Raw genomic sequence first — 71,794 nt, forward strand, 5'->3', positions numbered from 1 at the left:
GGCTAGGCTAGAATCAATTCGTATTTTGCTAGCATATGCCGCTCACCATTCTTTCAGGTTGTTCCAAATGGATGTGAAGAGCGCTTTCCTCAATGGGCCGATCAAGGAGGAAGTGTACGTGGAGCAACCCCTGGCTTCGAGGATGAATGGTACCCCGACCACGTGTGTAAGCTCTCTAAGACGCTCTATGGACTTAAGCAAGCCCCAAGAGCATGGTATGAATGCCTTAGAGACTTTTTAATTGCTAATGCTTTCAAGGTTGGGAAAGCCGATCCAACTCTTTACACTAAGACTTGCGATGGTGATCTTTTTGTGTGCCAAATTTATGTGGATGACATAATATTTGGCTCTACTAATCAAAAGTCTTGTGAAGAGTTTAGCAGGGTGATGACGCAGAAATTCGAGATGTCGATGATGGGCGAGTTGAACTACTTCCTTGGGTTCCAAGTGAAGCAACTCAAGGATGGCACCTTCATCTCCCAAGCGAAGTACACGCAAGACTTGCTAAAGCGGTTTGGGATGAAGGACGCCAAGCCCGCAAAGACTCCGATGGGAACCGACGGACACACCGACCTCAACAAAGGAGGTAAGTCCGTTGATCAAAAGGCATACCGATCAATGATAGGGTCTTTACTTTATTTATGTGCTAGTAGACCGGATATTATGCTTAGCGTATGCATGTGTGCTAGATTTCAATCTGATCCAAGGGAGTGTCACTTAGTGGTCGTGAAGCGAATTCTTAGATATTTAGTCGCTACGCCTTGCTTCGGGATCTGGTATCCAAAGGGGTCTACCTTTGACTTGATTGGATATTCAGATTCCGACTATGCTGGATGTAAGGTCGATAGGAAGAGTACATCGGGGACGTGCCAATTCTTAGGAAGGTCCCTGGTGTCATGGAATTCTAAGAAACAAACTTTCATTGCCCTATCCACCGCTGAGGCCGAGTATGTTGCCGTAGGACAGTGTTGCGCGCAACTACTTTGGATGAGGCAAACCCTCCGGGACTTTGGCTACAATCTGAGCAAAGTCCCACTCCTATGTGACAATGAGAGTGCTATCCGCATAGCGGACAATCCTGTTGAGCACAGCCGCACAAAGCACATTGACATCCGGCATCACTTTTTTAGAGACCACCAGCAAAAGGGAGATATCGAAGTGTTCTATATTAGCACCGAGAACTAGCTAGCCGATATCTTTACCAAGCCTCTAGATGAGAAGACCTTTTGCAGGCTGCGTAGTGAGCTAAATGTCTTAGATTCGCGGAACTTGGATTGATTTATAGCATACATGTGTTTATGCCTTTGATCATGTTCCTTATGCACTTTGTTGTTTACTTGTGGTGCTCAAGTTGTACAAACACTCCCCGGACCTCACAAGTCCTTTTGCAAGTGATGCACATATTTAGGGGGAGATGTGCTACAACTTGACCCTTTGAGACTAACCGTATGCTTGAGTTTGCTTGATTTAGTCTCAAAGGAGGTTTGAAAGGGAAAAGGTGGACTTGGACCATGCAAGACTTCCACTGCACTCCGATGAGAGGGTAACTTATTCCAAGTTCATCTCATGTACTCTTATTGCCTTTGTATTCTTATTTGAAGATTTTGGTAAGGCAATGGGGTTCAAGGGCCAAGATTGATCCAGTTTTGGTGCTTGATGCCAAAAGGGGAGAAAATAAGGCCAAAGCAATAAATAGATCAGCTACCACTTGAGAAATTTTGAAAATAGTAGAATAGAGCTTTTGGTTTGTCAAAACTCTCTTGTTGTTTCTCTTTGTCAAAAGTTGGTCTCTTGTGGGGAGAATGTCTGATTATGGGAAAAAGGGGGAGTTTTTGAATCTTTGATCAATTTCTTTTGGAATACCTCTCTTTATGTCTCTACAAGTGAAGTTGACTTAGAGATAGGAATTTGAGTTTGATTTGCAAAAACAAACCAAGTGGTGGCAAAGAGTGATCCATAAATGCCAAATTTGAATCAAAACAATTTTGAGTTTTCATTTGCATTGATATTGCACTTGTTCTAGTTGCTTTATGTTGTGTTGGCATAAATCACCAAAAAGGGGGAGATTGAAAGGGAAATGTGCCCCTGGGCCATTTCTAAGTATTTTGGTGATTGAGTGCCAACACAAGTGCTTAAGTGTTAAAGTATCCCAAGTGATGGACAAAGTGCAAATCAAAAGTAAAGGTATGTTTCTAGACTTAGTACATTGTTTTATGGACTAATGTATTGTGTCTAAGTGCTGGAAACAGGAAAAATCAAGTTGGAAAAGAGATGGCTTTGTTCAGCCAAAGTCTGCTCAGTCTGGGTGCACCGGACAGTGTCCGGTGCGCCAGGCTGGCTCTGGCGAACTTGCTGTTCTCGGGACTTCGATGGCGGTGTACGGCTATAAATCACCGGACTGTCTGGTGGTGCACGACTATAAATCACCGGACTGTTCGGTGGTGCCCTGGGGCCCGGACCCCGATCCGGGCCCCCACACCTGCGGGGCGCGGGGGCCTGGTCTTCACCGAACCCCACTGGACACTCTTCTTCGACGGGTCCGCCCACCAAGAGAGTGTTGGCGCAGGAGTGGTCCTCGTCGGCCCAGACGGGGACTAGTTGAAGTATGTGGTACGCCTCGAGTTCAAAGCCACCAACAACATGGCAGAGTATGAGGCGCTGATCTTCGGCCTATCTGCGGCCCTGTCCCTGGGGGTCCGCCAGCTCCTTGTGAAGGGGGACTCTCAGCTAATCATCAAGTAGGCCCGTGGGGAATGCAGCTGCAATGAGCCCAGGCTCGCAGCTTAACTTCTTTATGTAAAGAAGCTGGAGAAGGACTTTGCAGCCTTGGAACTACAACATGTTCCTCGGGCCGACAACTCAGTGGCAGATGACCTTTCCCAGAGAGCATCAACTCGAGCACCCGTGCCCGAGGGCGCCTTCGAAAGGCGGTTGCTGAGACCCACCGCCCAGCCTACCGAACTTAGCGAGGGGGGCAAGACGGCACCTCGAAGCCGGTGGTCCTGGTGGCGTCCCAGGACCCACCAAAGGTGGTGTGTGCACTGGGGGGATTCACCAGCCCCCTGGCACCGCAACCGACAACTCAGAGTGGGCCCGACGCATGGATCTCCGAGATCCGGGACTACCTGAAGGAAAATATCCTTCCTGAAGACCATGTCTCCGTAGAGCGCATAATATGGTTGGCTAAACGGTGCACGATGGTAGAAGGGGATCTCTACCGCCGTGGCGCCAATGGTATTCTTATGCGGTGCATCACCCAGGAGGAGGGCCGTGAGTTACTCACGGAGATCCATGGAGGGAGTGCGAAAGTCATTCTTCATCCCGCACACTGGTCGGTAAGGCCTTCTGGCATGGTTTTTACTGGCCGACCGCCCTCCAGGATGCGGCCGAGCTAGTAAAGTCCTGCGAAGCGTGCCAGTACCATGCAAAGTTGATACACACACCGGCTCAGGCTCTGCAAATGATTCTGCCCTCCTGGTCGTTCGCGGTATGGGGGGTGGATATCCTGGGACCATTTCCCAGGGTCGTCGGCGGCTACCGGTACCTCTTTGTCGCCATCGACAAGTTCACCAGGTGGCCAGAGGCCACCCCTGTGGTCAGCATCACCCAGGGTGCTGCTGTCGCCTTCCTCAAGTCGATCGTCTGTAGATTTGGGGTCCCAAGTCGTATCATTACAGACAACGGGACCCAGTTTACAAGTCGGGTCTTTCAGGAATATTGCGAGGACATCAGCACCCAGCTCTGCTTTGCATCCGTGGCTCACCCCAGAAGTAACGAGCAGGCGGAGAGGGCAAATGCAGAAATTCTCAAGGGACTCAAGATGCGCACCTATGACTGCTTAAAAAAGCATGGCGCAAATTGGGTCAGTGAGCTCCCATCTGTGTTGTGGGGGAACCGGACCACGCCCAGCCGAGCCACCGGGGAGACCCCATTCTTCCTGGTGTACGGGGCTGAAGCTTGCCTTCCTCTAGAAATCATTATGGGCTCCCCACGAGTCCAGTCTTTTGATGAGTCTGCGCAGGAACAACTGTGACGTGAAGATGTGGACTTCATCGACGAGCATAGGTGGCAAGCATCAATCCGAAATGCACGATACAACCAGGCGCTCAGGCGCTACCACCAACGGTTCGTGCATAGTAGGAAGCTTGGGGTCGGGGACCTGGTCCTAAGGCGGATACTGAACCGAGAAGGGCTCCATAAGCTCTCTCCCAGCTGGGAAGGATCCTTCAAGGTGACATAAATATGCCGCCCCGGATGCGTCCGCCTTGCCACAGCCAACAGAGTACCTCTTCCCAACCCTTGGAACATAGAGCATCTCTATAAGTTTTTCCCATAAAAACAGAATTGGGGGTTCAGTCTCTTTCCCTGTAACCAAGAAGCACAATTATATGCGCCAGCCTAGGGAGGTCCGCCCTCAATAAAACAGGTCTGTTGGCCTACACTCGTGTATGTCCAGGAAGGGGTTCGACCCACAGAACTGTTCTTATGTGGATTTTATTCATAAAGTTTGCGACCATTATTACTATCTCACCACCCATGCAGTTTTATTCCCTGGATGGTATAGCGACATCCAAGCTAAGTAGCCAGACCCGGCAACCAGACGACGGGGTGGTTTGGGGCCGTGAAGTCGCTTGGTATGGTCAAGTACCGTAAGCCTACACGCCCCACCGTCCTACGGCTAGCCCTGTTGCGTAAATCAAAGAATAAGGAATACCAGCTGGCGGACCCTATGGGTGCACTACTTAAAATACCTAGCCAAGACTGTGTGCAGGTCAAGTCTCCCAGTTGGGAGCGCCCCTTGAGGGTCACGACACCAGTTACTACTTAAGAATCCTGGCATCCAACCCCGACATGTCGAGGCCATATCCCAGGGGGGCCAAGTACCAAGGAAGGAGTTGGTAACAGTGCACACAGCAAAGAAAAAGTGGCGTGCAGATAAGTTGTAATATCGCCCGGTAAGTAGTACCTGAAGAGTATCTTACGAAATCAAAGGTATATTACAACCCGCTCCGTAGCGGAACCCTCATTTTCTCCACACAGGCCTAGCTACTCATCGCCAGTAGGATCCCGCTGAAAGCGCCTGGCCACCACGTCCACAACGTCCTGCACGCCCTCCCGAGCAACATCTTCAGCATCGGCCACCGGACCCGCGATGACTGGCCCTAAGGAGACAGCCGGATCGTGGCTCCGGAAGCATGTCAAGACGTATTCTATTGCCGACCGGCAAAGTCTGCTGCCCTCGGCCTCCAAGCGGGCGCCAAGAATCTGATCCAGACGTCGAAGGCGATCAGCAGCAGAACCCAGTACCGAGAGCGCGTTGGAGATGGACGCCGACTGCACCAGTGCCGGGATGGGGCTCACCCCCAACGTCACTAACGTTGTGCTTGCCTCACTGGCCCAGGCGGCGATGCGCTGGGCCCCGGCGCGTTGCTCAACCCGGAGGTCGTCGAGTGTCTTCTGCATCACCTCCACTGCCTGGGGGCCCGAGGCCATCTGTGTCGCCTGAGCAACTTGCGTTGCCTGAAACTGGCGGACCTGCTCCTCCAGAGCCCGCACTTTCTCCTCCAAAGGCTTCCTCCTCTCCTCTGCCTCGAGCTCAAGCTCATCCAGTAGTTTGTTCCGCCTTGCCCACATCTCCTCCCTAAAGGCGAGGTCCTCCTCTTGCCGGGTGAGATCAGTTGCCCGTTTCGCAAGGGAAGCTTCCCTCGCCTTGAGGCTTCCCTCGGCGCGAGCAATGCCACTGGCCCTGTCGGCGAGCTCCTGTTGTAGCTTCACCTCAGCCGCAACCTGTTTGTCCCGCTGCTTCTCCAACACCGTATTATAAGCTTTCAGCTTATCATGGAGCGCTGTGACGGCCTCCTCCCTTTGGTCTAAGCGTACCTCCTTCTTAGCCAGGCTTTTTTCCTTCTGGATCACCTCTTCCTCTCGGTCAGACACCTTCCGGATGTCCTCCTTGAAGTCCTCGCGCTCCTGCTCAAACTTGGCCCGCTCTGAGGCGAAATGGCAGGACACCGCCTTAGTGCGCTCCTCCAGTTGGGTGCACTAGTCGCCAAGGCACTGGTGCTCGGTCTCGAGCGCCTCCCACTCCTGCCGGATAGCCACCTCGGTTTCCTAGAGAGCCTGGTGAGCGCGGGACAGCACCTGGGAGAGGGGAGTCAGCGTTGCTTCAGGATCGATGCCAGACCGGAGCGGTCGCCTAAGGATAACCTCCGGAGACCCCGGAGTTGGTGGCGGAACAGAGCTGGACGCGCCTCCCACGCCTACCACCGACGGCGCATCTGACGGTATCCCCGCCGCTAGGCATTCAGCAGCTGTTGGCAACATGGCCACCTCTGGACCCCTAGCTGGAACTCGGGAACCCGAAGGTGCCGCCTCGACGGTGACAGGCGGATCCTGGGGGTCCGACGGTGCTACCTCAGCACCAGCGCCACCCTGCACGGTGGAGGCAAACGCAATGGGAACCTCTTCGGCCACTGCCAATGGAGGACTTGGCACCGACACTGATGCTGAAGATGCGGTAGCCGCTGACAGATCACCGGCGACGTCCTTAGTGGGTATACGCTGCTGGGAACCAGACCCATCAGCGGGCACGGCGACCGAAGGGGTACGAGCGCCCGTGGAAGCAAAAGAAGGAGGGGCCCTAACAGGCAAAGGACGGTTCAAGACCTGTCAACGTAAAAACTATGCTCGAAATATGGCATTTGGAAGAGCTTACTTGGGGCCATGAACCTCCCAGTGGCCTTGGAAGCGGGGTGCCCGTTGTCGTTGCTGCCACTGCCCCTGCGGTGACGATGGTCGGTCTGTCATGGGCGGCGGTGGTGGTGGTGTCAAATCCGAAGGAGGTGGCAACGAAGGGCTCACGCCCCTCTGCCCATCCTGGACCTGAGGTTCGGCCTCCTTAGCCCCACCAGCTGTTTTCTGACGCTTCTGGGAGGAGCCCGAATCAAGGGGTGGGTCCGAGACAAAGGACCCATCAGCGCGACGCAGTCGATGTCGCCTTTCTTCCCCCGATCTCCCGGCGGCCGAGTCAAGGGGTGGGTCCGAGACAAAGGACCCATCGGCGCGACATAGTCGATGTCGCCTTTCTTCCCCCGACCTCCCGACGGCGTCTGGAGTAGAGGAGCTGCATACAGGCTCCTTGCCCTTGTCCGAGGAACTGGGGCCCACATGAGGCACCCTAGGGGCCACATTAGCAGGCTAGGGGCCTCCGGCTGGTGCACCAGGAATATGGACCCCTGATGGGGGTCCCGGCCGCCGGTCTGGCGGACCGCCACACCACTCTCATCAAGGGTCGGCAGTTGGGCCAGCACCGCTGACCGCAACCCTAGGTTGTCGCAGAGTGGCGAAATGCCCTGGGGAGGCATCAGGGATTCGGGGATAAAAGCCTCACCAATAATCCCCCTCACGAAAATTTCCAACTCCTCCCAGGTCAGGTCAGTCCCAGGCCCGCGCAGGATCCTGCCAATGTCGCTGGGGCTGATGAACCAACAACACAGACGCGGCCTCCCCTGCAGTGGCATGACTCGACGCTTCAGGAAATCGCCAAGTACGTGCATAGAGGTCAGGCCGCCAACTGCCAGTTCCTTAATCCTATCCAGGATGGGCTCAAACTCTGGCACGAGGCATGGTTTTTCCCTCCACTGCTTCCGGCCGAGTCTGGGCCCGTCGCTCGGAAGGGCAAGACGGTCGCTGACCTCAGTACGGGCAATCACCCAGTCGTGTCGCTAGTTCTCCCACCTCGTGCCGCCAAGAGAGGCGATGTAGGACACTGTCAGATCTGGCCTTGTCTGGAAGTAGTAGGCCCCAACGTGGTCTTTGCCCTTCCCAGACCTCACCAGCACAAAAAACTGGCGAAAGAGGGAAGTGCAAGCTGCCACTCCCACGAACACCTCACAGAAATGAACAAAGATGGCCAACTGGAGGATGGAGTGGGGCGTGAGGTGCTGGAGTTGGAGCCCGAACTCCTCCTCCAGCAGCAGGAAGAACGGCGAAATCGGTAGCGCCAATCCGCAGAAGAGATAGGAGACGAAGAGCACAAACTCCCCGGCGGCAAGATCGCCGAGGGGGATAGTGTCGGTCCGGATCCTCCCGGCGAGCGCAGGCGAGCCCCATCCGAGCATACGGCGCATCGAGTCGAGCGCCTCCTCGGTCTGGTAGTGAGCAGGGCGAACCAGCATGGCCATGGCAACCGCGGCGGCGGAAAACTGAGGAGCACGAACGCGGAGAAGCGTGGAAGGCTCGGAGGCGAAAGGGCGGAGCAGTTAGGAAAGAATGCGAAAGCAAAACCACTGCGTGCGGAAAACCCTACTTCAAGAGATGGCTCCTCGCACACTCCGGAAAAATCCGCCTGGCGCATACCTAGCGCCCGAGCAACTCAGTCGCTGACAGAGGGACCCGGACCCGCAAGTCACGTGGCTGAGGCGCTGGTCTCCATGCGCAGGAGGAGCAAACCGCCGCGCACGCTCCCACTTCGCCTCGGGGCCGCTACTGGAAGATATTCTTAACATAGGCGGGGCCAGCAGGGCGCCCCACACACGCGGGGCACGGCCGAACCGCCATGCGTGGGAGGCCACGCGCCAGGTTGCCGCGAAGATAGGCACGACTGTTGGAGTGACCAGTAGCAAACTGACAGCATGCGCGCACTTAGTACGGCGCGCGCTAAAAAGATGCCTCGATTCCCGGTCATGCAGAGCTTACGCAGGAAGTGGGTTATGGCCCCACCTGCAGGCTCGCGCCCTCCCCTGAGGTGAGCCCGGGGGCCACTGTCGGTACCTTGAAACAGGGGTACCCCCTGATACAAGGAAAAGACGTTGTGCCGGTAGTAAAGTCTCTGGTTGCGTGGTAAACGGCTCACCGTCGCGCAACATCAGCCGCCTTGGGGTCGCCATGTGACCAAGGGAAAGGATGTGCTCCGGATGTACGCAGCAGGTCTGGACCTGCTACGTGGAAAGCACCGGACCCCGTGCATGACGAGCGGACCTCCGGGACAGATCCCGGACCCTTCCGAGTGAGGTCCGGACGGTTCACCACCGGGTCCCAGACCCTGGGGCAGGAAATACCCGGACCCTGCCCTGGAAGGGGTCCGGTGCTGGCACGTGTCCGAGGCTTGCACCACGCTCCCCACCAAGGCAGTGACCCGCTACTGCCGCATGGCTTGTGGCCCATGACGTGAGCCAACGGGAGGAGTCTGACGTCGGGCCACTGGAGCCGCGCAGCCACTGCATTTATTGCAGAAAGGACGTGCCGCCTGCTACCAAGCCAACGAACGATGTGCCCTCTCGGCATTTAATGTGTCCAGTCCTCTCCGCTGGCAGACGGTGTCAGACGGCGCGCCTATCCAATCTATCATCAAACAGTGCGCCCGTGCCATGCGGCGGACTGTGCTCGTTACCCCTTCTGCAAGAAACTTCCCCTACACGTCGAGGATACGCAGATCTCGGATGACGGGCCCCAAGAAGAGTGCCCCAGCAGCACCCATTTGTGGCTCCAAGCGCTATATTCGTTATGTCCCTGGGCCCACATGTCGGGACTCGGTACCTTTGTGTATGCCCCCTTCAGCTATAAAAGAGGAGGCATGTGACGTTGCAAAGCAGATCCAACTGGAGGCTCCCTTAGACACTCACAAGTTCATACAAGCTCTCAAACAATACATCACACAGTGGAGTAGGGTATTACGCTCCGGCGGCCCGAACCACTCTAAACCCTCGCGTGCTCTCGTGTGTTCATCCACCAATCTCGCAACAAACAAAACGCTTAGGCCCCTCCTCTTCTTAGGATTTAGGGCGGGTGCAATCCGCCACCCGGCCGGAGAGATTTCCTCTCCGACAACGACTAACATGTTTCCCAAGTTCAAATATATATACAGGGACCTTCGGCCTCGGGATGAAGTTGTACACGATATAAAAAGCACGGATCGAGAGAAGGATGAACCAGTTCCGAAGCTACCTGTGAAGAAGCTTCGGCTTAACGGCGAAAAATGGAACCGACCTAAAGGGGAAAAGGTTGTCTAGTCCTTGATAGATTATTCCTAGGTCAATAGTAAATGTCAAGGGCATGAATGTAATTTACACAGACGCAGCCTGTGACTATAAATAGATGAACAGTAGCACCATACTGTTCACACGGACTTGTATTCACTCGCACGTCGCTATGAGGCTTTCACCTTCTGTTAAGCCAAAGGTATAAAATGTAACTTAATATTGTTTATATTCATTCATAATAACAAAAAATTTTTGATAACGTTATATGATTATTTATGTTATTTTCCATGTTTTGTATCTCTACTGAGATGATGAAGGTATGTTCTTCACAACCTTCGTCTAAAGATCATTATATCCTAAAAGAGATAATACTTCGAAAGACGAAGGTCTTTAACCATTAACATTTTGTGTTGCCTGATTTTTAACTCATAGCATTTGAGAACAAGTCATCAACCCTCATATAAAATCTTTTCCGTTGAGGGAACAGAGATAGAAAGTTATTCCCATTGTCATCCCTAGTGCGACTCTGTTGCAGTCCCTCGCACCCACCCACACAAGATCCAACCAGCGTCCGACTCTCCATCAAATTAGTCAGTCAATTACTTATCTCTACTTATAGCGATTAAATCGTCTTGGGTCCATTCCCTCCCATGACCACCCTCGCGCAGCGCGCGCTCCCACCCACCCCTTTGACAGTGACGCTGCTGCTTTCCCGAAACAATTGCACAGCAGGCATCCACAAGACCTGAAGCCTTGGACTGTTCCATAAAACACATCATCGCACGGATTACAGATGTACAGACAAGATCCATACATACAAATGGACAATCTCCAATGGTTACAATGCAAGCGACTAGACAACATTCCTTCCATTCAACAGCATCTGTGAGCAGACATGTGCAACCATACTACCTGGGCCCATATGCACAAACCCCACTTGCCCAGGCAGCAGCCCCTACCAAACCTGATTTCTCATATCATCACAAGCATCTTCAAAAGGAGGAATGCTGACCACCGACAACCCGAAACGCGGTGTCTATTTACATTTTGGTTAACCTAGGTATGATTAATTATTTGGGGGGAGCCTCCAAGTTCAATGACATGATCAGGGTAGGGGTTCCACAAACCTTCTGCAAGGAGGCGGCTAACGAATCTTGGCTCTATCTTACAAATTGCACACGTCGTCCAACAACAGGCAATACGCACCGGGAGCCTCTTCACACCATCTTGGATCTTGTAGCTGGACCATGCTGCGGGGGAGCATCACTTGGCCAAAAAACACCAGGCCTGCCGGTTGCCTTGTGGCTGCATTGTCATGAGATGTAGGCCTCACCTTACTTGTAATTTTCCTCGGCGTAGATAGAGACAAGAGCATTATCACCAGCACCAGCAGATAGGAGTGATTTGTATGGGTGAAAAGAAAGGCAGTTCACAGTGCCTATTCTTTGGCCCATAAAAGATGGCTGGTAGCGAATTATTGTCAACTGCTCTCCTTCAAGACTAAACACTTTAATCATCTGCTTGGCTGAGCCACTAGCAACAACTGGGGCATGCCGGTGAACCGCCAATGCTGTAAGTGAACCCCTGTGTGCCTCAATAGTCAGGTAGGGTTCTGCTGACCTTCTAACATCAAGAAACTGAATGTCTCCAGCTTGAGATGCGCTTACAATCTGTCATACCCATAAATAAATAGTACCAACCAAAGAGAGAATTGTAAAGCTTAAGCAAAAGCAAGCCCAGAAAATAACTTAGTTGCTTCAACAATGAAAATATAGAACATAGTAATGCAAGATGTTACCTTGTAAGGATCAAACCCAGGTTGAAACCCTATGCCTACAACCTTTTCTGTTCTTGGTGCGTGTGGCCTGGCCGTATAGACAACCCTACAGTATAGAAAAAGAATATTCAGAGAAACAATTAAGGTGCCAGAAAAGAAAGAGAAGCAGGACATTTCATAAGGCACATATGGATCCTATGCATCAAATGCAGGCCAGAGGATGTAACCTATCAGGAGAGCGTATGTCATATATCCTGACAGAACCAGCAGCAAAACCAGCAGCAAAATGTCCAGAGCAGACCTGAGATGCAGACTGAAAAAAAAAGCAACAAGGTCATGCTCAACTGCTTGATAACAAACAATGCAAATCAGATTAACATAAAACTTGCTGCAATAGCAAGAATCAAATACATAAACGTAATCAAACAGCTAATTTCACGGCTATAGATAGAAAATGTTCCTTGAAAACTAATTTATAAAATATTAGAGGCGAACAATACATGCTGACCAAGCCATCAACATTGGAGTATGCAGCACAGTATTTATTTTTTATCAGTAAAAAACATAGTTGAAGGCATGAACTGAGCAGGGGCAGACCTGAGCCTAGGGCCGTGACCCTTATCGTGGCCCAGGGACCCCAAGTACGCCCTGTTTATTTTTGGCCCATATATACTACACAAATCAGCCCAACAGACAGCACCATCCAACCACCCAGGCCGACCAGGACACAGCGATAGCTCCTCTGTCTCGTGACCCTCTGACTTGTGCTACTGTTCACCAGTGCCCCGCACGACTACACCATCACTCGCCTTCCACCAGTCCTCCGCTGATGAGCCAAATTAACAAATCGATTTCTCGGTTGGCCAGCTGGAGTTGGGTACCGCCAAGGTGCCACGACACTAGCATGGGAGCCAGGGTGATCGGCTGACCACTGCATGGTGTGACGTGGCGTGACTGCAGCCTCCAGGGAATCTAGGGTAGCACCGGCGGCCGAGCCCCACGCCTTGGTGCCTGGACAGGCAGCATGTCCACATATGCCCGCAAGAGCACTCAAGCAGAGAGGCAGGAGCAGCCACTCTGGCTGGTATTTCTCTACTAAATGTAATCCAAGTTTCCAACTCTATGTAGAGTTGTATTAACATAGCCGTATATGTTCAATTTGATCGAACACTGAAATTAGAACCTAAAATTACAGATTGGTTCATCGCCTCATTGTGTTGCCTTGATTTTAGTTGTTGCAACTGCGACAGTAGAAAGGGTTTTCTAAGCTATGAAGATTGTCAAGATCAATTCTCAGAATAAAACGGGGATGAGTGGTTGAATCATAACCCGGTATGTTGTAGATATTGAATGGAGCATCATTACAACCATTAAAAATGGTTATTATCTTATATCATTTTCAAGAATTGAACCCATGGAAGAAGTTACCTAATCTATCTAGTGTACTTGTGGTATGTTACATTCAAGTTACAAATGCATTATCAATAAGGTCACATTTTTTGCTTGTCCCTTTTCTTATTGACACTTATATCTTGTCCAAATTTAGGTGTGTTACATGTTATGTACAAAGTTGAAGCAACCTCTCATTTAAAAAAAATTCCTTCACAGTAGCTATTTTACATGACATATATATAAACTATGCTGTAGATGACACTCTTTCACTCCTAAAATTTGGCCCTAGTCGTGACCCAATTCTGGGTCTGCCAATGGACATGAGCAAAATCCTAGGCAAATTCAACTCTTGCTCACATTGTTCAACCTACTTGAGACAAGTTCACAACTTTTCCTACAGAAAGCAGCATCAAAAGCCGCTTTCACTCATAAAAACTTTGAAGTGCCCACAATTACTAGAATTCTAGGGGGATGCATGTGCACCATCAATCTTCATAAAGGAATATTGTGACTCCATTTTTTTTCTCGAACACGCAGGAGATTTGTGACTCCATTTTACCTCTATTAACAACTCAGCATGAAGATGTACCTAACTCTACCATGTGTCCATGTGTATTATTATATGTTACAATTTGACTGCATGGTATACAATGACTAGCAGTGAAATACAGTTACAGATTGACGTTCGAAGTTAATGATTAATATAAGACAGGAACATCAAGTATAGGGCATGAACCACATAACACAAAACATAGAATAACAAAACTACGGTTAACTGGTTATTTCCTCAGTGATAAGTGCCACATATAGCCTAGTCAAATCAAATAACAAATATGGAGTTGCTTGAAAGAATGTTCCATTTCTCTGATCAGCGCATGGCAACATAAACTCACCAGTGAAGAAATGGCACTATCACCAGATGACTGAATAGTGCTGAGTTGTTGTTCCTTGTCAAGATCCCATAGCAAGATGGAAGACATGTCACCAGATGCATACTATTGGACAACAAAGGAGAACAAGTTCTGTATTAGAACATGAAATGCGTAATAAAATACTAGAACTACAGGAGGGAAATAGAAAATTACAAGATAACCAGATTGCTGCTGCCAGTCAATCACAATACTGCGACCAGCAGTTCGATGTCCCTGAACGGATGAGAAAGCCGTTACAAGTTTTTGTCCTCCCTTTTGAGTAAAATTTTTCCATACACGTACATTTCCATCACCTGCAACATGAAAATTAGACAATGCAATGGTAAAAGATAAGTGTAAAATGAAAAACATATAGAACAGAGGCATACTTGAGGCAGCTAAAAGCAAGCTCTCATCAAGCTCATTAATCAGCAAAAGTTTGGATAGCCCTCTGTCTGACAAATTATGGTTTTGATAAGAGTTCACTGGCAGCGCATCGTCGTAGTTCCACACTCTGGCATGAGAAAAACTTCAGCACAACTGCAGCAATGTATTTCAGGTACTAGGGTTTTTAATTGCAATGATCATTTCACCTTATTTGCTCATTTTCATCAGCTGCAACAACGATCGGAGAAAATGGCAACAATAAAGCTGTTTTTGTTCCCAACTCAAACCTCGTATCCCAACTAGCAATTTGGTTTGTCATCTTGCAAGCTGCTATTCCAAGGGTGAACAACCAAAAAATAACAGATAAATAATCAAGGAAACCAACAAGAAGAATGTAATGTAGACTAATGTACGTCCACATACAGGAGCGCTGGCACTTAGCGATATAATCTAGTGCAAGTCGTTCTCTCTCTTCCCTTCTAGCATTTGCCTCTTCGTTATCATCAGAGCCAATTAAAAGAGGCCTAGAGAAGTGACCACAACTCCAGTTATAAATTGTTGATTGAGGGAGTATACTTAGTTCAGCATTACTGGTAGCTGCAGCGGAGCTTAAAAGGGGAACAGCTAAGCCATCAGGTGAACTTATAGGATGTTGTCCAAACTCCATAGAACACACTCGGCGTAATCCTGGAAGAAAATCATGCTGAGGAGGGCTAACAGGAGGGGTCCTAAATTTTATCAAGTTGTTTCCTGCAAAATACAGGAAACTCGATTCAGCAATTCTTGATTTTCTCTGAACACCCAGTAAAGCAAGATGTTTCAATTTCCAAGCACATAGTAAGGAAAGTGATTATAACTTACCAGAATTCATATCAAGCCAGGATGAAGAGCGTGCCATTCCAAAGTTTGAAGCAGATGTCTCTCCCCGATGTGCACCTCCACTATTAAATCTAGTATTTTTCATGACTACTTGTTCAACACCTATAAGGGACAGTGCTCTCCGACCAATAGTTGCAATTCTTGGGTAAGGATCTTTAGCAAAAGAACACATAGTTGATATAAATTGAGAATAAATGACATTATCAACAGGCCTGGACCTAGTGTAGCCGGGACCACCATTACTAGCATTCTCTCTCAGTAATAAGCCAGAATCAGAGAGTTGGGAAGAATCGTCTGACTGGGGAGAGCCATGCATGATGCTACTTGTTGCAATTGGGCTACTTGTAGACATTCTTCCATCACGACCAGCAGCACTGCTATCACTGCCAACCCTCAGCACAGGACCAATGCTGCCTTGTAGAATATTGTTGGGACTGTAAACATTGTTTGGGTTATTTATATTTGCCAATGATGGCAGTGACTTCAGCAATGAATTGGATTGAGGTTTCCAATACTCAGCCGCAACAGATTTGAGATGTTTGTTATGACCCAATGCAAAGCGAGTAAGCGCTGGAGAAACAAGAGATCAACTCAGAATGATTGTCATATACTCATATAAGGTTCAAAGGAATCCCCTGTGTTCAACATCCTAAAAGAAATGCTCTATGAAAAAAACCAGTATAATTCTCCAATGTACATACCTATAGCAACCTCAGATCGAACAAGGGGACTGGCATCTGAAGATATCTGCAGAAGGCTTCGAACTACATTTATTTCAGCTTTCACCTTTTCATCATAGTCAGAATCATCATCAGCGCCATTTGATGATGTAGTATCCAGGAGAGTCCCAAGTGCAAAAACAGCAGCAGCTCTGACCTGGCAAGACCAAATGTTTAATATGTATCATGTCAAGTAGGCAACAGAAAGAGTAGACACGGTATGAAAGCATCGTACCTCAGGTTGAGGCTCCGACAATAAGCATAGTACAATTTCTGGCGTATTTGTTTGTAAAGTAAGCAGCTGAACATCAGGGAAATCTTCCCAGAGTTTCCCAAGGCATAAACAAAGCCACTGTAGAAGTAAAGGTTCTGTCTGTGAATCATGAGGATTCTCAGGTTGCAGGTGTCTCAAGCAAACATCTATAAGCCCTGCATTCATACAAGCCTCTTGGCCTGTCCTATGCCCATCCACAATGACTGCTAAAACAAAAGCAGCCATTGCACGCTGTTCTGGGTAAGCATCCAAACTGTCAAGAAACCTAACAAAATATGTGTGTCCTCCATCTTTAACCAAATCAACCTGGCACGACTGTCATTTGAGAAAAAACTAAACGTTAAACACCTGAATCTAAGACAATAAAAGAACTCTTAAAATATTACAATGAAGAGTGCATACCTTATCAAGAGAGAGAATTTTTGTCCATATAAACACAAGAATTTGACGCAACTCCATTGCACTTGTTTGAAGCAGTTTGAGTACATAAGGAAATATTCCGACAGACAGGGCCTACGACAATGAAATGCATAGGTTGAAAACTGAAGAGAAAAAACAACTATTTCATAGAAATGTACGTGCATAAGAGGTCAGTACAGACCAAATCAACTGCCCACGGCCCCATGTCAAGAAATCTTCCGAGCAGAACAAGTGCTCTAAATCTGTGTGATTGACTAAGCAGGACCTGCAAAAAACAATAAGATGTAAGGAAAATAAAACAAGAAATATAATCCCTCCAATCATAAACTAGTGTCATTTTGGTGCTGCCATGATCCACAAAACATAACTTTCCCAGGTAATGTACTATGGTGTATAAGAATAAAATTACATGATTATGAGTATATGTTTTGAGACAAAACTACCCATAGCATTTTCAAATGTCCAATCTCAATGTACTGACTACTGAGTAATTAACAATCCTTTTTTTATATAGGTTAACTGAACACAACAGCCCAAAACAATAGTCTCATGTGAATGGAGGGAGTAGCAGATATGAATGTACAACATTTTACCAAATTAAAACTATAGCAAAAAAGTGAAGGGCAATAAGGTTATAAAGTTAAAGTGAGTTTTACAAATAATTGACTTGAATGTAAGTGTGAAAGCAAAAAGTCTTACCTGAAGAACTATGGGTAACTGTTCAGGAGGTTTCTTGTCCTCGGAGCCATGATCAAGCCACACTTCGAAAGCCGTCAGTTGTTCCGTAAAAAACGGACTTGGCTGGTTTGAAGTAGAGAATGAAATTAGCAATGCTGAAATACTTGTATTCAAATGTCAAAACAATACCAGCAAAAACTACTGATGTTCATTGAAATGCTAAATGATAAGTAGAACCTGAAACTCTGCATTTGGATCAGCAATTAACTGAGGAAGCTTGGAAAGGCAAATCTCAGCAGCCATGTCCCATGCATCCCTGAGATTTAGCATGTTACAAATCACACAAAAGGTAGTTAATGCAAAAAAAAGAACAAGTCAGGTTAGTTACCACATATGGTGTTGATGTGTTGGAGGTAACAACGGATAAGAAACTGGAGAACAATTTGCTGATCGCATGATTCTCTCAGCAAGCAAGAAGTTACGAAAGAGGCTAGCAACAAGAAGATCTTGCCTGAAAAGCCTTTGGAACAGATCTGCACAGTGAAACTTGTATCATAAACCCAAAATAAGCTGACATTTATTTTGAATTTGAATAATTTTCTCTAGTTTTCTTGATCCCCAAAAAGTATACATCGCAGACGCCATACCATGAGGAAGAACATTCCATGCAATTGTATCTGTTATAGCAGTAAAAATCCAATTGAGCTCCCCAAGAAGAGTTTTACGGTCATTTTGCCTTCCAGGAATTTGGTCAATAAGAGAAAGATCCAGAGAACCACGGAGTAATGATCGCTTACAAAACCTGCATGGTTTATAGGTATGTCCCCATGTAAGCACATCATGCTAAGAAAAAGGAGCATAAGAAATAAGGAACTGTCCACACAAATATGCATGCACAAACAGAGAAGAGAGAGGGGAGAGAAAGAGAACCAGTGCAAAGCCATTTTGATGGGTGTTGTGAGGCAAGCTGTAAACACATCGGCAGGAAATTCTGCACTCTGAGGAAGAGTTTGATGTGCCTCACAGGCAGCAAGAAGAATGCAGTCCTTCCGTGAAGATGCAGAGGAGCTAGAACTCCAATCTAGGCGCTGAAGTAAACAAAAGTCGTTATGAATATTAGACAATCCAGGAACAAAAACAAAAACAAGCCCATAAATCATGATGACCTTCATCTTCGAGCACAGAGAAACATATGTTAATTAGAAGCATGTAGCATACCTCTAGAAAAGCTTTCACAATAATTCCAGACGCTGAGCAATCAAAAACGTAAATTGAAGGTGTCTTCAGCCATGAATCAAGATCAGTAATTGGAAGTGGAATATACTGTGTGTAACTCTGCAAGAAAATGCAAAAAAACGACCATTTTAATTTATCAGAGACACCTATGATAAGTAAGGCATGCAAAGCAAGCAATACAGTGTCTTCATCATAATTTTACCTTGTTAAACACCCAAATCTCACCATTAGATGTAGGCTTTGGTACGCCATGGCCATTATAATGGAAAAGAACTCTCTCTGATCTGGCATATTTGCGGCAAGTATTGCAAAGCTTCTTAACTTCCTCCACTGTTGGGTCCAGCTGAAGCTTGTATCGAGCCTGCAAGTGGTGTTAGGAGGATATGAAGATGCAAATAATCCTCACCAATAAGATTGAGGTTAAACAGGAAATGAAGTTCCTCACCTTAGGTTGCCAGCGCTCATACTGTGAATGCAACGTTTTTCCAATACTCTCAAGGGCTTTAGGAGGTGCCATAGAAAAAGGATCTGAAAAGAAGAGAATTAAGATCTATGAACATACCTCAAGGAAAATGCACTGAGTGCAACATATATTGAAGTGCAGATCTATCAACAGATGTAGCTTACAATTGTTGTTTAAAATCTGGTAACAACTTCTAGAAAAAAAATAATCACAAAGGCTATAAAATAAGTATATATCTTCATGAACATGGCCAATAGATGTGGTATCTTACTCTATAAATGTTGATTACTTTACAATTAAATGCCAATTGTCAGCTTGGATTTTAAAAGGGGATAGTTTTCATCTAAAAACTATGGAACAGTAGGTGCCAGATAGTTTCCTTCTTGCTATTTATTTCAAATTTACAATATACCAAAAGAAATAATAATTTGAAAGGTTTGAATGTACGCAAAAAAAATGTGTTTTGGTGGAAGAACATTGAAATCAGCTATCTACACGTCTGAAAAAATGAACAAGCATTTAGATCCTTTAATAATATTACTAACGTTTTTTTGAAGGGAAAATAATATTACTAGTGTCAATGCCTTGTATATATTTATAATAAGTTTTTCCCTTTTATTTCATTCTTGTTGGTTAAAAAACAGTTTCGTTCAAACGATAAAAAACAGCTCATTTACTGATTTTTCCAACTAATTTGAATTTGGAAATATATAATGAACTAAAAATTTACCTATCCAGCACTCCATTCTTGCACAAGGGGAAATTTTAATTACATCAGGTGGATCCACACTTATGTTTAAACATAATACAAGTGCAACACATCCTGTCTTCATCTGCACTACAAAATCCATTGTTAGTAAAGATCATGTAAACAATCCAAAAAAACTCGGCCGGTAGGGGAAAGACCACCCACGGTATTATATTAAGAAGAAGCCCAATCGAAACCGTGACCGAAAAAGGTCACAAAAGCTGCCCCCCCCCTCGCGCAACATGAGAGTCCACCCCCTATAGGCCGGATCTTTACTTGTGCGTTGAGCCCTCCCAGCCCCCATAGAACAGTCCATCCCGTGTGCACACAACAAGCAGAACCAGCGAGTGACCTTTTTAAACCTCAGCCTAAAATTCGCTCCCACTGGGATTCGAACTCGGGACCTGAGGATTGCTACTCAGACCACCTAACGAACTCAGCTAGAGGCCCTTTCGCGTAGAAAAACTTATAAGAACTAGCAAACCATCCCATAGGCCATGGCCAGACAAAAGAAACGATAAAATATCTATAAATTCTATAATGACTAAATCAGTAACGGTGCAGAACATTAAACCAGGCAGAACAGACAGAGAATTCCAATAGTAAATAGAAGAAATAGCTCAGTAGTGCCGTTGACTTTCAACATGATCCTCACACAATAAATATAAGCTGCAAAACTAGGGGACTTTGTCTCAAGGGTGAAAGGACAGATTACTTTACATGGTACATAGTTACACCAAGTGGTTCTGCAAAATTCCGAAAAGAAAATAAGGAAAATGGAACATATGTACGTACATATGCAGAAATTGTCTTTGCCCAAGAGCATTAATAATCCCTAATGTTATTCCAGGGACTTTAAGGCTCATTATGTCAAATTGATTTCTGCTTCATGTACAGAAACCTCAACTTTGTAGCCAAAACCTCCTATCTAGCAATCACATATGCATGTTGTCATGCACTGAAACACCATATTTCCCATCTGGTGCTTCATGCCATTGCAACATGCACAATATGGTGACCCTAAAACAACAATGTGCTTGCATGCCAACTTTGTTACAGTGGAAGCTCTTAAGTCTTAAGCCTCCAGTGACATTAACAGATGGAGGTCAGCAAAGTTTAACTTGGCCAATGGCGACTCTGCCCATGTTTGAACTTTGGCAAAATTGAGGCATTCCATTTAGCAATATGATGCTATGAGCAGTATGTTAGAAAAGTGCAAAAAATGGTTCATTTGTTATTGATGCAATTTTGCCTATAACTTATATAGCTTCACCAACAGCAACCCAGTGAGACTAAGTATTTCCATTAATGATATGATGCCAACAAGTCACTGATTACTGATATGAAGTGTCACTTGGAACTTGGAAGGGGGGGTTAGCACTCATTATATTTAGGTATGTGATAGTGCCTATTCGATACCAAAAACTTTTCAAAGACTGCACAGCATGGAATTTTGTTCTATATGTAGGTATATGCACATGTCACCATGATCAACACAATATTTATAGGGCCTGTTAGATACCCAGAATAATACTGTTTATTTTTTATCCAAGGCATACAGGTTGAAAATGTTATCACCATGCTACATCTAGGTGGTAAATGAAGTTAAGAATTTGAATGAGTTGGGCACAATACATTTGTTTTGTAGCAGTTAATATTAACAAAGAAATGTTCAGTGTCATATTATGCAGTAAAAGAGTAATACAACATGTAATTTATAATTTATCCCTCCCCGACAACCTTTCAAAACACTTGTGAAGCAGAAGACACTAGGCAGTGGCAAACGATAATGCATACCACCATATCGTGATTGTCCTGCTCACAATAGTGAGCATAGCGGTTACTTATTCCGTGACTTCCGGGGCCTCGCTAGTTACATCTGGCAACACCACACCTTAGTCCATACGTGCTCCGTAACGGAGATTGATAAATAAATGCTAATTTGCTAAGTTGGCAGGCACCGTAATCACTTCATACTCCTCGCAGCTGCACCCAAGCTACCATTTTAAAGCTAAATCAGCTAAGTGCTATCCCAAAGATGCCCCCGAGAACAGGCGTTGCCGAATTCAGTGAATAGCGGAGTATAACATCAGAAGAAACGGCATCTGCAATCTGCATCACATCCATTACCCGATCCTTGGGGCGCCACTTGGAGACGAGGCCACTGGTGGAGGGCCCTGCGGCTGCGGCCGCAGCCTCATCGATCCCCTCAGGCTCGTGGCGCTGCTCGCACAGCACGACCAGCTGGGGCAGGTACGGCACGGGCGCCGACTTATCCACCTCGTCGGCCTCCAGCCCGTTCCTGGGCTCCGGCCCGCTGGCAGCCAGGAGGCCATCCCCGGTATGGTTGTGGTTCTGGTGGTGGTGTTGATTGGGCAACGGCGGCGTCGGCGAGGACGACAGTCCCCTGGAGGACGAGGAGTGGACGAGCCTGGACGCCATGAGATCTCCCAATGCCATCGACGCTTGCTGTGCCTCTTTTCACCCCGCAGCCAAAACCATCATGAGGTCGGGAGCTCGCTCACGTACATCGATCGAATCGGGCCAGCGTGGCGAGTCGGAGGTGGGGAGCCGGGTCAGTGGGGGTGGGGAGACTGGGCCGAGGTTGGTGGGGGAGGGGTTTAGGGTTAGGGTTTGGTTGGCCGGGAGGAGAGAGAGAGGAGGGGGAAGGGACGGGAAGCGGCGTCTCGATGCGGGAACGAGGAAGCAGGCGACGCGACGCCAGGCGAGCAGCCGAGGAGAGAGATTGAGGGAAAACAAAATAAAATTTATAGTATAAAGGTTGGAAATGGAAATTGCCTGCCCTCTTTCCTCCATTATTTTACTACTTTTGGAGACAATGGACACAGCTCGTTCTCTTCTCGTAATGGTTGAATGCACTATAAATATATATGTATACTAGGTGAGTGCCCGTACGTTGCAACGGAACCATATAATGATACGATAACTTATGTACATATGTGTGTTATATTGTTATAGATATGTGCCCATGCGTTGCGACGGAAGTAAAAGATTTGTATGAAACATTGATACGGAACGACAAACATCACTATGATACACCCTACTGTAGAGTATTTCTTTCTCTTCTCATTTCCCATTATTGTTATCACTTCTCTTTCAACGAGAATTTTCTTTCTTATTTTATTTTATTTTATGTAGAAGTGCCATATAGTCTCTTTGGCTAATTTAATGTAGTTTTGTTATCTGGAAATCTGGACTAATATATTTATCCCATCTTTAAAAGTGGTATTTTGAATTATTAGATCGACATGTTAACAACTGGGTGGGGGTATTTTATCTACTATCTTTACTACTATAATAATGCACTACTTTTAATAGTTCCAGTCGTGGTTTTTTGTGCGTCACGCCCCCACCCGCTCGCTCGTTCTCCACGCTTCGCTATCCAGGAGCGTCCGCTCACTCTCTAACATCCACAAACACTATCCTTTGAGCATTACATATATTTTTGAAATGATTTAGTTGTGCATTACTATTTTATTCAATATTTTGTATGCCGTCGCAACGCACAGCTCAATACTGATTTAGTTTTGTATAGATCTTTAACGTTGACTGGAACCACTCCTTGATCTGATGTTGGTACTGGCAATTTGGCAAATAGGAAAACCTTGTGATGTTCATTTCCATTTGGCATGGAGCTCTGGTGCATATCATTCCTCGTATGGTCATTGACAGACCTGGCCCACAAGCAGCCGCAAACCAACTGCTCTTTCCTGGTTTTTGTTTTGTTTTTCGATGTGCATAGCTTAGACGACTTTGTGTCTGTTGTGGCATACACGCTAGGAACGGATGGTGAATATAAGCAAAGATGTGTTGCTGCCATTTCTCATATGAACATGTCTCCGTAGTTAGTAGTATGATTGATTATACATGCTTTGACAGAGTAACATTTGCTGAATCTTTACACAAAAAGGGCGAAGAAAAGAAGAAAGCGAAAAGGAAAAAAAAAGAAAGAAAGAAAATATCAACCTCAAATTACAATTGCATCTCATGATGCTGACGCTAGTGTACATTCAAACACCAGAGAAGAGAGAGAGACGATGATGTTGCCCATCAACCTTCGCCTTCCAGATAGACGCAGCAGCATCAGGGAGCAGAGCATAGAGACGCACGCCTAGGTAACTAATTCTGGCCGTCGTCTCACGAATAAATGTGACGAGGAAGAAATTAAGAGGCCCATCGGCCGGCTATGATCCACTCTCAGCTTGGTTACTGAATGGCAACCGTTTAGAGCCCCTCTCAACAGTGTCTCTCCACAACCGGTACCGTACCCCGAGCTTGTCATATGATACCGGCCAGTTCCAGACGTTGGCGCCATTGATCATCCGTTCTTGCTGACCAAGAAAAAGCCGGAGGTCCTCGTTCTAGACTTGCACAAGACCACCATGAAAAGATATTAGATTTGTCAAGAACATTTTCTGAACCAATTCCAGCCGCATTCTACACTAATTCCTATAAACTACTTTATCACATTGACTGACGTGCCTTCTCTGCAAAATGTGACCACAGCAGGTGCATGAGCGGTGCGTGCTTGAGCAACGGAGCGAAGTCTAGCGACATCCGGTACAACAGCCAAGTTTTGTTCCTAGAGGGGGGCAAGCAGACGTGGAGCTGGTGGAGGTGCGTGGAGCATTGTTGGGTGCTCTTCCCTTCTAGCTTCCCAGGCTTTGAGATGCCAATGGTCGACAAGACCATGCATGGCGGTCGGAACTCCATGTCGATCGGGAAAGGATCCCAGTACCCTTGGAGCCCAGACGCAGGTGTTAAGAACTTCACCAAACTGACAGAAACAACACGACATCAGCCACCATGGTGATATTATGGAAGTGTATATTCGTCAGCTAGTTTTCACAAGTGAGATGCAAAGGTATACCTTGGAACACTCCAGCCCTTTGGCAAAGGTGGATGTGTGTGTAAAAGGAGCATGAGCAAGGTCCAAGAGGTTATCCAGGAGTAGTACATGTTCAACTGGCAGTTCCATCACTATCTGTTGGATGATCAAAAGAACACACCGCTACAATACAATACAATATAATACACTTGTGCCACTGCATCATAGCAGGATTTCCTTTTACCTCTGCATGAACTATAAATCCTGAAGGAGGCACGTTGAGCATCTTTGTTGATGGCATTTTTTCACATTTCCCATCAGTAGAGTACTCCCAACCTGAAGAACATACCATTATAAATCATAGACGTTCATTATGCATCATCCTTGCTTTTCTGTGATAAACGAAATCACAAGAGAGCAATAAGAATGTCAAAACAACAACAACAAATGCCTTCCTTTTATCAGAACATCTTTCAGCTAATTTTGAGGTTGTAGAACTAAATGTGCTGGAACCAATACATCAAACTTTAAGAGAGAGAAAGAGAGAGAGAGAGAGAAGTTGTGTTTTATAAGCATGACTATTTAATTGTACTATTAATTCAGACAGGGTAAACAAACAAGTAGGCGCACTTCTGAAAACAAGATACAGTAACCCCGAGAATCTTTAAACTAATTCAGACAGTAGGAGACTTACCATGGTAAGGGCACTGGATCCTACCCTCGTTCATTGAACCAAGATGCAGCGAGCAAGCCCTATGAGCACATGTGTTCTGAACACACCCAGGCCTTTCGTCTTTTCCACGGAATATCACCCACTGCTCCTCGAAGCAAGGATGGAATATGCAAAAGTTTTTTTTGAGGAACGGTGTGGTCCATCATATTCTCACCCTCACTTTTTTGTTTGGTTTATGGAGTTGAATAGGTTCATCTGCCACCACCCTATCCCTTGCAAACTAATAATTAGTACAAACATGAGGGATGTACTCATTGGTTGGTTCCTCAAAATACATTCGAAGTGCACCCACCCCAATAGCTGTGGCAATGCCCATTTCTCCTTTGAGACTCTCTAAGAAGGCATTTTTAGATGTTCGAACTGATATAGGTTTGAAAAGTTTTCCTAGCTGAAAATTACAATTGACGGCTTATTGACAGTTATCATGTGCGCATGGGGCTGCAAAATTACAGATAGCGTACTGCTGGTTTTACAGTTACATGTCTTTAGAGTCTCAACATTCTTACAAAGAAAGAAACATGTGGATTGTACTAAAGTATAATAACTCAACCTTTACTTGCTCATGAAATAATTTTTATTTTTCGAAGTTCCAATTTCTGTACAAGTAAACTCAAAGAATGGGTTAGTGCGATTATAAAACTTACCCAACAGTAGTGGCGCCCCATGAACATTATAAATGACTTTAGTTCCATCCCATGCCTTCCGGATTTTACCTTTCTTCTTTTCAGCTGAAAACGTCTTCCTAAGCGCTAGAATATGAACAGTCAAAAAGTTTAACATCAGAATATCCAATAAAAAATCATTTCACAGTTCCTCTTAATTAAGGGAAGAAAAAGAAACCTTTCTGAAGTTGATCAGGGGGCAGATCCTGCATAGACATGAAATTCACACATTAAATATGTAAAGCACCTCTCATACAAAGATGCAGAGACATGAAACTCCTCGCTCAGCATGATGATCCCATCAAGGGATGAAAACAGCTACCTTGGTCTTTTTAATTGACACCAAGCATGCAGCCATAAAGGAAGTCATCCCATCAACAACATCCTCATGCTTAACAAGTACATATCCATCATCTGAGCCACCATTTTCCCACAAATCCACTGACGTTATTATATCCCATGATGTGTCAGGTTCAACTGCGCCAAAGAACATAGAAGTTTTTAAAGTATAGTGGTTAGTATTTTCAAGAAAAATAGAGCGAAAGGAACATATCTGAGTTCATATCCGGTCATTTTTACCATCTGCGGTGTACTTTTCATAGTAGTAATGTATTCAATCCAGTAGCAGCTTACCTGCACCATTCTGACCTACTGACTTCTGAATACCATTGAGCTTTTGAAGGAACTCGAGCAATCCAACCTTAGATTTAAGAAGATCACACGTCTGCTAAGTAAAAGCAGGTTGTTTTAGTTGTAGGGCAGCTTCAGAACATAATAAACCATGTGGAAAATTCGGTAATCTACTTCGCCACTCCAAAGAGATTTCCATAAGGACCATGACAATGAGACTGCTCAGCCCACATTCCAGATAGGAAGCTGGAAATACATATTAGGGATACTGGCATACTGCAGACATGACTTGGCCTAAACTAACAACAAACTGTTCTCACAACATCTTGGAAAGATCTATTTACAACAATCAGGAGTCGTTCGAATATCTGATTCTATACCACTATTTTCGTACCCAGCACTGTTCGCCTTTAATCCGTACCGATTTCTACTGCTTCTACAATGTTTTTGTCTCTATGGATTACAGCTGCAGCAGTCCAAACAGTCGGCTTTATTCCGAAGCGAGACATCACTGGCAGAACAGATAACAAATGTAGTCACCAAAGTCAACTAAATGATAAATCAGCATCATACTGGCAGTAATGCAAGTATACACATAATACTTTCTACACAGAAAGCTACTAATGACAGATACCTTTTTAGTCTCACCACAGCACAGAAACAGTGATTACAGTACTGAAGTGATTTCAAACTACACATCCAACTTAGGTGTTGTTTGTTTGAGATTATATAATCTAACTTATTCCATTTAGTTTAAAATAAGTTAGTTTGAACAAACAGGCTCTTAGGTCCTCACATATTTATCAAGCACTTAGTTTCAATTTGTAGTGGCCAAAAATAAATTGTAGCTGATATCAATTCAATTACGCAATTTACTAATTCAGTTATGCCTATTGCAACGACTTATATGCAATTTACCAATTCAGTTACGCCTGTTGCAACGACTTATACTTCGGAAATCCACATTTGCCATGTGAAACCTGTAAAAGCAATTCTCTGTCAACTGTATTTCAAATTCAACCTCTATATGAATCAGAAAATCGGTGCTTATAATAAAGCATCACCAAACTTCAGAACTTTATGTACAGCAAAAAGAAGTCATCCACATTTGGATCTCACAGAGAGAAAACATGTTTCCCGAAACTCTTCTCATCCATGCATAGAGAAGAGCAAGTGGGATTTGCTCAGCTACTGCTATCCTTGGCTGCACATGGCAGTATATGGTCAACTTAACAATGCAGTTATCTAATAACAGGTAGCACATGATTCTGCTTGCAAAATCTGACCATCTAGAAGAAATGCCAGATAGGATCTCAGCAAAGGAAGTGTCAAATTCTCCATCAAGCTATCTTAGCTTTCAGTGTTACCATTTGCCCATATAAACCAATAAGCTTTGGTTTTCAGGGCTCAGGGATATCCACACAAACAGTGTTGTGGAAGTATCATAGAATAAATATTAATGAATTATACTTGGATTGGAATAGTTCATAGTTCTCACCTTAGTATATTAAGTGTAAACCATACACAAGCAGTGATAAAAAATGGGTGCTCTCAGGATCGAGATAAAATATGACACCCTTTTACCAGAATAGACAACTCAAATTCACCATAATCTATTATGACGTTATTTGCATAAAACTAAGGGTTAGAAACCTTAGCACAAGAATCAAACTCAGTTTTAAAATTCCAGTGGGAAAATGTAGAAACAGAAACAAACTGTAGTAGAATTCCTAAATGTATCGGAACTTACTTTTATTCAATGGCTGCAGTAAACTATGTTGGTATTGTTCGTCACTTAGAAATGTTCTTGAGTAATCCAGACAAGGAACCACAGTGTGTTGATTTGTACTCACACTGCTCACAACATGTCTGAAGTAACTGAATATACTTCAGGCTCCATCCACGGAGATGCTTACCTGTGAAGTGATCAGACACAGTGATTAATATATGATACCCAACAGTACCATGGTAAGCATGGTGCCCTTAATATAGCGTGCACCACATTATTTTCTCAACTGGAGCTGAATCTGAAAATTTTGGCCATTATTTTTAAAACTGTCCAAAGTAGGGTTCAAATGGTTGATATCTTGTGCATTGAAATAAACAAGCAGTGGTACACAGTAACTAATAGTAATCCCTCACCTCAACATGTCGTGGCAAGCGGGCCACAGCATATGGTTTATGTATAACAACAGAAGCTGGTGTGTCTGACCAAATAATTCTGCCATCGAGAATAAGTTTACCATTTTGATCAACGAATACCCCAATGTTATCCTAAATAAACATACAGTACTATAAAGAACTAACTGAAACTAAATAAGAAAACAAGAATCCTTCAAGAAGCTAGTTAAGTGTTGGGAATCTCAATGGCTTCAAAAGAGATTCATATAAAAACTATTTCATTCAATATCATAGTTTGCACTGATATATTGGAAAACATTATCAATATCACACAAATTAGTTACAGACAAATGTGTCGACAACTGTTCACTAATCAGCTAATCCTTTCTAGCGATATCGACAAGTCTTTGTTGTATGTTTGCAGGGATGGCATATCGGCACGAATTGTCCTCATAACTTAAAAGATCAATCACAAAGTTTCTTCGAAGAGTTTTTGCATCCTACAGACAAAGAGATAAGAGAACAAAATATATTATATTGTAGAACGAGATAGCTAGAATGTAAGTTTTGAACATAAAACAAACGTACTACACTCACCCCAACAAATTTCAGTCGTCTGTCATTCCCCCACATGGCCATAGCTTGTAGAACAAGGTAGCTGGTATTAAACCTATATAATAATATTTGGGCAACTATGTTTTATACAATGATTATCATAGAAAAAATTTAAACTGATGAGAAGGTGGTACGAAGAAAATACCCTCTTAAGTCAATTGGAACACCAGTCTGAATTATATGTTCCCACTTAAAGATATCCTCCGTCCATCCAGAACGTTTCTTGCTGTAAGCAATCTTATATTTTTTGAGGCCATGATAATCGCTTCCGCGAACCTCTTGTATGGCATGTGTTTACACCAATCTTGAGTCGGTGTAAAATCGATAAAAGTCACATGCTTTTTAACATGATCTATTACGAAAAGGGCGTGACATCCATTGAATTTCCATGGCATGAGAACCTGCAAAATATCAGTCATTAGGATCCTACAACAGAAGTGTCCTTTATAAATACATTCGAAATGAACACATACTTACATATCTACAACCCGTGATATAATAATTCATTGATGGCCAACAATCTAGTGTTTTGGCCAACTCTTCTGTTGTAGGATCCTGATGGTACTTTGGTATTTTACCAAAACCAACCATTCTCTGGACAGTATATATACATGTACACATGATGATTAGATGTAGATACTATATATTAATACATTAATGATTTGAAACAAACTTACCCAAAAACGCATGTCCATATAATGCTTTCTATTATTTATGATTTCTTCTTTCGGTTTACGTGACTCTTTATTGGCAAGCAGCCGAACAGCCATATCAAAACATCTTAGAATCATATCTTGAGTTGTCGTTAATATGTTTTGCAGGTCTTTGACAGATATTTCTATCTTAAAAGGATTGAAACTTCGCACCCATGTTCTCCTGTAATGTAGCATGACGAAACTCTATATCAAGAATCTAAGTAGTCGATATACATAAAATAAATAAATCAATGAGCACTTACTCTAGTGTCGTATCGTCTTCTATTGCCATGATATAATCACATAAAACATCTATTGAATCGGCTTTGGTCACTGGCATGTCCTTTGTGGAAAGACCAACCATTAAAAAGTCATTGGTGCAACCATCGTTAGAGACTTTTACAGGAGCTCTTTTATCCCAATCATCAACAAACCACCTTTGCAAGTCTGCTTGAGTAATAGGGCCTTCCTCATCTTCAAACACTACTTCGCTATCATCAAGCACGTGGAGTAGTTTCCTCTTATTAGAATCTGTTGGGTTTTCTAATATCTCAACATCAGATGGGCTTCCAGAGTCAACTTCTTTTTCATTTTTGTATAACAGACACCCCCTTCTCTTATTCAGGTCTGAAGATAGTAATATAGCAGCCATTTTTTTCCTAAAGTGTGACATGTCATCCTACAAATAAGAAACAATTATTTAGCATTATATATGTAACACCGACTGTAGATGTCCATATATGTCATAGTAGTAATAATATACCTGAGTAAAACTGTCAGACAGTTCATCCCCTGTCCAGTATTCGATATAGTTCAAAAGAAAGAGGCCACATGAAGAGCTACAATATACATTAATACCAACATAAACATTAGTATGAATGAAGAAATTGGTAAAGAAGATCTTAGGACGTACCTATCTGTCTGCTTTGCATATCCCATGTCTATTTCTCTGAGCGACCAAGAAGCAACTTGGAGGTCTGGCCACCTGTGGTCTTTTAACTCCTTACGTTGAGATATCATATCTATTTGTCTTTGCAGTCCTTTAATCTTTATATATGGTAAAATAAAATTAGAGATTGGGATAAGTTAATATTGAATTCATAATTGTTTAGTTTGTGCATACTCACAGAGTCAGTGAGGTCTTTGCGGTCTTGTGAAGTACCAAGTGAATCGAGCACTTGTATCTCCATATTTCTTGCATGGATCACAGCAAGATACCAATGCGTCTCTCGGATGTTTATCGGAATAAACACCTACGAAACAATTATAAATACTTGCATAAGAATAAAATACATATAAACACTAACTGTTCAGATTGCAAACTCATATGTACCATGTCATGGTCTAGGTAAAGTAACACCCTTCGTTCAGCGCTACATATGTGTGTCATGTCTTTAATTGGATATAGCTCCTCTGTTTTAATTTCAAGATCACCATCTCGCTTCAGGAAATTGAACTGGAAAGCATTTTCTATGTGAACGCGACCTCCAGATCGGCACTTTAGATGCTTTTGAGCTTTTATCAAATTTATGTAACAGTCTATAACCTGCAAGTGTGTAAGTTGTGGTTAAAAATACCAGGATGAGTAAAAAAACTTATACATAACAACGTCGCCAAATATAAAAACTAAGCATGCATTACCTCGTCACCTAAATATGCGCTCGGCTGAAATAAACACTCCATCCACTTCCTTTCAACAAAGGCATCATCAATAAGAACGACTTCTACCCTTGGTTCACAAGGGATTTCCTTGATAAAATCGATGAGAGCAAGATCACCTTGCGTGCAAATATAGTCTAGGAGCAACCAGTCATGAGATAAAACTAAAATTAGTTATTACAAAAAATACAAATTGATCCATACAGAACTATGAAAATTTTAATACCTTCTCGAACTATTGCGGTTGCCACCGATTTTTTTGGCTTGTTATGAGACAAGCCTACAAATAGAGATTCCATTCTCGCGGGACAAAAACCTACATTCATAACAAATTGTTAGATGCATAAAAATTATTATTGCTAATTTCACAAATGATCCAAAACTCAACAATACTTTAAGATAGTATGCATGCTCTAATAATACACAAACATGTGCGTCTCTAATAAAAACAATTGTAGCATGCAAACATGACTTGATAATACACCAGACCAATCAAACATAAGACAAACATCATCCTATTAGTTTGTTAGCTGAACATGCAACTCTTACCATGGGTCTAATTTGTTAGGACCTCTTTGTAGACGATGTTCTTGATATATGTCCCACAATCTACGGTGGGGGTTTTCTTTACACCCTTCCTTAACTTTTTCCTCCCATCGACAGCTGGGATGACAAGAATCTTTATGTTCGATCGGGCCGTCGCTCTAGATAGAGCAACATATAGTTGGCCATGAGAGAACACTGGTTCAGGCAAGTATACACCAACATTGGGAATAGTCTGACCCTGTGCTTTGTTAACCGTCATTGCAAAGCTAAGCCGTACAGGAAACTGCTTTCTTTTGAACTGGAAAGGGATCATCTCTTCATCGGAGGGACACAACGGTATACGCGATAGGAAAATCCGTTTTCCAACGTGTTGACCCAGTACAATCTCTGCGTCAATGCTATTTCTTTGGAAGCCACGAACGACCAGCCTGGTGCCATTGCAAAGTCCATTTGCAGGGTCTATATTCCGGAGCAATATAACAGGACATCCAATCTTGAGCTTCAAAACATGAGGTGGTAGCCCATTAGGCGTCAATGTGTTTAGGAACTCGGGTGGGTAGTAGTTGTGGGGATCATCCACGGCGCTATCGAAACTATGATACACCATATGCTCCCCTTGAAAACGATCAATCATCTTAACATTTATCATATCAACCCAGTCGTTCCGTGTTGACAGTATCGCCCTTGAAGTGATGTAGGTGGAATCAGACATATTTTCGTTGAGATTTGGGAAAGCAAAGTCTATTAGGTTGTCAAGATCGTTGTCACTCCCACTGTAAGGCACACACACATCATCAGGAAGACGAATGTCGCCGTCACTATTTGTTTCCTCAGTTCCACCGCCTACGCGCAGCAAAAACTCCGCAAACCAAGGGTCGTTTTTTGCTCTCATGTTGCTAACAAGCTTTAAGTGGGACATGGACTCCCATAGGTAAGACATTCGTAGCGAAGACGCGACCACTTGAGCCCTTGACCCTTTACGAACAACAGGCAAGACCTGTCTGAAATCTCCACCGAAGACAATGGTTTTACCACCAAATGGTAGTGCGGGGCGACCCATTATATCGCGCATGCTATTGTCCAGTGCCTCCACGGCTTGTCTCTTAGTCATAGAAGCCTCGTCCCAGATAATGAGAGATGCTTTCCGTAGCAACTCTGCTGTTCCACTCTGCTTCGTGAAGCTACATACAGCGCCATCGTCAATAGCGAGTGGTATCTTGAAGCGTGAATGGGCGGTTCTTCCTCCAGGCATTATGGAAGCCGCAACGCCAGATGTAGCTGTTGCCACTGCAATCTTGCCCTGGTTGCGTAGCGTCGCGAGCAGTACTCTGTATAGATAAGTCTTCCCGGTGCCACCAGGTCCATCCACAAAGAATAATCCGCCCTGATCGGTGTCAACGGTAGACATAATCTTATCATAGGCGGCCCTCTGTTCCTCGTTAAGAGAGTCTTTAAGAGCCACATCTTCCACTGTCGGTTGGATACTTTCCTCCTCGTAAACCTCTCGAGCAGTACCAATAGCATCGTCATACGCGTCGATCATAGGAGGTAGAGGGAATGTCTTTATGTCCTTTCCCATTGACTGCAGCATGTTCCTAATGTCAATCAATACCATCTGCTCAACATGAGTTTTGTTCTGACTCTTGTGTTGATAGTCCTCTGACATAGAATCTTTGTGTTTCTGCCAGAGTACAGCCACATCGCTTGGCTCACAGTAAACCAGTATTGTGGCAAAAAGCCGTCGCAGCGACGATGGCATCTGGAAAAGAGCACGTTCAGTGAGACACTCATCTAGTGTGTTGTCCGACTCAAGTAGTCCCCTTCTCTCTGCTGCCTCACGAAAAGTCGGTAGGGTGACACCATCAACTGTCCTTAGATCCACATAGGAGGCGGCGCCAGTCACGTGGTTTAGGAGAACACGAAGATAGTAGCGCTCCCCCTCAGCCGGATGAGCAGAGACTATCCTACCGACTTGTCCACCTGTATCTCGTTTCCTCCGTTGCCATACTTTTCCCTTACCACTCTGCCAAGTGTACCACTCAGGGAAGTCACGATATAGGATGCCACAAGCCTCCTTATTAAACCTATTCGCCTCAAAATATGATGTGAGCATCGACCTATCAACACCTGGACGGTTGACGACTCGCTCGACCATTTGCCGCTCGTGAAACGCCACCATGTGCATGTTTGGAAGATGGAGTTGAAGCTGCATAACAGGTGGAGATATCTGACTAAGCTCAAAGCCGTATATCCTCCACAAGGCTTCCGGAGGAGTCACCCACCTTGCATCTCTATACTGCTTGATCTCATCAACATCATCATCTGCCTTGCTCGCATCTCTCATAACAACAAACGCACGATCATGGCCTTTGTATATGTATTTGAACAGGTATTTAACAGCCTTGATGCTCCCACATGCCTCGACATTGATGTGGCAGTTGAAGAGACGAAGGAGGTATGGGTTATAAGGGACAACCCATCTATTGTCCAGTTCGCACCCTCGGACCTTTTCTTTACGGTCATCGTCACGACGTCTATAAATAGGGTACGAATCCTTCCCTTGCAAGGTTGTGTCACTGAAAGGCCGAGGGTAATGATTCTTGCACGATTTACGACCCTTAGTGCATGGGCAGTTAGGGTTTAGCGACCCACACGGGCCATGCATCATATGCTTGATAACCATCTTTCGTAGTTCAGGGTACTTGTTGCTTGGGATCTCGGCTGAGATCAAAAGGTCGTACTGCTCAGGACATGTGAGCTTGTACTTCCTCTGCATTATAAGTAGAAAATGGGCATGCGGCAAACCCCGCTTCTGAAACTCCACGACATAGACGTAGGCTCGGACCTTACCAAGAATATCCTGTTTAGTCAGCCGATGCTTTAACTCTTGTAGCTTCGCATGAAAGACACGCACTACAAGATCCGCACGATCTTGCGGTGTCTGCCCAGGGAGAAGCTCCCTCCTTATCTCATCCCAGTTAGGGTTACATGTCATGGTAAGAAATATGTCTGGTTTACCAAACTTCCGCACCAGAGCCATAGCATCCATATACCGACGTCTCATGTCACGAGGACCGCCAATAAACGACGTCGACAGCACAGTTCGCTTGCCAACCTTCTCTCCTCTAATATCTCCATCTAGCATGCTATCCACCAAGCCCTGGTACAGGTCTGCCCTTAACCGATCCTGATTCTTGCGTATGTAATCTAAACGAGAGTTCTCAATCTTTATGTACGTGTCGACCGCGAACTGCTGAAAAAGCCGCTTTCCATGAAGTATAGGATTGAATACCCCGGGGCGAATCTGGAATTTGTAGCAGTAGTAGTCACGTACAGACACACATAAATGGCTAGGAGATTCTGCATACGCAAGGATTATAAAGTGAGTGATGATGAAAAATAGTTAATAATGCGCAAATATTTCAAAATATAAACAAACAACTAACCCGCATCTTCATCATTTGCATTACTTGCCCTATGTGTCGCACGGTATGCATCCACTTCGTCCATGGATACTCCAACCTTTGGGATATTTCCGTGCCAGCCAAGTTCGCCTCTAGGGAAGAACAATGGATATGATAGTGCATCGTAGCATCCATGGTATGAGCGGATGCAGTGGCTTGAACTCTCCTTCCCATGGAGCATAACACTCTTGCTGAACTGGCCTCGCCCTTCGCTCCCTTCGATCCAGACAGCGGCCACCTCCGAAGTGAGAGGTGTGTTATATGTCTTCTGGTTCAACGTCTGGTCTAGGTTCAACGCGATACGATAGTCATCAAGGTTCTCAACGTGACCCATGGTCCTAAGGTGCTCGGAGTACGGGTTTCCACGTAGTATGTCGACTATCTGTCGAATAACCTCTTTGTCTTTCTGTTGATGCTCTTCGCGACACTTACGGTACCGATGCTCGAGAGTGGGATCATCATCATAAAAGTAAAGCTCAAGGTGTTTATGCTCTGCCCCACCATCCCTACCAAATGACTTGATATTGTGATACATCATGCCCTGTGCTCGGAACGTGTATATACCAGAATCCCTTACATTAGTTGTCATACTATCGAGGCAACAGTATAGGGAAGTGAAAGAGAAATGGCCATTAAAAAACCTAATGTTATCACGAAAGTGCCTAGCATCAGAGTCTGCACTATCCCACAACCTCTTGAGTTGGGGAGGGGTCTCCAGTGGGGCTAGCTCAACCTTCCCACCACGACAACAAAAACCAGGTGTCTCATACTCAAACTTCTTCGCGGTGCAATAACCGCAGTTGGGAACAGTCTTTAGCATATGGGTTTCTTCAGGGATGTTGCTATACACCTTGTCGTACGGGTCAGGAACATCAATGGCACTCGATTCATCTTGACTACCATCGATCTCTATATCCTCATCGGTATCCTCATCTGATATTTTTTTGGAAACAATGAGTAAGACATATATGTATTTATATAAGCATTTGTATCATATCATAAAAAGATTGAAATTAGTACATTGCCCAGCGAATAGGTATCCCTCGTTCTCATCAGCATCGTCTTCAAATACGACACCGTCATCGTCATCAACTGGAGGGTGAAAATACAAGCCACATAAAATACCTGGGCATTCAGGATAAAAGGGGGGATAAAAATGATAGTAATTACCATTGTTGTTGATCTTTGCAGTCATATGGGGTTGTGTCCGATCATCCCCTTCCTCGGCGTCACTAATGATATCCTCAGCCACAGTAGCCATGTTCCTTGAAATGGATGCTTCAAATTGCCGGTTTCGACGGGCTAAGATAGCTTGTCTTTCACCACGTGGCACATGTTGTTTACGTCTTAGTGGTCTAGTAGACATACGCAGTGAATCGGCATCCTCGGTCTGTGTTGAAGCTGGTAGGAACGGGTTACTGGCGATATCAGGGATAACCCAGTCGCAGGGGGTAAGAGCGGATCCATTAGGTTCAATTGCATCTGTTGTAGGGTGTACAACCTCAGGGGTATATGTTGGGGACTCCATGGCGATGGACTCCTGACTCAATGTGTCAGCCAACAGTGCTCTACGTTTTCTTATGTACTCTATCTTTGACCCTTTCCGCTTTGGTGTATTATTATACAACCTAAGGCGTTCACGATTAAGCTCCCTCTCGGCTGGAGTTAAGTTTTTGTACCGCTCTCTAAAGTAGGCAGTCCTTCCCAAATTATGGTTAGGCGTGTTACCAACAGTTTCATGCACACCGCCTGGAATAAGGCATGTATACGTTAAACCGCATGAAATCAGCTGTTTTGCAAAATTAGTTGAGTGAACGGTCATGTACCTGGTGTCAGAAGGTCTCTTGTTGTGAAAACATCGTCTGACTTGAATGTCTCATTCCTATGCAACCAATCGCTATCATCATCTCGATTCACATTTGGAACTACCAAATCAACAGTGGCAAAATGATTTTCATGGCTACAAATCTGTATTTCTGTATTTATAAAACGATCGGTGGAAAAAATTGTGATAGGTATACCCGCAATACCTTGTGTTGCAAAGTTTGTGAAATCAATTGTGCTACAGCCATCTGAAAGACTAACTATGAAACAAAATGAAAACCAAAATAAGATTAATAGACATTCACTAATCCACAAGAGGATCCATTAAAATAATTAGGAATTTAACTTTTTCATCACCTGTAGATCCCTCTGTTTGTATAGGAGGTCCTTTATTTCGTTGGCTTGCTTCACGACGTTTTCTACTTTTCTCGTTTTTTTGTTCAACGGTCATCGCGGCATATCTTTCCCTTTCCCTTTGCCTCTTACGTTCCTTAGCATCGACATTTGGACCAAGCCTTTTCGATCCATTTTCATCAGCTACAATATAAAATTTAGTATTAGTGTTACCCTTAATACTACGTTTCAAACGTTAATCGGCACGCGTGTAATAACCTTTACCTATAGTAATGGTGTTTGAGATGTTTGTCAATGGTGTGCGTCCATCATTATGTTCCATCTGATCTGTTTCTGTTGGTTCTCCGTTCTCCATAAAGAAACCCTATCATGGACAGTGGAATGACTTAGTTAAGTTTTCACACAGTACTTGAGTAAGGTCTGATTTGGTGATCAGGGACTTGTGAGGGGATCCATGGAGAGGAATTCCGCTTGCCATTAAATAGCAAGGAGATTCCTCACACATGGATTTGAAAAGCAAGGGATTCACAGCAGTAAATCAATGACCACGCTGTTGCTACCATACAAATTCAGGTCTCACATACATCCATCCTCAGGCGAGCCGAGTGCTTATATAATCTGAACGGTATTGACCTGTGTCTACCTAACCACATTTTACAAGCAACAAAGTGTAATAGTGCATTTGATCTGGTTGTGATTTGTTCCTTCACCCAATTCAAATATTTCTTTTGGTAACATTTCCTTCTTTGTTTTCCAACTTTTCCGATCAGAATTAAAGAGACAAAGGAATCAGTGGCAATACTCTTGTGTGGGACAAGTGGAGGTGGCAAGAAACAGTGCAGGGGTGAGGGGTATTTCATAAAATTGTTTAGTTTATGTTGTTTTCCGTTATTTAGTTATATCTCATTTCTTGTAGCCACTGATTAAAGTCTTCTTCTGCTGTTACCAAAAGAAAACACATGGAACGATTTGGTGTACGTGCAAAGTACATGACTCTAGATCCAGCAAAGAACAGATACATCAAATACATTCGAAATATTAGAGCTATCCAGGAATACCTATGCAACCGAGCTGACAAGCATCTTGTGCCGAAGATCAACAATTGTAATGTTGACCAGAGCGTGGCTGCTATACATGCGACAGTCTTCAGCTGTCTTTGCAGGCGAGCAACAATACCAATCTGTGGTATGTCTCACCGACGACAAACTGAGAATAATTTGAGTTCTTAATGGCACACAAGCATAAAGAACAGCAAGAACAAAGAAACACAGAATCAGAGAAAAAACAAGAGTTTATATATTCACTGTTCTCTCTTTGTTTCTGGAGTTACATATGTTATTTTCGTTTTTGAGTGACCTCTGATCTTTTTGTTTATTGAGTTACATCTGTAGTCTGTAGAGAGTGTCCTTTTATTTACAGCAAAGGACGCAAGGGTGAATACACATTACTGTGTGTACTTCTCAGTTTCTCCCCTCTAACTAATTTTGCCACCCTCGGAGTCATCTGTTCACATTTTTTTTATATACTGATTTTACAACACTCTCAGATAGGGCTGTGGTTAGAATGTTTCAAGAGAATTAAACAAAGGGATATGGTTTAGTCAGAAATAAACTGAAAGTTTAAAGAACAGATAGGGGTGATCAGGATTACCTACAGATTTGGAGACTGTTTGCACAAAATATTACGGGAATTCAAATTTTCGCACAAAATATTTAATTATCATTTGCACGGTCAAAAACTTCACAAAATATCTCTTATTAAACCCATGTCATAGGTATTACAAACAAGATTCATAGACATACAAGTTTGCCTCTTGTTGTGTTTGGTTGCTCAATAACAGTACGACACGTATTCTATCAAATCTCTCTACGCCTAAACATAGTCCCAATTATTGCTCTTTGCGAATTTGTAGAATCTATCTACGCCTTTCTTCTTCAAGAAATGTAACAGCAAACTGACGGTTGTTCAGCGCCACCAAAGCTTTTTGGATTGCTGCAATGAATGCCACAATTAATCACATCTACACGTAGTTCATGATATAATAAAAAGAATCACGATTTAATGTAACTATTTTTTTAGAATATACTTACGTCGAAAATGATGGGTGTTGTGATGGAACGGATTGAAGTGTATTGCGGTATGATCCGAAGACTCGAGGCACTCTAGAATTACACATTTAAATCTCCGTTACGAATCATTATAAAGCAAAACCTAGTGACAGATGTTTTGAAAGACGTAAAGACATGATGTACCTTGTCTTCTGAACCGTCTAAACATAGTCCCAATTATTATGCCATAATCCTCCTTAGCCAAGCCCAGCGGAGTGCATTTTTGTTTAGTAGGTCACCCCAAACTTTAATGATATGTAAATATCCCCTACGACATTAATTTTGGTAAGAATAGGTTAGTAATATTTAGACTTGGATATATAACTCGACAATTAACAGAATATACCTAGCATCCATTATAACAATCTTTCTGAAAGGGCCCCACATTGTGCGATGTATTGTATCCAAGTGGACTACAACAGCCATAATGTCTACAAAAATAACAGTTTATAAATGGATTAATACTGAATTTTGTGTAAACGATATATTAATAATATTAAGAGTTCGATATATTCTTACCGACTAAAGTCCTGTTTAGCAACTCGGCAATATCAGCAAGGTTCAATAGTATTTGTTTTGGGAATGGCGCCATCTGAATTGGAACAGTGTATGGCTCCACGATAGTTTGTTGGTCAAGACACAATTCCATGGGACCATTTAGATGACGAAAATTAAATTCACCCGGATGAAGACTGAACTTCACATTATGCATCTTGTAAACATGCTTTTCATGGAGCAAATTGTCGAAATGTTTGACTGTCTCATACATATATGTTATGGCCTCGATCTTGGCTCCCTAATAGTATTTCAGTAGGAGATGAGGCCATGGTATGAATATCGTGTAACTTTGAAAATGAAACTTAAAGAATTGTTGGCTTACATTGATGTCAGACAAAACGAAATGTTGTCTATCACGAAAACGTGGTTCAATCGGGAATTTAACTTCGACCCGAGCGACAATACTGTATTTCCGCGGAAGCCCATAAAAATCTTCATCACGGTAGTCGTCGAACAATCTGAAGCTATATTAAACATACGACTAAATAATGGTCATAACTTTGATAGACAAATTTTGTGTAAATATATTTATAATAACTTACATAGGCATCCGTTTTAGGCGGTCAGCTGCGGCTCTTTCACGGTTCAATACGACCGGTTCCATCAAAACCTTGTAGCCTTTAACATAATTTAAAATTAAATGGAACACATGTCATACTTTCGCGGATCAATATTTTATTGTTGTCTAATGGTTCATGAAAATATATATCATGCCTCGACAGTTGAGAATCAAAATTTAATTCAAACAAATAGTTCACTGAATATTGTGAGTATGGATGAAGCCTCTACAGGTGAGAATCAAAACTTAATTCAAACAAATAGTTCTCTTAATTCAAACAATTTGTGCAGGTTGTGCTTGTTACTAAAGTCTGCTACACATTAGATTTTGCAGACAGAGGTCTCTTTCAATTATCAGCTACCTGGGTGCATTCTTCAATGCTAGATGTTTGATAACATGTTCGTGGTGTACGGGTCTTTCGGTACAAGTATTTTATTTTAAAGGAGGGAGAGCAAGGATATATAGCCTTGAGACCCCATACAGATAGCTGCACAAATATGTGTGCACAAAAAAGCATGAATTATTGTTCTGATTTATAGTAGTAGAGATTAGCATCAACCGATATATACCGGAAGAATGCATATAAACTTTATACCCCAATACAAAAGGAGGGAGAGCAAGGATATATAGCCTTGAGATCCCATACAGATAGCTGCACATATGTGTGCACAAAAAACATGAATTATTGTTCTGATTTATAGTAGTAGAGATTAGCATCAACCGATATATACCGGAAGAATGCATATAAACTTTATACCCCAATACAAACCAACAATACACACAAGCATACACGGCATTAACAACATTGCTTGTTAAGAAAAATCAACTGAAACATGATCGAAAAAATGAAACAAAGTGGTATTAACAACATTGCTTGAAAGCTTACCTTGGCCTGAGAAGCTGCGGAAGCCGTCGATGCGTTGCAGCGAACCCCCGACGGTGTCCTGCCGTCCGGTCCGGGTCAACCAAACGCCTTATCCCTTCCTTCTTACAGACACCTCGCTAGATGAAACAACAAACTACTACAATGAAACCACGATACACAATTTCAGTAAACAATCTATGATCAATTTCAGTAAACAACAAACTATTTGTTAAGAATGAGTAATTTTGCAAAATAAAACACATAGGATAACTTAAGAGCTCCACTAAGACGATACAGGAACAGTGCCTCAAATACAGGAAAAAATAACTTAAGAGCTCCCCTAAAAAACAGCAAGGAGTACAGCCAGTCTCAAATATAGATTACCTAAACATCCAATGCTGAATCAAAGTGCAAGGTACAACACTTAGGTAATAACTAATCCAGAGACGCAATCCGAATAAACACAGGTAAAGGAATTCGCATTGCAGCAATTATTATATATCAGCAGGAACTGGTAGAACACACGAAAAAATATGAGTAGTTGTTCATCACAAGTTACCTTGGATTTTGCCGTTGAAGGTATAGTTCTTCAAGATCACTTGGGACTTCTTTCGGTACGTTATCAGGATTACTACAAGTAAAAAACTGGTTCAAGAAACAAACTATGAACACGTTTGTAAAGCTAGCATTTTAAAAATTTTGAAACCAAAAGCGATGCCCGAGTAAACAACTAAGAGTTGTCTCAAATACAGGAAAAAATAACTTAAGAGCTCCCCTAAAAAACAGCAAGGACTACATCAAGACTCAAATATAGATTACCTAAACATCCAATGCAGCAAGCAATAAATAAAATAAGAGTTGCCTCAAATATAGATCATCAAAGTGCAAGGTACAACACTTAGGTAACCTAATCTAGTTCATTTGGTTCGTAAAGGGGCTAAACGGCAGAAAAACTGTGCCCTATAAGGCCTACAAAATCGGAAGTGGCTTTCTGATATAGTAGGGGCTCTAACAGTTATTAGTGGAATATCTACAGCTCTAAAACCTTTTGGATAATTTGCATCTGCAGCAAGACATACCAAACCAGCATTCTCGGCGTCTATCCAAGCATGGGATTTATTCTAGAAAATATGTAGAAACGCATATGGAAGACATGGGCTCCATTGAAATGTACTCTCTTCATCTGGCTGGCTGACAGTTATGGCTAACAGACTTGCAATTGTAACGTGAAAGTTCATAACACTTATAGGAGAACTATAAAATCTGAAAACATATAGAGTGATATTGTAGCTCTAAATAAAATGAAATCAAGACTAAGCCGCTACAGGAACACTGTTCAAACAAAAACCAAAAAACTTCACAGGACAGTCCAGTCTGATCTGTCCAGTTTCACAATTGATGCAGACAGCCCAAGTCATATACAGCTCAAACAAAAATCAAACACTGCAGTGCTAACAGGACCATATACAGAAAATCTAAAATTGTACAACCAGTACCTCAACAGATATGAACTCAACTACAGCCAATGGACAGATTTTATGTCAACTACTTGCTAACAGAAATGAGGTGAAACAGTAAATGAACAGATTTGATGAAGGACTGCAGCCAATGAAGTAATGGGTAGTACTTGCTAACAGCCATGAAGTATTGAATTAGCAATTTAAAGCAAAGGAAGATATGGGAAAAAATCAGCAATTGTAACGTGAAAGTTCATAACACTTATGAAATCCCCATTTAATATTTCAGTAAACACTCTATGATCATTAACTATAAAAATACATATAGGAGAACTCTAAAATCTGAAAACATATAGAGTGATTGGATAGCTCTAAATAAAATGAAATCAAGACTAAGCCGATACAGGAACACTGTTCAAACAAAAACCAAAAAACTTCACAGGACAGTCCAGTATGATCTGTCCAGTTTCACAATTGATGCAGACAGCCCAAGTCATATACAGATCAAACAAAAATCAAACACTGCAGTGCTAACAGGACCATATACAGAAAATACCAAATTGTACAACCAGTACCTCAACAGATATGAGGTCAACTACAGCCAATGGACAGATTTTATGTCATCTACTTGCTAACAGACATGAAGTAATGAATTATCAATTCAAAGCAAAGCAAGATATGGCAAAGCAGATAACACTTACCAGGTTATTTATCTGTGTTGAAGATGTCGTGGGTCTTCTTTCTGCCAGAACCTATATAGTTTGTTGTCAACAGATAACACTTAACAGTTAGATATTTGGTCCTTGATGTTGTTCTAAATCAAATTCCGCAAACCATCATGAAAAAACTATGAACCAAGAGGAAAACAATGCTATAACAAACTAAACCAAGAGGATGGAATAACAAACTAAACCAAGAGGAGTTAAACACTGCTATCTCAAACTATAACAAACACTGCTATAACAAACACTGCTATGAACCAGTGATCCGAGATACATAGGAACTGGTACAACACAAGAAAACACTGACCTTCAGCACCGTGTCCACTGGCGACGTGTGGCTTCACTGGCGTATGGATCGATTAGGGGTTTTTAAGAACCGAGAGAATGGAATCGGCAGTGGACGTTCAGAGAGAATGGAGAGGAGATATGGGAATTGAGGGGGCGGGCGCGGTAATGGCGAGAAGAGATCTGGGACCTTCCATCCGCGGGAGCATCCACTGCCGAGATTGATTTGAACGTCAGTGGGCTTTGATGGCGCGGCGGATTCACGATTTGCGGGCGCGGCCTTCCATCCGCGGTCTTTGGTGGCGAGAAGTGTGGGGGCGAAGCGGCCGCGAGGCTGATTTGCGGGAGCGGCGAGGAGCAGCTGTACCTTCGCGGCTGATGCTGATTTGCGGGAGCGGCGATTTGGTGCCGCAACCTTCCATCCGCGGTCGTTGGTGGCGAGAAGTGCGGGGGCGATGCGGGCCGAGCTTGCGGGAGCGGCAACCTTCCATCCGCGGGCGTTGCTGGCGCGGCAACCTTCCATCCTCGCTCGTTGTTGGCGCGGTGTCCGGGGTCGAAGCGGCCGCGAGGACGGCGGCGGGATTTGCGGGAGCAGCGCGGGAGTAAAGCGGAGCTGGCGCGGCGGCAGCCGTTCGCGGGGAGGGAGGCAGAACACTGGAATTGTGCACGCCTACACTGCACTCATATAGAGTAGTAGAGATTTATATTTATATAGTAGTTAGTTACTAAAATTAGCTAAAGACGTCCTAACAATTTAAGCAATAGTTCAGCTATTAGCTACTTTTAGTAAATTAGTTAATAGTTAACTAGCTAATTTCACTAATAATTTTTAGTCAACTAACTATTAGCTCTGAATGCATTCAAACATTCATGTATAAAGCACAAGTATACATGATACCATCATTCATTATACATAAATGAGTATTCCAACTATGTTTGTTAACTTCAAACTCATATTCATATTTACGTAGCCAGCAGAATATATATGATTTTATGTAGTGTATTATTCCGTAAAAATTGTAGTGTATTGTAGAAAAAACACAGTGTATTGTAGGAAAAAACCACATTCAGACATAAACAAAAAATCGTAGTGACATAAGGACAATTTGCTAGTCTACCTAGATAAACGTCGTGTATTGCAGAAAAAAAATCATAATAATATAAATATATAGTGCATTGTTCCCGTAAAAATAATATTTTCATAACATAGAGTATAAAAAGATAGATAAATAAAGTATTGTACATATTGATAGCACCTATATACGGCGAATAGATGATCCTGCAAAAATAGTTTTAAAACACGTAAACTTGGTCTAATAATTGAGTTAGAGTAAACTAAAACCAAGCTTGAGTGTAGAGGATCATAAAAAAAGTTCCCATTCATTTGATTGATCTTTCAAGATATGAAGTATTCTAAGAGCAATATTCCAAGTGAGACGAGAGAACTAAGGAAGAAGAAAAAAAATCACAATAGAGTAAATGAGACAAGGGACACGTTTATTTTTATCCCGTGGTTCGGCCAGAGCCTACATCTATATTGTGGTGTCCTTCTTTGGACAAGGATTGCAATTAGCCCAAGTGATCACTTAGATATACTTGAATGCCACGGTTTTCTCCTTATATCAGTATTTTCGTTCGTGAAGAATCTCCACAACTTAACGTCTTTCACAGCCTTACACAATGATCAAAATCACAAGTCGAATCAAGGGAGGAAGTTAGAATACAAACACAAGAATAAATCACAGCAACACACGAAAAAAAGCCAAAGACACGAGCGCGAGAACACAATGTCACAAGACAACTCGAAACTGGCGCTCGAAACTCGCTAAAATCGCTAGAAGGCATGGTCACAGAGTTTTAGCGTGTTGGTGTGCTATTCAGATACTTGGGTACTGAATTAAGACGCCTAGGGGTCTTTTTATAGCCCCAAATGGACCTAAGAGTTGTTGCCTCCTCCATATGAAAGCTGGAAAACTTTCCTTTATGTGGGTGCACCAGACCGTCTGGTGCACTAACGAACCATCCACATTAACGGTCGATAGAAGACCTGATTAGCGCCTTTCCTTAGCTAGGTGTCATCGGACCGTCCAGTGACGCAAACTAGTCGTTGGGCGCCGAGCGAAGAGCTGAAGTAGCCGTTGGAGAAGCTGTCCAGTGCACGTTGAACCGTCCAGTGAATTTTAAAATAATTTTTTTGAGATCGAGGACTTCGTTTGTACGAGCCATCGGACTGGCCAGTGAGTCCCAAACCAGAACGTGTTTAGCTAATTTGAGCCAAGACTCCAAACTTTTTTGGCTTTCCTTGGTAGCTTCTCTACTACTTAGACAAACATAGTTAGCTTTTGATCCAATTGACTAAGTATACGAATCATACCTTTTCTCCTTGGTTTCACCAGGATTTGCGATATGGCTTGTTTCAAGTCCAGAATGCACTTTTCTTTTAGAAGTGTGTTAGTAGCTGTCGGAGAGAAAATTCTCCGACCGGGTGGCAGAACGCACCCGCCCTAAATCCTAAGATGATGAGGGGTGAAAGTCGCCTAGAGGGGGGTGAATAGGGCGAATCTGAAATTTATAAACTCAAACACAACTACAAGTCGGGTTAGCGTTAGAATTATGAATGAGTCCGAGAGAGAGGGCGAAAAACAAATCCCAAGCAAATAAAGAGTGAGACACAAGGATTTGTTTTACCGAGGTTCGGTTCTTGCAAACCTACTCCCTGTTGAGGTGGTCACAAAGACCGGGTCTCTTTCAACCCTTTCCCTCTCTCAAACGGTCACTTAGACCGAGTGAGCTTCTCTTCTCAATCAAACAGGACACTAAGTCCCTGCAAGGACCACCACACAATTGGTGTCTCTTGCCTCGGTTACAATTGAGTTGATCACAAGAAAGAATGAAGAAAAGAAGCAATCCAAGCGCAAGAGCTCAAATGAACACAAGTCACTCTCTCACTAGTCACTATTTGATTGGGAATGATCTTTGGACTTGGGAGAGGTTTTGATCTTTTTGGTGTCTTGTATTGAATGCTATAGCTCTTGTAAGGTGTAGAAAGTCTGAAAACTTGGATGCAATGAATGGTGGATGGTTGGGGGTATTTATAGCCCCAACCACCAAACTAGTCGTTTGGTGAAGGCTGCTGTCGTATGGCGCACCGGACACTGTCCGGTGCGCCTGCCACGTCACCCAGCCATTGGATTCTGACCGTTGGAGCTTCTGTCTTCTGGGCCACCGGACAGTCCGGTGGTGCACCGGACAGGTCCTATAGACTGTCTGGTGCGCCTTCTGGCGCGTGCCTGACCTCTGCGCGCACTGTAGCGCATTTAATGTGGCTGCAGCCGATCGTTGGCGTTGAAGTAGTCGTTGCTCCGCTGGCACATCGGACAGTCCGGTGCGCCACCGGACACTGTCCGGTGCTACACCGGACAGTCCGGTGAATTATAGCGGAGTGGCTCCCAGAATTCCCGAAGGTGAGCAGTTCGGAGTTGGAGTCTCTGGTGCATGGGACACTGTCCGGTGCGCCAGACCAGGGGACACTTCGGCTGACTTTTGCTCTCTATATTTGAATCATTTTCGGTCTTTTTATTGGTTTCATGTGAACCTTTGGCACCTGTAGAACTCATAATCTAGAGCAAACTAGTTAGTCCAAATTATTTGTGTTGGGCAATTCAACCACCAAAATCAATTAGGAAAAGTTGTAAGCCTATTTCCCTTTCAATCTCCCCCTTTTTGGTGATTGATGCCAACACAAACCAAAGCAAATATAGAAGTGCATAATTGAACTAGTTTGCATAATTTAAGTGCAAAGGTTACTTAGAATTGAACCAATTAATTTTCATAAGATATGCATGGATTGATTTCTTTATCTTTAACATTTTGGACCACGCTTGCACCACATATTTTGTTTTTGCAAATTCTTTTGTAAATTCTTTTCAAAGTCCTTTTGCAAATAGTCAAAGGTAAATGAGTAAGATTTTGAGAAGCATTTTCGAGATTTGAAATTTTCTCCCCCTGTTTCAAATGCTTTTCCTTTGACTAAACAAAACTCCCCCTCAATAAAATCCTCCTCTTAGTGTTCAAGAGGGTTTTAGATATTAGTTTTGAGAGGGTTGTGCCAATTTGAAATTCTATCAAAAATAAGATACCAATTTGAAAAATCCTTTCTTAACTCAAAATTTTGAAATTGGTGGTGGTGCGGTCCTTTTGCTTTGGGCTAATACTTTCTCCGCCTTTGGCATGAATCGCCAAAAACGGATACTTGTGAGTGAAATATAAGCCCTCATTACTTTCTCTCCCTATGGTAAATAACATATGAGTGAAGATTATACCAAAGTTGGAGAGATGTGCGAAGCGACGGCGAAGGATGAGTAATTTGATGGAGTGGAGTGGAAGCCTTTGTCTTCGCCGAAGACTCCAATCCCTTTCAATCTATGACTTAGCATGGAATACACTTGAGAACACATTAGTCATAGCATATGAAAGAGATATGATCAAAGGTATATCAATGAGCTATGTGTGCAAAACATCAATAAAAATTCCTAGAATCAAGAATATTTAGCTCATGCCTAAGTTTGGTAAATGTTTGTTCAGCTAATGGCTTGGTAAAGATACCAGCTAATTGTTCTTTGGTGTTAATATATGCAATCTCGATATCCCCCTTTTGTTGGTGATCCCTTATAAAATGATACCGAATGACTATGTGTTTAGTGCGGTTATGTTCAACGGGATTATCCGCCATGCGGATTGCACTCTCATTATCACATAGAAGAGGAACTTTGGTTAATTTGTAACCATAGTCCCTAAGGGTTTGCCTCATCCAAAGCAATTGCGCGCAACAATGGCCTGCGGCAATATACTCGGCTTCGGTGGTAGAAAGAGCTACAGAATTTTGCTTCTTTGAAGCCCAAGACACCAGAGATCTTCCCAAGAACTGGCAAGTCCCTGATGTGCTCTTTCTATTAATTTTACACTCTGCCCAATCGGCATCGGAATAACCAATTAAATCAAATGTGGATCCCCTGGGGTACCAAAGACCAAACTTAGGAGTATAAACTAAATATCTCAAGATTTGTTTTACGGCCCTAAGGTGAGCTTCCTTAGGATCGGCTTGGAATCTTGCACACATGCATATGGAAAGCATAATGTCCGGTCGAGATGCACATAAATAGAGTAAAGAACCTATCATCGACCGGTATACCTTTTGATCTACGGATTTACCTCCTGTGTCGAGGTCGAGATGCCCATTGGTTCCCATGGGTGTCTTGATGGGCTTGGCATCCTTCATACCAAACTTGTTTAGAATGTCTTGAATATACTTCGTTTGGCTAATGAAGGTACCCTCTTGGAGTTGATTCACTTGAAATCCTAAGAAGTACTTCAACTCCCCCATCATAGACATCTCGATTTTTTATGTCATGATCCTACTAAATTCTTCACATGTAGATTCATTAGTAGACCCAGATATAATATCATCAACATAAATTTGGCATACAAACAAATCATTTGCAAGTGTTTTAGTAAATAAAGTAGTGAAAGTCGCCTAGAGGGGGGTGAATAGGGCGAATCTGAAATTTATGAACTTAAGCACAACTACAAGCCGGGTTAGCGTTAGAAATATAAACGAGTCCGAGAGAGAGGGCGAAAAACAAATCGTAAGCAAATAAAGCGTGAGACACAAGGATTTGTTTTACCGAGGTTCGGTTCTTGCAAACCTACTCCCCGTTGAGGTGGTCACAAATACCGGGTCTCTTTCAACCCTTTCCCTGTCTCAAACAGTCACTTAGACCGAGTGAGCTTCTCTTCTCAATCAAACGGAACACAAAGTTCCCGCAAGGATCACCACACAATTGGTGTCTCTTGCCTTGGTTACAATTGAGTTTGATCACAAGAAGAATGAGAAAGAAAAGAAGCAATCCAAGCGCAAGAGCTCAAATGAACACAAATGTCGCTCTCTCTAGTCACTATTTGATTTGGAGTGATTCCGGACTTGGGAGAGGATTTGATCTCTTTGGTTGTGTCTAGAATTGAATGCTATAGCTCTTGTAATGTGTTGAAGGTGGAAAACTTGGATGCCATTGAATGTGGGGTGGTTGGGGTATTTATAGCCCCAACCACCAAAATGTGGTCGTTGGAAGGCTGCTGTCGCATGGCGCACCGGACAGTCCAGTGCGCCGGCCACGTCAGCCGGCCGTTGGGTTCTGACCGTTGGAGCTCTGACTGGTGGGGCCTCTGGGCTGTCCGGTGGTGCACCGGACAGGACCTGTAGACTGTCCGGTGCACTGTCTGGCGCTGCTCTGTCCTCTGCGCGCGCAGGCGCGCATTAAACGCGTTGCAGTCGACCGTTGCGCGCGAAGTAGTCGTTGCTCCGCTGGCACACCGGACAGTCCGGTGTGACACCAGACACTGTCCGGTGCTTCACCGGACAGTCCAGTGTGACACCGGACACTGTCCGGTGCTTCACCGGACAGTCCAGTGAATTATAGCGGAGCGACATCCCATTATCCCGAAGGTGGCAAGTTCAGCTTCGAGTTCCCTGGTGTACCGGACACTGTCCGGTGGTGCACCGGACAGTCCGGTGCGCCAGACCAGGGTGCCTTTGGGTTGTCTTTTGCTCTCTTTGTTTGAACCCTTTCTTGGTCTTTTTATTGGCTTGTTGTGAACCTTTGGCACCTGTAGAACTTATAGACTAGAGCAAACTAGTTAGTCCAATTATTTATGTTGGGCAATTCAACCACCAAAATCAATTAGGAAAAAGGTGTAAGCCTAATTCCCTTTCAATCTCCCCCTTTTTGGTGATTGATGCCAACACAAACCAAAGCAAGTATAGAAGTGCATAATTGAACTAGTTTGCATAATGTAAGTGCAAAGGTTACTCAGAATTGAACCAATAAATATTTTCATAAGATATGCATGGATTGTTTCTTTATTTTTAACATTTTGGACCATGCTTGCACCACATGTTTTGTTTTTGCAAATTCTTTTGTAAATTCTTTTCAAGATCCTTTTGCAAATAGTCAAAGGTAAATGAATAAGATTTTGAGAAGCATTTTCAAGATTTGAATTTTTCTCCCCCTGTTTCAAATGTTTTTCCTTTGACTTAAACAAAACCCCCCCTTAATAAAATCCTCCTCTTAGTGTTCAAAAGGGTTTTAAGATACTAATTTGAAAAATCATCATTTTGAAAAACCTTTTCGTTTAATTTTTTGAAAATTGGTGGTGGTGCGGTCCTTTGGCTTTGGGCTAATACCTTCTCCCCCTTTGGCATGAATCGCCAAAAACAGATACTTGAGTGAAATATAAGCCCTTCTAACTAATTTCTCCCCCTTTGGCGAACAAAATATGAGTGAAGATTATACCAAAGTTGGAGAGTTGCTCGGAGTGACGGCGAAGGGTGAGTGATTCGATGGAGTGGAGTGGAAGCCTTTGTCTTTGCCGAAAACTCCAAATCCCTTTCAATCTATGACTTGGTTTGAAATTCACTTTAAAACACATTAGTCATAGCATATAAAAGAGATATGATCAAATGTATACCCATGAGCTATGTGTGCAAAACTTCAAAAGAAATTCCGAGAATCAAGAATATTTAGCTCATGCCTAAGTTTGTTAAAAGTTTGTTCATCTAGTGGCTTGGTAAAGATATCGACTAATTGTTCTTTGGTGTTAATATATGCAATCTCGATATCTCCCTTTTGTTGGTGATACCTTAAGAAATGATACCGAATAGCTATGTGTTTAGTGCAGCTATGCTCAACGGGATTATCCGCCATGCGGATTGCACTCTCATTATCACATAGAAGAGGAACTTTGGTTAATTTGTAACCGTAGCCCCTAAGGGTTTGCCTCATCCAAAGTAATTGCGCGCAACAATGGCCTGCGGCAATATACTCGGCTTCGGCAGTAGAAAGAGCTACGGAATTTTGCTTCTTTGAAGCCCAAGACACCAGGGATCTTCCCAAGAACTGGCAAGTCCCCGATGTGCTCTTTCTATTAATTTTACACCCCGCCCAATCGGCATCCGAATAACCAATTAAATCAAATGTGGATCTCCGAGGGTACCAAAGCCAAAACTTAGGAGTATAAACTAAATATCTCAAGATTCGTTTTACGGCCGTAAGGCGAGCTTCCTTAGGGTCGGCTTGGAATCTTGCACACATGCATACGGAAAGCATTATATCTGTCCGAGATGCACATAAATAGAGTAAAGAGCCTATCATCGACCGGTATACCTTTTGATCGACGGATTTACCTCCCGTGTCGAGGTCGAGATGCCCATTAGTTCCCATGGGTGTCTTGATGGGCTTGACATCCTTCATCCAACTTGTTTAGTGAAAGGGAATTAGGCTTACACCTAGTTCCTAATTGATTTTGGTGGTTGAATTGCCCAACACAAATAATTGGACTAACTAGTTTGCTCTAGTGTACAAGTTATACAGGTGCCAAAGGTTCACTCTTAGCCAATAAAAAGACCAAGTATTGGGTTCAACAAGAGAGCAAGGGATAACCGAAGGCACCTCTGGTCTGGCGCACCGGACTGTCCGGTGCGCCACCGGACAGTGTCCGGTGCATCAGAGGACTCCAACTCAAACTCGTCACCTTCGGGAAAATCCAGAGACGCTCCACTATAATTCACCGGACTGTCCGGTGTACACCGGACAGTGTCCGGTGCTCCAAGGAAGAGCGGCTCTGGAACTCGCCAGCTTCGGGAATTCGCAACGGCTAGTCCGCTATAATTCACCGGACATGTCCGGTGTACACCGGACTGTCCGGTGTGACAACGAAGCAATGGATACTTCAGCGCCAACGGCTACCTACAGCGCATTGAATGCGCGCCAGAGCGCGCAGAAGTCAGGCACGCGCGCGCTGGCACACCAGACACTCTACAGTACGTGTCCGGTGCGCCACCGGACATCCAGGCGGGCCTAGAAGACAGGCGGGCCTAGAAGACAGACTCAACGGTCGGAACCCAACGGCTTTGGTAACGTGGCTGGCGCACCGGACATGTCCGGTGTGCACCGGACTGTCCGGTGCACCATATGACAGTCAGCCCCCACCAAACTGCTAGTTTGGTGGTTGGGGCTATAAATACCCCCAACCACCCCACATTCAAGTCATCCAAGTTTTCACACTTCCAACCACTTACAAGAGCTAGGCATTCAATTCTAGACACACTCAAGATATCAAATCCTCTCCCAAATTCCACACAACGCCCTAGTGCTTAGAGAGAGAGATTTGCTTGTGTTCCTTCGAGCTCTTGCGCTTGGATTGCTTTCTTCTTTCTTTGATTCTTCATTGCGATCAAACTCACTTGTAATTGAGGCAAGAGACACCAATCTTATGGTGGTCCTTGTGGGAACTTTGTGTTCTAAGTGATTGAGAAGAAAAGCTCACTCGGTCCGAGGGACCGTTTGAGAGAGGGAAAGGGTTGAAAGAGACCCGGTCTTTGTGACCACCTCAACGGGGAGTAGGTTTGCGAGAACCGAACCTCGGTAAAACAAATCCACGTGTCACACTCCTTATTTGCTTGTGATTTGTTTTTGCACCCTCTCTCGCGGACTCGATTATATTTCTAACGCTAACCCGACTTGTAGTTGTGATTATTTTTGAGAATTTCAGTTTCGCCCTATTCACCCCCCCTCTAGGCGACTTTCAATTGGTATCAGAGCCCGGTGCTTCATTAGAGCCTAACCGCTCGAAGTGATGTCGGGAGAACTCGCCAAGAAGGAGATGGAGACCGGCGACAAGCCCACTACAAGCCATGGGAAGGCTTCATCGGGAGAGTCCCACAACAAGCAGAAGAAGAAGGAGAAGAAGACTTCTTCTCACAAGTCGCATCGGAGTGGTGACAAAATAAAGAAGATGAGGAAGGTGGTCTACTACGAGACCGACACCTCATCGCGTTCTACCTCCGGCTCCGACGTGCCCTCCATAACTTCTAAGCGCCATGAGCGCAAGAAGTTTAGTAAGATCCCCTTACATTATCCTCGTACTTCTAGACATACTCCATTACTTTCCGTTCCATTAGGCAAACCGCCAACCGTTGACGGTGAAGATTATGCTAGGTGGAGTGATTTAATGAAATTTCATCTAACCTCACTCCACAAAAGTATATGGAATGTTGTTGAGTTTGGAGCACAGGTACCATCCGTAGGGGATGAGGATTATGATGAAGACGAGGTGGCCCAAATCGAGCACTTCAACTCCCAAGCCACAACAATACTCCTCGCCTCTCTAAGTAGGGAGGAGTACAACAAGGTGCAAGGATTAAAGAGCGCCAAGGAGGTTTGGGACGTGCTCAAGACCGCGCACGAGGGTGATGAACTCACCAAGATCACCAAGCGAGAAACGATCGAGGGGGAGCTCGGTCGCTTCCGTCTTCGCCAAGGGGAGGAGCCACAAGACATGTACAACCGGCTCAAAACCTTGGTGAACCAAGTGCGCAACCTCGGGAGCAAAAAGTGGGATGACCACGAGGTGGTTAAGGTTATTCTAAGATGTCTTATTTTCCTTAACCCTACTCAAGTACAATTAATTCGTGGTAATCCAAGATATACACTAATGACTCCCGAGGAAGTAATCAGGAATTTTGTGAGCTTTGAATTTATGATCAAGGGCTCACGGAAGATCAACGAGCTTGACGGTCCCTCCACGTCCGAAGCTCAACCGGTTGCATTTAAGGCAACGGAGGAGAAGAAGAAGGAGTCTACACCAAGTAGACAACCAATTGATGCCTCCAAGCTCGACAATGAGGAAATGGCGCTCGTCATCAAGAGCTTCCGCCAAATCCTCAAGCAAAGGAGGGGAAAGATTACAAGCTCCGCTCCAAGAAGGTTTGCTACAAATGTGGTAAGCCCGGTCACTTTATTGCAAAATGTCCTATTTTTAGTGACAGTGACAGGGGCGATGACAAGAAGGGGAGAAGAAAGGAGAAGAAGAGGTACTACAAGAAGAAGGGCGGCGATGCCCATGTTTGTCGGGAGGGGACTACGACGAAAGTTCTAGCGACTCCTCCGACGACGAGGACGCCGCCAACATCGCCGTCACCAAGGGACTTCTCTTCCCCAACGGCGGCCACAAGTGCCTCATGGCAAAGGACGGCAAAAAGAAGAAGGTTAAATCTAAATCCTCCACTAGATATGAGTCCTCTAGTGATGATAATGCTAGTGATGAGGAAGACAATTTGCGTACTCTTTTTGCCAACTTAAACATGCAACAAAAAGAGAAATTAAATGAATTAATTAGTGCCATCCATGAGAAGGATGATCTCTTGGACTCCCAAGAGGACTTCCTAATCAAGGAAAACAAAAAGCATGTTAAAGTTAAAAATGCTTATGCTCTAGAAGTTGAAAAATGTGAGAAATTATCAAGTGAGCTAAGCACTTGCCATGAGACTATAGACAACCTTAGAAATGAAAATGCTAATTTACTAGCTAAGGTTGATTCAAATGTTTGTAATATTTCAATTCCCAATCTTAGGAATGATAATGATGATTTGCTTGCTAAGATTGAAGAATTAAAAATATCTCTTGCTAGCCTTAGGATTGAAAATGAAAAATTGCTTGCTAAGGCTAAAGAATTAGATGTTTGCCATGCTACAATTTCCGACCTTAGAACTAAAAATGATATATTGCATGCTAAGGTTGTAGAATTGAAATCTTGCAAACCCTCTACATCTACCGTTGAGCACACTTCTATTTGTACTAGATGTAGAGATGTTGATGTTAATGCTATACATGATCACATGGCTTTAATTAAACAACAAAATGATCATATAGCAAAATTAGATGCTAAAATTGCCGAGCATGACTTAGAAAATGAAAAATTTAAATTTGCTAGAAGCATGCTCTATAGTGGGAGACGCCCTGGCATTAAGGATGACATTGGCTTCCAACAGGGAGGCAATGTCAAACTTAATGCCCCTCCTAAGAAATTGTCCAACTTTGTTAAGGGCAAGGCTCCCATGCCTCAGGATAACGAGGGTTACATTTTATACCCTGTCGGTTATCCCGAGAGCAAAATTAGGAAAATTCACTCTAGGAAGTCTCACTCTGGCCCTAATCATGCTTTTATGTATAAGGGTGAGACATCTAGTTCTAGGCAACAAACCCATGCTAAGTTGTGTAAGAAGAAAACTCCTAGTGCATCAAATGAACATAACTTTTCATTTAAAACATTTGATGCATCTTATGTTTTAGCTAACAAATCCGGCAAGGTAGTTGCCAAATATGTTGGGGGCAAGCACAAGGGGTCAAAGACTTGTGTTTCGGTACCCAAAGTTCTTGTTTCTAATGCCAAAGGACCCAAAACCATTTGGGTACCTAAAGTCAAGAACTAAACTTGTTTTGTAGGTTTATGCATCCGGGGGCTCAAGTTGGATTATCGACAGTGGGTGCACAAACCACATGACAGGGGAGAAGAAAATGTTCTCCTCCTATGAGAAAAACCAAGATCCCCAACGAGCTATTACATTCGGGGATGGAAATCAAGGTTTGGTCAAAGGATTGGGTAAAATTGCTATATCCCCTGACCATTCTATTTCCAATGTTTTCTTGTAGATTCTTTAGATTACAATTTGCTTTCTATATCTCAATTATGCAAAATGGGCTACAACTGTCTCTTTACTGATGTAGGTGTTACTGTCTTTAGAAGAAGTGATGATTCAATAGCATTTAAGGGTGTGTTAGAGGGTCAGCTATACTTAGTAGATTTTGATAGAGCTGAACTCGACACATGCTTAATTGCTAAGACTAACATGGGTTGGCTCTGACACCGCCGACTAGCCCATGTTGGGATGAAGAATCTTCACAAGCTTCTAAAGGGAGAACACATTTTAGGATTAACAAATGTTCATTTTGAGAAAGACATGATTTGTAGCGCATGCCAAGCAGGGAAGCAAGTTGGCACTCATCATCCGCATAAGAACATAATGACGACTGACAGGCCACTAGAGCTCCTACATATGGACCTATTCGGCCCAATCGCTTACATAAGCATCAGCGGGAGTAAGTACTGTCTAGTTATTGTGGATGATTATTCTCGCTTCACTTGGGTGTTCTTTTTGCAGGAAAAATCACACACCCAAGAAACCTTAAAGGGATTCTTGAGACGGGCTCAAAACGAGTTCGACTTAAGGATCAAGAAAATTAGAAGCGACAACGGGACGGAGTTCAAAAACTCTCAAATTGAAGGCTTCCATGAGGAGGAGGGCATCAAGCATGAGTTCTCTTCTCCCTACACCCCTCAACAAAATGGTGTAGTGGAGAGGAAGAATATAACTCTATTGGACATGGCAAGAACCATGCTTGATGTGTACAAGACTTCGAATCGGTTTTGGGCGGAGGCGGTCAACACTGCCTGCTACGCCATCAACCGGTTGTATCTACACCAAATCCTCAAGAAGACATCTTATGAACTCCTAACCTGTAAAAAGCCCAATATTTCATATTTTAGAGTCTTTGGTAGCAAATGCTTTATTCTTGTTAAAAGAGGTAGAAAATCTAAATTTGCTCCTAAGACAGTAGAAGACTTTTTACTAGGATATGATTCAAACACAAGGGCATATAGAGTCTTTAACAAGTCCTCCGGACAAGTTGAAGTTTCTTGTGACGTTGTGTTTGATGAGACTAATGGCTCTCAAGTAGAGCAAGTTGATCTTGATGAGATAGGTATTGAAGAGGCTCCGTGCATCGCGCTAAGGAACATGTCCATTGGAGATGTGTGTCCTAAGGAATCCGAAGAGCCTCCAAATGCACAAAATCAACCATCCTCCTCCACGCAAGCATCTCCACCAACTCAAAATGAGGATGAAGCTCAAGTTGATGAAATAGAAGATCAAGCAAATGAGCCACCTGAGAGCACCTAGAGGGGGGGGGGGTGAATAGGTGATCCTGGGAAACTTAAAAACTTAAGCCACAAAACTTTGATTAAGCGTTAGCACAGTTAATGCCAAGTGGCTAGAGAGAAGATCTTGCACAATACAATAACCACAAGGAGTTCAACACAGAGAAGACACAGTGGTTTATCCCGTGGTTCGGCCAAGTACAAAACTTGCCTACTCCACGTTGTGGCGTCCCAACGGACGAGAGTTGCACTCAACTCCTCTCAAGTGATCCAATGATCAACTTGAATACCACAGTGTTATGCTTTTCTTTTCTTATCGCGTTCGCGAGGAATCTCCACAACTTGGAGTCTCTCGCCCTTACACTTGAAGTTCACAAAGAAGCACGGAGTAAGGGAGGGAAGCAACACACACAAATCCACAGCAAAATGCGCACACACACGGCCAAGAATCGAGCTCAAAAGACTATCTCAAAGTTCTCACTAGAACGAAGTTCGAATCACTGAGAATGACAAACGAATGCGCAAAGACTGAGTGTGGATGATCAAGAATGCTCTAAGGTTGCTTGGTGTCCTCCTCTATGCGCCTAGGGGTCCCTTTTATAGCCCCAAGGCAGCTAGGAGCCATTGAGAGCAATTCTGGAAGGCCACTCTTGCCTTCTGTCGTCGGGTGCACCGGACAGTCCGGTGCACACCGGACACTGTCCGGTGCCCGATTTCCTTCCTTAAATAGCGAAGCCGACCGTTGGCAGACTTGGAGCCGTTGGCGCACCGGACATGTCCGGTGCACACCGGACAGTCCGGTGCCATCTTCTAGCCGTTGGCTCGGCCACGTGTCCCGCGCAGATTGCGCGGCCGACCGTTGGCCCGGCCGACCGTTGGCTCACCGGACAGTCCGGTGAATTTTAGCCGTACGTCGCCGGTGAATTCCCGAGAGCGGTCAGTTCGCTCGAGCCAGCCTGGCGCATCGGACACTGTCCGGTGCACCACCGGACACTGTCCGGTGCACCACCGGACAGTCCTGTGCTCCCAGACTCAGCAGATTCTTGGCTGCTCGAGCCAAGACATTTCCAATCGGATTTTTCCTGTTTCCAGCACTTAGACACAATACATTAGTCCATAAAACAATGTACTAAGTCTGAGAAACATACCTTAATTCTTGATTTGTACTTTGTCCACCTTTTTACACTTAGGCACTTGTGTTGGACACTAAATCACCAAAACACTTAGAAATGGCCCAAGGGCACATTTCCCTTTCAATCTCCCCCTTTTTGGTGATTTATGCCAACACAACATAAAGCAAGTAGAACAAGTACAAAATCAAATCAACTAAGAACTCAATATTGTTTTGATTCAATTTTGACATATATGGATCACTCTATGCCACCACTTGGTTTGTTTTTGCAAATCAAACTCAAATTTCTATCTCTAAGTCAAACACACATGTTAAGAAATAAAGAGAGTCATTCCAAGGGAAATTGATTCAAGATTTCAAAAACTCCCCCTTTTTCCCATAATCAATACTTCTCCCCACAAGAAGCCAACTTTTGACAAGAGAGACAACAAAAGAGTTTTGACAAACCAAAAGCTCTATTCTACTATTTTCAAAATCTCTCAAGTGGTAGCTGATCCATTTATCACTTTGGCCTTTATTTTCTCCCCCTTTGGCATCAAGCACCAAGACGGGATCAATCTTGGCCCTTTAACCCCATTGCCTCACCAAAATCATCAAAAGAGAACACAAAGGCAATAAGAGTATGAAGATGAACTTGGAAAGTTACTCATTTCATCGGAGTGCAGTGGAAGTCTTGCATGGTCCAAGTCCACCTTTTCCCTTTCAATTCTCCTTGGAGACTAAAACAACCAAACTCAAGTACATGGTTAGTCTCAAAGGGTCAAGTTGTAGCACAGCTCCCCCTAAATATATGCATCACTTGCAAAAAGGACTTGTGAGGTCCAGGGAGTGTTTGTACAACTTGAGCACCACAATAAGCAACAAAATGCAGAATGAACATGATCAAAAGCATAAACACATGTATGCTACATTTCAATCCAAGTTCCGCGAATCTAAGATATTGAGCTCACTACGCAGCCTGCAAAAGGTCTTCTCATCTAGAGGCTTGGTAAAGATATCGGCTAGCTGGTTCTCGGTGCTAACATGAAACACTTCGATATCTCCCTTTTGCTGGTGGTCTCTCAAAAAGTGATGCCGGATGTCAATGTGCTTTGTGCGGCTGTGCTCAACAGGATTTTTCGCTATTCGGATAGCACTCTCATTATCACATAGGAGTGGGACTTTGCTCAGATTGTAGCCAAAGTCCCTGAGGGTTTGCCTCATCCAAAGTAGTTGCGCATAACACTGTCCTGCGGCAACGTACTCGGCCTCAGCGGTGGATAGGGCAACGGAGGTTTGTTTCTTAGAGTTCCATGACACCAGGGACCTTCCTAAGAATTGGCACGTCCCCGATGTACTCTTCCTATCGACCTTACATCCAGCATAGTCGGAATCTGAGTACCCAATCAAGTCAAAGTTAGACCCCTTTGGATACCAGATCCCGAAGCAAGGCGTAGCGACTAAATATCGAAGAATTCGCTTCACAGCCACTAAGTGACACTCCTTCGGATCGGATTGAAATCTAGCACACATGCATACGCTAAGCATAATATCCGGTCTACTAGCACATAAATAAAGCAAAGAACCTATCATGGACCGGTATGCTTTTTGATCAACGGACTTACCTCCTTTGTTGAGGTCGGTGTGTCCATCGGTTCCCATCGGCGTCTTTGCGGGCTTGGCATCCTTCATCCCAAACCTCTTTAGCAGATCTTGTGTGTACTTCGTTTGGGAGATGAAGGTGCCGTCCTTGAGTTGCTTCACTTGGAACCCAAGGAAGTAGGTCAACTCGCCCATCATCGACATCTCGAATTTCTGCGTCATCACCCTGCTAAACTCTTCACAAGACTTTTGGTTAGTAGAACCAAATATTATGTCGTCGACATAAATTTGGCACACAAAAAGATCACCATCGCAAGTCTTAGTAAAAAGAGTTGGATCGGCTTTCCCAACCTTGAAAGCATTAGCAATTAAAAAGTCTCTAAGGCATTCATACCATGCTCTTGGGGCTTGCTTAAGTCCATAGAGCGCCTTAGAGAGCTTACACACGTGGTCGGGGTACCGTTCATCCTCGAAGCCAGGGGGTTGCTCCACGTACACCTCCTCCTTGATCGGCCCGTTGAGGAAAGCGCTCTTCACATCCATTTGGTACAACCTGAAAGAATGGTGAGCGGCATATGCTAGCAAGATACAAATTGACTCTAGCCTAGCCACAGGAGCAAAAGTCTCCTTAAAGTCCAAACCTGCGACTTGGGCATAACCTTTTGCCACAAGTCGAGCCTTGTTCCTCGTCACCACCCCGTGCTCGTCCTGTTTGTTGCGGAACACCCACTTGGTTCCCACAACATTTTGCTTGGGACGAGGCACCAGTGTCCAAACTTCATTGCGCTTGAAGTTGTTGAGTTCCTCCTGCATGGCCAACACCCAGTCCGGATCTAGCAAGGCCTCTTCTACCCTGAAAGGCTCAATAGAAGAGACAAAAGAGTAATGCTCACAAAAATTAACTAATCTTGAACGAGTAGTTACTCCCTTGCTAATATCACCCAATATCTGGTTGACGGGATGATCCCTTTGAATCGTCGCTCGAACTTGGGTTGGAGGTGCCTGAGGTGCTTCTTCCTCTTCAACTTGAACATCCTGTGCTCCCCCTTGATCATGCGCCTCCACTTGAGATACCTGTTCGTCACCTTGGGTTGGGGGATGCACCATAGTTGAGGAAGACGGTTGACCTTGCTCCAAATGTTCCTGAGGCCGTACATCTCCAATCGCCATGGTGCGTATTGCGGCCGTTGGAACGTCTTCTTCATCTACATCATCAAGATCAACAACTTGCTCTCTTGGAGAGCCATTAGTCTCATCAAATACAACGTCGCTAGAGATTTCAACCAAACCCGATGATTTGTTGAAGACCCTATACGCCTTTGTATTTGAATCATAACCTAATAAAAACCCTTCTACGGCTTTGGGAGCAAATTTGGAATTCCTACCCTTCTTCACTAGAATGTAGCATTTACTCCCAAAAACACGAAAATACGATACATTAGGTTTGTTACCGGTTAGCAGCTCATACGACGTCTTCTTGAGGAGGCGGTGAAGGTAGACCCTATTGATGGCGTGGCAAGCCGTGTTCACGACTTCCGACCAAAAGCACTCGGGGGTCTTGAATTCTCCAAGCATAGTCCTCGCCATATCTATGAGCGTCCTGTTCTTCCTCTCTACCACACCATTTTGCTGAGGTGTGTAGGGAGCGGAGAACTCGTGCTTGATCCCCTCCTCCTCAAGAAACTCCTCCACTTGAAGGTTCTTGAATTCGAACCCGTTGTCGCTCCTTATCTTCTTCACCTTGAGCTCAAACTCATTTTGAGCTCTCCTTAGGAAGCGCTTGAGGGTCCCTTGGGTTTCAGACTTATCCTGCAAAAAGAACACCCAAGTGAAGCGGGAAAAGTCATCAACGATAACTAGACCATACTTACTTCCTCCTATGCTCAGATAGGCGACGGGTCCGAAGAGGTCCATATGTAGCAGCTCCAGGGGTCTTGATGTTGTCATCACATTTTTGGTGTGATGAGAGCCTCCCACCTGTTTCCCTGCTTGACAAGCTGCACAAGGTCTATCTTTTTCGAAATGAACATTGGTTAGACCTATCACGTGTTCTCCCTTTAGAAGCTTGTGGAGGTTCTTCATCCCCACATGTGCTAAGCGGCGATGCCACAGCCAGCCCATGCAAGTCTTAGCCATTAAGCATGCATCTAGACCGGCCTCTTCTTTTGCAAAATCAACTAAGTAAAGCTTGCCGTCTAGTACACCCTTAAAAGCTAGTGAACCATCACATCTTCTAAAGACAGACACATCTACATTTGTAAACAAACAGTTATATCCCATATTGCATAATTGACTAACAGATAGCAAATTATATCCAAGACTCTCCACTAGAAACACATTAGAGATAGAATGCTCATTGGAGATTGCAATTTTACCTAGCCCTTTTACCTTGCCTTGATTCCCATCACCGAATATTATTGAATCTTGGGAATCTTTGTTTTTGACGTAGGAGGTGAACATCTTCTTCTCCCCCGTCATATGGTTTGTGCATCCGCTGTCAATAATCCAGCTTGAACCCCCGGATGCATAAACCTGCAAGGCAAATTTAGGCTTGGGTCTTAGGTACCCAACTCATGTTGGGTCCTGCAAGGTTAGCACAAATATCCTTAGGGGCCCAAATGCAAGTTTTGTCTCCCTTGCATCTTGCCCCTAATTTTCTAGCAACTATCTTCCTATCCTTTCTACAAATAGCAAAAGAAGCATTTAAAGCATGATATATTGTAGAAGGTTCATTTACTTTCCTAGGAACATTAACAACATTTCTCCTAGGCATATTATGAACAGCATTTCTCCTACCAACATTTCTATCATGCACATAAGAAGAACTAGAAGCAAACATGGCATGAGAATCAAAGGCATTATATGCATTACAACTCCTAAAAGCATTTCTCGATTGTCTCCTATCATGGTACATAAAAGCATGGTTCTTTTGCACACTGCTAGCCATAGGGGCCTTCCCTTTCTCCTTGGCGGAGATGGGAGCCTTATGGCTTGTCAAGTTCTTGGCTTCCTTCTTGTAGCCAAGTCCATCCTTAATTGAGGGGTGTCTACCAATTGTGTAGGCATCCCTTGCAAATTTTAGCTTATCAAAATTGCTCTTGCTAGTCTTAAGTTGAGCATTAAGACTAGCCAATTCATCATTAAGTTTGGAAATTAAAACTAGATGTTCACTACAAGCATCAATGTCAAAATCTTTACACCTAGTGCAAATCATAACATGTTCTACACAAGAATTAGATTTATTTGCTACTTCTAATTTAGCATTTAAATCATTGTTAACACTTTGTAAAGTAGAAATGGTTTCATGACACGTAGATAGTTCACAAGAAAGCATTTCATTTCTTTTAACTTCTAAAGCATAGGATTTTTGTGCCTCTACAAATTTGTCATGTTCATCATACAACAAATCCTCTTGCTTTTCTAAAAGCCTATCCTTTTCATTCAAGGCATCAATCAATTCATTGATTTTATCAATTTTATTTCTGTCCAATCCCTTGAACAAGCTAGAGTAATCTATTTCCTCATCACTAGATTCGTCTTCACTTGAAGAAGCATAAGTAGAGTCTTGAGTACATACCTTCTTCTCCTTAGCCATAAGGCATGTGTGACGCTCGTTGGGGAAGAGGGATGACTTGTTGAAGGCGGTGGCAGTGAGTCCTTCATTGTTGGAGTCGGATGAGGAGCAGTCCGAATCCCATTCCTTGCCAAGATGAGCCTCGCCCTTTGCCTTCTTATAATTCTTCTTCTTCTCCCTCTTATTCCCTTGGTCCTGATCACTATCATTGTCGGGACAGTTAGCAATAAAATGACCAAGCTTACCTCATTTGAAGCATGAGCGTTTTCCCTTGGCTTTGGTCTTGCTTGGCTGTCCCTTGCGACCTTTAAGCGCCGTCTTGAATCTTTTGATGATGAGGGTCATCTCTTCATCATTAAGTCCGGCCGCCTCAATTTGTGCCACCTTACTAGGTAGCGCCTCCTTGCTTCTTGTTGCCTTGAGAGCAAGGGGTTGCGGCTCGTTGATCGGACCATTCAAGGCGTCATCCACGTACCTCGCCTCCTTGATCATCATTCGCCCGCTGACGAATTTTCCTAGGACTTCTTCGGGCGACATTTTGGTGTACCTGGGATTCTCACGAATATTATTCACCAAATGAGGATCAAGAACGGTAAAGGACCTTAGCATTAGTCGGACGACGTCGTGGTCCGTCCATCGCGTGCTTTCGTAGCTCCTTATTTTGTTGATAAGGGTCTTGAGCCGGTTGTATGTTTGAGTTGGCTCCTCGCCCCTTATCATCGCGAACCGTCCAAGCTCGCCCTCCATCAACTCCATTTTGGTGAGCAAGGTAACGTCATTTCCCTCATGAGAAATCTTGAGGGTGTCCCAGATCTGCTTGGCGTTATCCAAGCCGCTCACTTTGTTATATTCATCCCTGCACAATGAAGCTAGAAGAACAGTAGTAGCTTGTGCATTCTTATGGATTTGCTCATTAATGAATATAGGACTATCCGAACTATCAAAGTGCATTCCACTATCTACAATCTCCCATATACTAGGATGGAGAGAGAATAGGTGACTACGCATTTTGTGGCTCCAAAATCCGTAGTCCTCCCCATCAAAGTGTGGGGGCTTGCCGAGTGGAATGGAGAGCAAATGTGAATTTGAACTTTGCGGAATACGAGAGTAGTCAAAGGAAAAGTTCGAATTAACCGGTTTCCTTCTCTCGTAGTCGTTGTGGTCGTCGTCCTTTTGGGAAGAAGTAGACTCATCGTTGTCGTCGTAGTAGACGATCTCCTTGATGCGCCTTGTCTTCTTCTTCTTCTTCCCTTCCTTTCGTCTATGACCAGAGCCGGAGTCGGTAGGCTTGTCATCTTTGGGCTCGTTGACGAAGGACTCCTTCTCCTTATCATTGATCACTATCCCCTTGCCCTTAGGATCCATCTCTTCGGGCGGTTAGTCCCTCTTCTTGAAGAGAACGGCTCTGATACCAATTGAGAGCACCTAGAGGGGGGGGGGGTGAATAGGTGATCCTGGGAAACTTAAAAACTTAAGCCACAAAACTTTGATTAAGCGTTAGCACAGTTAATGCCAAGTGGCTAGAGAGAAGATCTTGCACAATACAATAACCACAAGGAGTTCAACACAGAGAAGACACAGTGGTTTATCCCGTGGTTCGGCCAAGTACAAAACTTGCCTACTCCACGTTGTGGCGTCCCAACGGACGAGAGTTGCACTCAACTCCTCTCAAGTGATCCAATGATCAACTTGAATACCACAGTGTTATGCTTTTCTTTTCTTATCGCGTTCGCGAGGAATCTCCACAACTTGGAGTCTCTCGCCCTTACACTTGAAGTTCACAAAGAAGCACGGAGTAAGGGAGGGAAGCAACACACACAAATCCACAGCAAAATGCGCACACACACGGCCAAGAATCGAGCTCAAAAGACTATCTCAAAGTTCTCACTAGAACGGAGCTCGAATCACTGAGAATGACAAACAAATGCGCAAAGACTGAGTGTGGATGATCAAGAATGCTCTAAGGTTGCTTGGTGTCCTCCTCTATGCGCCTAGGGGTCCCTTTTATAGCCCCAAGGCAGCTAGGAGCCGTTGAGAGCAATTCTGGAATGCCACTCTTGCCTTCTGTCGTCGGGTGCACCGGACAGTCCGGTGCACACCGGACACTGTCCGGTGCCCGATTTCCTTCCTTAAATAGCGAAGCCGACCGTTGGCAGACTTGGAGCCGTTGGCGCACCGGACATGTCCGGTGCACACCGGACAGTCCGGTGCCATCTTCTAGCCATTGGCTCGGCCACGTGTCCTGCGCAGATTGCGCGGCCGACCGTTGGCCCGGCCGACCGTTGGCTCACCGGACAGTCCGGTGAATTTTAGTCGTACGTCGCCGGTGAATTCCCGAGAGCGGCCAGTTCGCTCGAGCCAGCCTGGCGCACCGGACACTGTCCGGTGCACCACCGGACAGTCCGATGCTCCCAGACTCAGCAGATTCTTGGCTGCTCGAGCCAAGACATTTCCAATCGGATTTTTCCTGTTTCCAGCACTTAGACACAATACATTAGTCCATAAAACAATGTACTAAGTCTGAGAAACATACCTTAATTCTTGATTTGTACTTTGTCCACCTTTTTACACTTAGGCACTTGTGTTGGACACTAAATCACCAAAACACTTAGAAATGGCCCAAGGGCACATTTCCCTTTCACCACCCCAAGATGACGGCAATGTTCAAGGGGGAGATGCAAATGATCAAGACAAGGAGGATGAAGAGCAAAGGCCGCCACACCCAAGAGTCCACCAAGCAATCCAACGAGATCACCCCATCGACACCATCCTCGGCGACATTCATAAGGGGGTAACCACTAGATCTCGTGTTGCGCATTTTTGTGAGCATTACTCTTTTGTTTCCTCTATTAAGCCACACAGGGTAGAGGAAGCACTTCAAGATTCGGATTGGGTGGTGGCGATGCAAGAGGAGCTCAACAACTTTACTAGGAATGAGGTATGGCATTTGGTTCCACGTCCTAATCAAAATGTTGTAGGAACCAAGTGGGTTTTCCGCAACAAGCAAGACGAGCATGGTGTGGTGACAAGGAACAAAGCTCGACTTGTGGCCAAAGGATACTCCCAAGTCGAAGGTTTGGATTTCGGTGAAACCTATGCACCCGTAGCTAGGCTTGAGTCAATTCGAATATTATTAGCCTATGCTACTTACCATGGCTTTAAGCTTTACCAAATGGACGTGAAAAGTGCCTTCCTCAATGGACCAATCAAGGAAGAGGTCTATGTTGAGCAACCTCCCGGCTTTGAAGATAGTGAGTACCCTAACCATGTCTACAAACTCTCTAAGGAGCTTTATGGGCTCAAGCAAGGCCCAAGAGCATGGTATGAATGCCTTAGAGATTTCCTTATCACTAATGGATTCAAAGTCGGAAAGGCCGATCCTACTTTATTCACTAAAACTCTTGAAAATGACTTGTTTGTATGCCAAATTTATGTTGATGATATTATATTTGGGTCTACTAACGAGTCTACATGTGAAGAATTTAGTAGGATCATGACACAAAAGTTCGAGATGTCTATGATGGGGGAGTTGAAGTATTTCTTAGGATTTCAAGTAAAGCAACTCCAAGAGGGCACCTTCCTAAGCCAAACGAAGTATACTCAAGATATTCTAAGCAAGTTTGGAATGAAGGATGCTAAACCCATCAAGACACCCATGGGAACCAATGGGCATCTCGACCTCGACGAAGGAGGTAAATCCGTCGATCAAAAGGTATACCGGTCGATGATAGGATCTTTACTCTATCTTTGTGCATCTCGACCGGATATTATGCTTTTCGTATGCATGTGTGCAAGATTCCAAGCCGACCCTAAGGAAGCTCACCTTACGACCGTAAAACGAATCTTGAGATATTTAGTTTATACTCCTAAGTTTGGGCTTTGGTACCCTCGGGGATCCACGTTTGATTTAACTGGTTATTCAGATGCCGATTGGGCGGGGTGTAAGATTAATAGAAAGAGCACATCGGGGACTTGCCAGTTCTTGGGAAGATCCTTGGTGTCTTGGGCTTCAAAGAAGCAAAATTCCGTTGCTCTTTCTACCGCCGAAGCCGAGTACATTGCCGCAGGCCATTGTTGCGCGCGATTGCTTTGGATGAGGCAAACCCTTAGTGACTATGGTTACAAATTAACCAAAGTTCCTCTTCTATGTGATAATGAGAGTGCAATCTGCATGGCGGATAATCCCGTTGAACATAGCCGCACTAAACACATAGCCATTTGGTATCATTTTCTTAGGGATCACCAACAAAAGGGAGATATCGAGATTTCTTACATTAATACTAAGGATCAATTAGCCGATATCTTTACCAAGCCTCTTGATGAACAAACTTTTAACAAACTTAGGCATGAGCTAAATATTCTTGATTCTAGGAACTTCTTTTGTTGATTTGCACACATAGCTCATTTATGTACCTTTGATCATATCTCTTCTATATGCTATGACTAATGTGTTCTCAAGGCTATTTCAAACCAAGTCATAGGTGTATTGAAAGGGAATTGGAGTCTTCGGCGAAGACAAAGGCTTCCACTCCGTAACACATCCTTCGCCATCACTCCGAGCAACTCTCCATCTTTTGGGGGAGAGTTCAAAGCAAAAGGACTTCGTCTTTGGTATAATCTTCACTCATTTATTTATGACCAAAGGGGGAGAGAATATTTCAAAGGGATCTCATGACTCCGTTTTTGGCGATTCATGCCAAAGGGGGAGAAAATATTAGCCCAAAGCAAAAGGACCGCACCACCACCTAATTTTAAAAAGAGTTTTTTCAATTGGTATGATTCTCAATTGATAAATTTCAAAATTGGTATCTTATTGTGTTCAAAAGGGGGAGAAAGTAGTATTTCAAAACTGATATATCAAAACCCTCTTGAACACTAAGAGGAGAATTTCATTTAGGGGGAGTTTTGTTTAGTCAAAGGAAAAGCATTTGAAACAGGGGGAGAAAATTTCAAATTTTGAAAATGCTTCGCAAAAATCTTATTCATTTGTCTTTGACTATTTGCAAAAGGACTTTGAAAAGAATTTACAACAGAATTTGCAAAAACAAAACATGTGGTGCAAGCGTGGTCCAAAATGTTAAAAATGAAGAAACAATCCATACCTATCTGATAAGTATTTATATTGGCTCAATTCCAAACAACCTTTGCACTTACGTTATGCAAACTAGTTCAATTATGCACTTATATATTTGCTTTGGTTTGTGTTGGCATCAATCACCAAAAAGGGGGAGATTGAAAGGGAATTAGGCTTACACCTAGTTCCTAATTGATTTTGGTGGTTGAATTGCCCAACACAAATAATTGGACTAACTAGTTTGCTCTAGTGTACAAGTTGTACACGTGCCAAAGGTTCACTCTTAGCCAATAAAAAGACCAAGTATTGGGTTAAACAAGAGAGCAAGGGATAACCAAAGGCACCTCTGGTCTGGCGCACCGGACTGTCCGGTGTGCCACCGGACAGTGTCCGGTGCACCAGAGGACTCCAACTCAAACTCGTCACCTTCGGGAAAATCCAGAGACGCTCCACTACAATTCACCGGACTGTCCGGTGTACACCGGACAGTGTCCGGTGCTCCAAGGAAGAGCGGCTCCGGAACTCGATAGCTTCGGGAATTCGCAACGGCTAGTCCGCTATAATTCACCGGACATGTCCGGTGTACACCGGACTGTCCGGTGTGACAACGAAGCAACGGATACTTCAGCGCCAACGGCTACTTGCAGCGCATTGAATGCGCGCCAGAGCGCGCAGAAGTCAGGCACGCGCGCGCTGGCACACCGGACACTCTACAGTACGTGTCCGGTGCGCCACCGGACATCCAGGCGGGCCCAGAAGACAGAGCTCCAATGGCCGGAACCCAACGGCTTTGGTAACGTGGCTGGCGCACCGGACATGTCCGGTGTGCACCGGACTGTCCGGTTCACCATACGACAGTCAGCCCCCACCAAACTGCTAGTTTGGTGGTTGGGGCTATAAATACCCCCAACCACCCCACATTCAAGTCATCCAAGTTTTCACACTTCCAACCACTTACAAGACCTAGGCATTCAATTCTAGACACACTAAAGAAATCAAATCCTCTCCCAAATTCCACACAACGCCCTAGTGCTTAGAGAGAGATATTTGCTTGTGTTCCTTCGAGCTCTTGCGCTTGGATTGCTTTCTTCTTTCTTTGATTCTTCATTGCGATCAAACTCACTTGTAATTGAGGCAATAGACACCAATCTTGTGGTGGTCCTTGTGGGAACTTTGTGTTCCAAGTGATTGAGAAGAAAAGCTCACTCGGTCCGAGGGACCGTTTGAGAGAGGGAAAGGGTTGAAAGAGACCCGGTCTTTGTGACCACCTCAACGGGGAGTAGGTTTGCGAGAACCGAACCTCGGTAAAACAAATCCACGTGTCACACTCCTTATTTGCTTGCGATTTGTTTTTGCACCATCTCTCGCGGACTCGATTATATTTCTAACGCTAACCCGGCTTGTAGTTGTGATTATTTTTGAGAATTTCAGTTTTGCCCTATTCACCCCTCCTCTAGGCGACTTTCATTTAGAATGTCTTTAATATACTTCGTTTGGCTAATGAAGGTGCCCTCTTGGAGTTGCTTCACTTGAAATCCTAAGAAGTACTTCAACTCCCCCATCATAGACATCTCGAATTTTTGTGTCATGATCCTACTAAATTCCTCACATGTAGATTCGTTAGTAGACCCAAATATAATATCATCAACATAAATTTGGCATACAAACAAATCATTGTCAAGAGTTTTAGTAAATAAAGTAGGATCGGCTTTTCCGACTTTGAAGCCATTAGTGATAAGGAAATCCCTTAGGCATTCATACCATGCTCTTGGGGCTTGCTTGAGCCCATAAAGCGCCTTAGAGAGTTTATATACATGGTTAGGGTACTCACTATCTTCAAAGCTGGGAGGTTGCTCAACATAGACCTCCTTTTTGATTGGTCCATTGAGGAAGACACTCTTCACGTCCATTTGGTAAAGCTTAAAGCCATGGTAAGTAGCATAGGCAAGTAAAATGCGAATTGACTCAAGCCTAGCTACGGGTGCATAGGTTTCACCAAAATCCAAACCTTCGACTTGTGAGTATCCCTTGGC

The 71,794-nt window shown here is 44.0% G+C and overlaps 3 protein-coding genes and 3 pseudogenes across 5 annotated transcripts; all 6 read right to left on the reverse strand.

Moving 5' to 3' along the window:
* Positions 1 to 10,715: 10,715 nt before the first annotated feature.
* LOC103640651 (regulatory-associated protein of TOR 1) lies at positions 10,716 to 22,669 on the reverse strand. Of its 2 annotated transcripts, none has more exons than XM_023301204.2 (23): positions 21,995 to 22,669; positions 19,847 to 19,949; positions 19,099 to 19,181; positions 18,856 to 19,014; positions 18,636 to 18,752; positions 18,348 to 18,505; positions 18,065 to 18,219; positions 17,806 to 17,950; positions 17,655 to 17,733; positions 17,439 to 17,540; positions 16,921 to 17,004; positions 16,722 to 16,832; positions 16,281 to 16,634; positions 16,028 to 16,202; positions 15,309 to 15,896; positions 14,871 to 15,197; positions 14,654 to 14,774; positions 14,450 to 14,574; positions 14,235 to 14,374; positions 14,043 to 14,144; positions 11,985 to 12,070; positions 11,779 to 11,863; positions 10,716 to 11,650 (listed from the first exon to the last, which is right to left on the reverse strand). In XM_023301204.2, exons 1-23 carry the CDS (start codon positions 22,322 to 22,324, stop codon positions 11,315 to 11,317), a joined length of 4,065 nt encoding a protein of 1,354 aa, XP_023156972.2. In that variant the 5' UTR covers positions 22,325 to 22,669; the 3' UTR covers positions 10,716 to 11,314. The 2 variants fall into 2 exon arrangements, with proteins under 2 accessions (XP_023156972.2, XP_035819171.1); XM_035963278.1 differs by having other exon boundaries at positions 14,654 to 14,777.
* Positions 22,670 to 24,069: 1,400 nt separating this feature from the next.
* Positions 24,070 to 25,543, reverse strand: LOC103642236 (chlorophyllide a oxygenase, chloroplastic-like; annotated as a pseudogene).
* Positions 25,544 to 26,086: 543 nt separating this feature from the next.
* LOC103642237 (uncharacterized) lies at positions 26,087 to 27,024 on the reverse strand (annotated as a pseudogene).
* A 2,036-nt stretch (positions 27,025 to 29,060) lies between these two features.
* On the reverse strand, positions 29,061 to 29,515 carry LOC103640652 (uncharacterized; annotated as a pseudogene). The gene is made up of 2 exons (XR_002265919.2): positions 29,457 to 29,515; positions 29,061 to 29,359 (listed from the first exon to the last, which is right to left on the reverse strand). The product of XR_002265919.2 is annotated as an uncharacterized protein (transcript).
* Positions 29,516 to 29,628: 113 nt separating this feature from the next.
* Positions 29,629 to 42,749, reverse strand: LOC103642238 (uncharacterized). Its single transcript, XM_020545854.1, has 17 exons — positions 42,666 to 42,749; positions 42,128 to 42,263; positions 38,281 to 38,380; positions 38,020 to 38,199; positions 37,869 to 37,922; positions 37,665 to 37,763; positions 32,055 to 32,144; positions 31,811 to 31,965; positions 31,503 to 31,715; positions 31,297 to 31,422; positions 31,083 to 31,216; positions 30,933 to 31,008; positions 30,433 to 30,848; positions 30,152 to 30,350; positions 29,952 to 30,068; positions 29,842 to 29,875; positions 29,629 to 29,645 (listed from the first exon to the last, which is right to left on the reverse strand). Exons 3-17 carry the CDS (start codon positions 38,369 to 38,371, stop codon positions 29,629 to 29,631), a joined length of 2,001 nt encoding a protein of 666 aa, XP_020401443.1. The 5' UTR covers positions 38,372 to 38,380; positions 42,128 to 42,263; positions 42,666 to 42,749.
* LOC103642239 (uncharacterized) lies at positions 39,831 to 41,214 on the reverse strand. Its single transcript, XM_008665552.3, is given in 7 exon segments — positions 39,831 to 40,008; positions 40,107 to 40,178; positions 40,269 to 40,331; positions 40,334 to 40,392; positions 40,471 to 40,555; positions 40,644 to 40,920; positions 41,005 to 41,214. Coding segments are annotated over 6 exon segments (606 nt in total). The 5' UTR covers positions 40,894 to 40,920; positions 41,005 to 41,214; the 3' UTR covers positions 39,831 to 39,931.
* Positions 42,750 to 71,794: the final 29,045 nt, after the last annotated feature.

This window comes from Zea mays, chromosome 10 (genome assembly GCF_902167145.1).
Source record: "Zea mays cultivar B73 chromosome 10, Zm-B73-REFERENCE-NAM-5.0, whole genome shotgun sequence".
NCBI classification, from domain to species: Eukaryota; Viridiplantae; Streptophyta; class Magnoliopsida; order Poales; family Poaceae; genus Zea; species Zea mays.

Bases quoted from the DNA above. Each gene is read 5' to 3' on its own strand.
- LOC103640651 (XM_035963278.1), bottom strand. From the start codon at position 22,324: ATGGCATTGGGAGATCTCATGGCGTCCAGGCTCGTCCACTCCTCGTCC. The intron at 17,734-17,805 runs GTAACTAACCTG...GCTAAATCTCAG, and splicing joins ACACATCAACACCATATGTG to GGATGCATGGGACATGGCTG. The intron at 17,541-17,654 runs GTTCTACTTATC...ACTTCAAACCAG, and splicing joins ATCCAAATGCAGAGTTTCAG to CCAAGTCCGTTTTTTACGGA.
- LOC103642238 (XM_020545854.1), bottom strand. From the start codon at position 38,371: ATGGAGAACGGAGAACCAACAGAAACAGATCAGATGGAACATAATGAT. The intron at 37,923-38,019 runs GTGATGAAAAAG...TTTGTTTCATAG, and splicing joins ACAAACAGAGGGATCTACAG to TTAGTCTTTCAGATGGCTGT. The intron at 31,966-32,054 runs GTATTAAAATTT...GGTTGCTCCTAG, and splicing joins AACCGCAATAGTTCGAGAAG to ACTATATTTGCACGCAAGGT.